The sequence below is a fragment of the Coregonus clupeaformis genome, chromosome 19 (assembly GCF_020615455.1).
Source record: "Coregonus clupeaformis isolate EN_2021a chromosome 19, ASM2061545v1, whole genome shotgun sequence".
In the NCBI taxonomy this organism is placed as follows: Eukaryota; Metazoa; Chordata; class Actinopteri; order Salmoniformes; family Salmonidae; genus Coregonus; species Coregonus clupeaformis.
The window spans coordinates 5,613,360-5,685,448 of record NC_059210.1 but is presented as its reverse complement, the minus strand read 5'-3'; the positions used below and the strand labels follow the sequence as shown (position 1 = coordinate 5,685,448).

General features: G+C 44.1%; 1 protein-coding gene across 1 annotated transcript; it reads left to right on the top strand.

Moving 5' to 3' along the window:
* The first annotated feature begins 12,543 nt into the window (after positions 1-12,543).
* Positions 12,544-63,584, top strand: LOC121531739 (protein shisa-like-1a). The gene is made up of 5 exons (XM_041837154.2): positions 12,544-12,824; positions 41,113-41,311; positions 43,784-43,997; positions 56,074-56,381; positions 61,659-63,584. The coding sequence occupies exons 2-5, from the start codon at positions 41,245-41,247 to the stop codon at positions 61,661-61,663; spliced, it is 594 nt and encodes a 197-aa protein (XP_041693088.1). The 5' UTR covers positions 12,544-12,824; positions 41,113-41,244; the 3' UTR covers positions 61,664-63,584.
* Positions 63,585-72,089: the final 8,505 nt, after the last annotated feature.

Here is a 72,089-nt window from a genome sequence, read left to right as displayed (position 1 = left end):
CCCAGGACCGTTCCTCAGGTCCATATCCCTCCCAGTCCACGAGATATTCGATGCCCCCTCGTCTCCGTCTTGACTCCAGGATCTCGTGGACCGTATAGGTGGTGTCCTGTTCATCCTCCAAAGGTGGTGTAGTAGGTTGTTGAGCGATGGGTGGATACATCGGGCTATAATGGACAGGTTTCAACAGGGAGACGTGGAACGTAGAGTTTATCCTGTAGTGTCGAGGGAGTAACAGACAGTAGGTGACAGGGTTAATACGTCTCTGAACTTTGAAAGGACCAATGTACCTGGGTTGGAGCTTCTTGCAGCTCCGTCGGAACCGCAGGTCTCGGGTAGACAGCCACACTCGTTGCCCGGGTTGATAAGTGGGAGTAGGTCTCCGGCGTCGGTCGGCGTAGGTCTTTTGCTGTTGTGAGGCTTGACTGAGATGTTGATGGGCCGTCTCCCAAACCTGCGCACTCCGACGGAACCACTCGTCCACCGCCGGTACCATCCCTGATGCGGTATCCCACGGGAACGGGGGGGTTGATACCCTAGAACACACTGGAAGGGCGTTAAGCGTAGGGAGGTGTGAATGAGTGAGTTCTGAGCATACTCTACCCAAGGAAGGAATCGACTCCACTCTTGCGGCTGCCGCGAACATTGTTGCCGTAGATATTTCCCAATTTCCTGGTTGAGCCGTTCTGTCTGCCCATTGGCCTGGGGATGATATCCGGAGGTTAGGCTAACCGAGATGCCCAAGCGTTCGCGAGAAGGCCTTCCATACCCGGGGATACAAACTGGGGTCCCCGGTCGGAAACAATATCCTCCGGGACACCAAACTGCCGGAACACCTGGGTAAACATAGTCTCAGCCATCTGAGTGGCGTTAGGCAAACGGGTCATGGGTACTAACCGGCACATCTTGGAGAAACGATCGATGACCACGAGAATTACAGTATGGCCCTCTGATTCTGGTAGGTCGGTAACAAAGTCCATAGCAATGTGCGACCATGGTCGTTGAGGAGTTGGCAATGGCATCAGCTTACCCTCCGGTAGTGCCCGAGGTACCTTGGACTGAGCACATACTGGACTGGATAAGACATAGTCTCTGACGTCATCTGTGAGGGAATCCCACCAGTATTTTCGGCTGATGAGTCGTGTAGTTCGAGTGATTCCGGGATGACCAGATCCCAGCGACGTGTGGCACCATTCCAGCAGTTGAGGTCGAAGAGAAGCTGGCACAAACACCTTAGACCCCGGGGTTTCTGGAGGGGCTGGTTCCGCTTGTAAGCTCTCCTGAATCGTGTCATCAATAGCCCACCTCACCGGACCAGCACGGTAACTCATAGGGAGAATAGGTTCTGGCTCCACGGGTCTTTCCGTGCGCTCGAACCCGTCGGGAAAGCGCGTCCGCCTTACTATTCTTGGACCCGGGGATATAAGAGACAGTGAATCGGAAACGGTTGAAGAATAACGACCACCTTGCCTGTCGGGAGTTCAGTCGTTTGGCACTGTGAAGATACTCCAGGTTGCGGTGGTCCGTGAGCACTTGGAACGGATGCTCTGCTCCCTCCAACCAATGTCTCCACTCCTCCAGTGCTAACTTCACCGCCAGTAATTCCCGATTACCCACGTCATAGTTCTGCTCGGCAGAATTCAGTTTCCTGGAAAAGAAAGCACAGGGTCGTGATTTAGGCGGCTCACCTTGGCATTGGGATAACACGGCTCCAACTCCAACCTCCGAAGCGTCCACTTCCACGATAAACGGTAAGGTAGGGTCCGGCTGACATAGAATAGGAGCGGTGGTAAAGCGTTGTTTCAACGTCTCAAACGCACGCACTGCCCCCTCCGTCCAGTTCAGACCGCAACCCTTGTAGCTGGTCATCGCCGACAGGGGCGCTGCGGTTGTGCTGAAATTACGCACGAACCAATCTATAGTAATTGGCAAACCCTAAGAACCTCTGGAGCTCCTTCACCGTCTTGGGTTGAGGCCAGTCTTGTACCGCTTGCACCTTGGATTCATCCAGTTTAACCCCGTCGGGAGTGAGTATGGCCCCAAGGAAGGAAATCGTAGTGACATGGAATTCACTCTTTTCTGCCTTCACGAACAGAGAATGTTGTAGGAGCCGATCCAGAACCTGTCGTACATGGGACACATGTTCACTCAGAGAGTTAGAATATATTAGGATGTCATCAATGTACACTATGACAAATCGATCAATCATGTCCCTGAAAATGTCATTCATGAACGCCTGGAATACTGAGGGCGCGTTGGTAAGTCCATAGGGCATGACACAATATTCGTAGTGTCCTCGATGTGTGATGAAGGCGGTCTTCCATTCATCCCCCCTCTCTAATACGCACCAGATTGTACGCACTCCTGAGGTCCAGTTTACTGTACATGGAGGCCTGTCCCACCTGTTCAAGGGCTGCTGGAATCAAAGGAAGAGGGTAACGATTTTTGATGGTAATATCGTTCAACCCTCGATAGTCTATACAAGGACGCATGTCCGCCATCCTTTTTCTTCACAAAGAAAAACTGGATGCGGCGGGAGACGTCGATGGGCGAATGGCTCCCTTGCTGTAGCGCCTCATCAATATACTGGCTCATCGCTTCTCGTTCCGGCTGTGACAACGGGTAGATTCTTCCACGAGGAGGTGTAGCTCCGGATAGCAGATCAATCCCGCAGTCCCAGGCCCGATGAGGTGGTAACACGGTAGCCCTCTCCTTGGAGAACACCTGCGCGTAATCCTGGTATTCTGTAGGGACCACAGTAGACACCGCACCCTGCGCATCCTCCACAGTAGACATTTTGCACGGTAAATTGAGGCACTCTGCCCTACATACCTCACTCCAAGCTGTGATATCGCCAGATTTCCAGGAGATGACCGGATCATGGAGGACGAGCCAGGGGTGGCCGAGAACTAGTGGCTCCCGTGGAGCGGAGATGACGAAAAAAAAAATGTTCTCCTGGTGTATGGAGCCCACTTGTAACTTGATTACCTCTGTACGGTGCGTAATGAACCCAGTGCCCATGGGCTCACCGTCTAGCGCGTTGACTCGCAGGGGAGGTTGAATTGGGATAAATTGAACTCCCAACTCCTCAGCAAGACCCATATCCAGAAAGCTGGCCGCCACTCCAGAACCAATAAGTCCTTCCAACCTGCGCACTTTCTCTCCGACAGATAAGGTAACTGGCACATACATTTGTTTCGATGTAATGTTCAAAACTTGATTCTCACTCACCGGTTTGGCAGTTCCGAGGCGATATCCTGGTGTACGGTTAGGTCGTACCGGACATTGACGAACGAAATGACCCGACTGACCACAATACAGGCATAGTCCATCTTGCCGACGTTGTTGTCTCACCGAACCTTGTAGAGGTGACCGTCCCAGTTGCATAGGTTCCTCCTCAGATTCTCTCCTCCGCTCTGTCGATTGCATAGGACCATTGATCGAGGACTCCCGGACTGTGGATGCCTTGTGTTGCACTATAAGATTATCAATAGAGATGGCTATTTTGATAAACTCATGTAGCGCAGTGATATCTCCTCGACAAGCCAACTCAGTCTGTACGTCTTTGCGCAGCCCTCTTCGGAAAACAGTGAGCAAAGCAGTCTCGCTCCATCCGCTACCGGCTGCTATAGTACGGAACTCTAAAGCGTAGTCGGCTACTGTGCGACGGCCCTGCTGAAGTTCGCATAGTTGGTCTCCCACACTACGCCCAGATACTGGGTGGTCGAACACCTCTTGAAACAGTCTCTTGAACTGAACTTCCGCATTCAACTCGGGGACCTCAGCTGCCCAAAGCGCAGTAGCCCAATCCAGAGCTCTTCCCGTTAGCAGAGAAATCATGAAATCCACCCTGCTACGGTCATCGGAAAACATAGTACGATTATACGACATATACAGGGACGTCTGGAGTAGAAACCCCTGACATTTGCCAGGTTCCCCGTCGTACCTTGTAGGTAGAGAAATCGGAGGTGCATGACGAGGACTGACCGTGCTCGGGGTGGTGCCTTCAGCCGCACCAGCGTTGAGTAGCTGTAGGAGTTCATCCATCCGTTTCTCCTGTATCTCCCATCGCCTCTGTAATTCCGCTGGATCCATGGTATGGGCGAGGTATTCTGTAATGAATACTCGGACAGAGTGGTAAGATCCAATCGCAGAATAGCGATGCTTTATTAGAGTACAGACAAGGGAATAGCTTAATCGTGGTCGGGCGGGCTGGGGTCAAAACCGGGCCAGGCATAGACAGGCAGAGGTACCAATGGAGCGGGCTTAGTCGTAGTCGGGGGCACAGGCACAGGATCAGAGAACGGTAATCACTGGGGTAGATAAGCAGAGGATTAAGCAATTTGGGGAGTCAAACAACAAGGCACAGGTCGGATACACGGGTAATCAAAAACAACAAACTCTCTCTCTCTCTCTCGGAACAAAACGCTTAGCAAGTCACAAAGGAACAATACCTCGCGCCGACTGAGCTTCTGAGCACACCTTAAATCCTACACTAATTACTGCCAGGTTTGCTCAGAACTCAGGTGAACCAGATCGAGTCTGATGACTCCCCCTCTCTGTAGATCGGGGAAGTGTCAGACTCTGTCTAGACCCTGCCAACCCCCGATCCCTTACAGAATATAAACTAAACGTATTTGCCGATGATCTCCTGATATACTTGACCAAAATAGAAAACTTGATGCCCGTGGAGAAAACTGCAATAAAATAAAAATATTAACTGATGATCTACAGCAATCCTTTAAGTGGACCACAAAAAAATATAAAATACTTAGGATGCTTAATGAGTGACAAAAACCAACAACTATACTGTATAAAGATAACTTTATTCCATTACTTAACAATATGAAAGCAGATCTATTTAAATTGAATAATCTTCCCATAAATCTTACAGGTAGAATAAACCTCTTCAGAATGGCATGGCTCCTAAAGTTTTTATATTTATTCTCAGTAATACCAATTACCCCACCGAAGACATTATTTAAAAAGTATACTCAGCCATAACAGACTTTATACTGTTTGGGCAAATAAAACTCATAGAATAAAAATGAATATTTTACACCTCCCTAAGTCTGAGGGTGGTTTTAACTTCCCAGACTTGGAATTGTGTCAACTCGCCACCCAAGGCTTTTACTTGAGACATATTGGTAGATGCACTAAATAGGAACAATGGGTAATTATTAAAGATGCACATGCTCACCCCCAGTTTCTATTTTCAAAGGATAAAGCTAAGAACATGAACAACTTAATAGTTAAGAACATTATAACAATATCAAATAAAATTAAACGGTTTCTACAAGAACCAATATCACAACACTATGGAATAATCCTTGGATAGCTTTTCAGAAAGCACCGATAAACTGGTCCACATGGAAAACTAAAGGCATAGAAACCGTAAATGACTTGGTAATGGGAAATACATGATAGAATTAAAAAGCAATTTTGGACTGACCAATGTAGATATTTTCATATACATGCAACATGCACATTTCATATCACGAAATGTAGAGTTTAAGTCTTTTGGACATCAGAGTAATCTTGAGGGAATCCTATTTGATTCAGAAAAGGATATTCATATGATAGGTAAGATATACAAAACCTTGCAGAGAGACTGTCCAACTGACAATCTCTTCGAAAAAAATTTAAACTATTGGAAGAAATACTTAAAAATAACTGATATTGGCACAAGATAAAGGGAATGTTGGAGCATAACTAACACAATTGCAGTTAGTGAAAATGTACATTTAATCCAGTATAAACTAATGTATAGAATGTATTATACAAGAGCACAACGACAGAGTCATGTCTTAAGTTTAAAATAACAATGACTCAATAATCCATGCCTTCTGGGAATGCTATAAAGTCCAAAAGTTATGGGCGGAGTTGGAAAGTTGGCTGTCAGAAGTATTACAATGTACATTTATTTTTAATCCATCTGTCTGCATGTTTCAAGACATGTCATATGAGGGTGCAGTGAGATACCTGATGGGTTGGACGATACTCTTCTCGTCAATTATCTTGAAAAAATATATACTTAAAAACTGTAAATCAACCAATCCTCCATTGTTAAGACAATGGAAATATCATATGCTTCGTTATCTAAATATTGAAACAGCATTGACGACGGAGAGGAACAAAATGGCGCAATTTGAGGACATGTGGCAGAGAGTAGTGCAGGTACTGGAGATAAGGGTGAGAACAAGTGGGTCTGGGCAGGTGTGATGTCGATGAGGTTTGTGTGCGTCTGTATGTTGTATTTTGTATGTGCATGTTTTGTATTGTTTAAAAATAAATAAAAATAAAACTTGCAAGAAAAGGAAAGCATGATCTGTCTGGAGCCTTTTTCTTCCTCACAAATATCTTAATTTATTTGCCAGAATATGTTACATTTTCATCCCATAACTATTGAAGGTAGTGTGATGTTACAGCTATCTTTAGACATATATCGAATACCCACCACTGAGGTATATAATTATAACCCACCCAAACTAGGCCTATCTGAAATATGAGAATGATAAATGAAATCACCAGGTAGCCTAATAGTATTGTTCTGGCAAAGATGTGTCTGTAGTAGATTGCTAAACTTTATATGGATAATATGTTTTTGCTAGCCAAAACCTGAGAAAATTAAACAAGTGCTTTCAGGTCACTAATCTGGATATGTGCACCTGGCTGACTGGTCATTGGTCAACAGTCAAGACGTGCAACTTTTTGGTTCTGAAGCATAGATTAGGCATAAATGTTTTTAAAATAAGAATTTGGTGCAATGCCGTATGCCTTTGTTAGTTATCAGATCGAATAAGCAAAGGTTTAAATAAGAAATCCAAATGGTACATTATATGTAGCCTATTAGAATATCTACCCGCGACGCCCCCAAAACCTTCTCACTGGCTAGCTCATCCGACCTGTGTTGATAGACACTTTGCTGGTCCAATCAGAGGGCCAAGTGTGTGTTTCACTTGCTAGTCTGTTGCACTTTTTTTTTCAAGAGTGATGCTGGCATGCTGTCTCTGGCTGCTTGGAGATCTGTACCACTTTTGTGCATTGCCTTTGTTATGCTAACTAGGCCTGCTTTATGGCTATACTTGCTACTTTTGTTAGCTTTATATTGTTATTTGCTTGCCATGCTATGTAACCATTGATAAAGTAGCCTCCTAAACAGTAGCTTTGGCCTACCATGCCACATGCTATTGCATCCCCTTTCTGCTGCTATATTTATGCATAGCTTTACCCATTTATATGCTTTTTACGTTTGCATTTTGTCACTGATTATTGCCATTAACAGCCGATTAATTATGTATGTTCATTGCTGTTATTGTCCGTTATTATTTCTACCTTTCTGTCTCCTTTTAGATTAACTATAGTCCACACAAAGCCAACAAAGTCTCAATTCAAGACAAAAGTCATATCAACAACTGTCACTCATTCCCTGCCATGTATCATCTCCATTTCCTGAATCTATAAAGACTCTTAAACTGAACTGCATCTCTGCCTCCACCTGCTATTTAACTGGAGTCCCACAGTAGTTGGGCATCACCATAACCCTCACCTAAACCTCAATCCGTTACAATCTTGTGACTGAATAATATTGTGTGACAGGCTAGGAACCAAGCCTGGAAGGTCTGGAAGGTCTTTTGGTTGTGATTGTGTGTATAGGCTGTACAGGCTGTACGGCATCGTTTCTGTTGGTTTATTTCTGTGAGCAACCATTTTGTGACCATGCTGTCTATGAAAAAAACAAATGTATGCACTCACTAACTGTAAGTCGCTCTGGATAAGAGCGTCTGCTAAATGACTAAAATGTCAAATGTCAAATGTAAAGAAATGTTTGGGGTGTGGTCGATTGTTCTCAATGGTATGTGTTGAGTTTGACCAACATTGAGTTTATTTATGTGTGACAATATTCAAGATGTTCATTATGTAATGTATTATGCACTGCATAAATGTGCTTTTGTTTTCAGTTCGTTAGTTTGCTTTGTTTGGAGAGCCTTTGCTGGTTTGAGGTCCAGGCAGTTTATTGGCAGCGCCCTCCAATAAGGTGACTGTCTTTAAGTCTTTTAAATAAATTAATTTGTATTTCTAAAATCTTGTTTATGTAAATGCAGTGGTTAACCATTTATTTTCTACCATCAGAACAACAGTATTGTTTGTCACTGTTTTGGTCATCTTGTGAACTTGGTCAGCTGAATCTGTGAAAGCATTGTTGTATTTCAGAAAGCTATCTAGTGCAAGTAAGAAGTAATTTTGGTGTACTCTTGTTAATGTGTGTTATTTAGCTGTCAAACAAGCAAACCTAATCCTCTAAGCTTTAATAAACGTAGCTTGTTCTTTATATCTGCCTCTGTACTGTTTCCCTTTAATGGGCCTAGAACCTGTCTAATGTTCAGAATATGCAGTGTTTGGTTTTCGCCAGACATAATGGGACCCATCTCATCCAAAAAGTTGACTCAAGTTTGCCAAAAAGCACCTGGAAGCACCTGGATGATCATCAAGACTCTTGGAATAATGTTCTATGGACAGATGAGTCAAGTATAACTTTTTGGACGACATGGGACCCACTGCATTCCACAGTAAGAATCTTATAACAACGGTCAAGCATGATGGTGGTAGTGTGATGGTTTGGGGATGCTTTGCTGCCTCAGGACCTGGAAGACTTGCCTTAATAGAAGGAACCATGAATTCTGCCTGTATCAGAGAATTCTACAGGAGAATGTCATGCCATCCATCTGTGAGCTGAAGCTGGAGTGCAGCTTGGTCATGCACCAAGACGATCCAAAACACACAATCAAGTCTACATGAAAATGTCTAGAAAGCAACAAATCTGAAGTTTTGGAATGGCCTAGTCAAAGTCCAGACCTAATCTCAATTGAGATGTTGTGGCAGGACTTGAAATGAGCAGTTCATGCTTGAAAACCCACAAATGTCACTGAGTTAAAGCAGTTCTGCATGGAAGAGTGGGCCAAAATTCCTCCACAGCGACGTGAGAGACTGATCAACAACTACAGGAAGCATTTGGTTGGAGTTATTGCATCTAAAGGTGGCACAACCAGTTATTGAGTGTAAGGGGGCAATTACTTTTTCACACAGGGGCAGTGGGTGTTGCACAACTTTATTTATGAAATAAATTAAATAAGTATGTCATTGTTGTGTTATTTGTTCACTCAGGTTCTCTTTATCTAATATTAGGTTTTGATTGAAGATAGGGCTGTGGTGGTCATGACATTTTGTCAGTCGGTGATTGTCAAGCAAATAACTGCCGGTCTCACGGTAATTGACCGTTAATTAACATAAACACATTTAGCATCTTCTGGCTTCCACACTGAAGCAGACTTTTAGAACATCTACATTTAAAAAAGTCAAATAAATCCATGTAATATAGCCTACACCATCACAATAAATCCATTATTTATTTTAGACAGGTCTAAATAAACATGATATGAAGAAAATGTAGTCTATTTAAGAAGCACAGAATAGCATACTCTGAGCTGTCCTTATGTTAGGCCCTGATCTGGCTATGCCATATGGCTGTGGGCTACACTAGTTCATTTAGCAGACAAGATTTGCTTAGAATTCCATGGCATTATTTTATATTATCCCTTCTCCCAGCTGCATGCCGAAGCACCTCTCAATCACATGGATCTCAGTCACGTGATCGGGTCTTTCTCACAGGCTACAAGTGAAGACCGACACATCTGGGACGCAACTGCACATTTCCTTCCGAGGCGCATCTTGAAGATATTGGAAGAACTGTCCACATTTACTTTTCGTCCACCAACAAGATGAGTAGGCCTTACGAACAGCAAAAGCACTACATCTACTATCCCCCATAGTACAAAAGTTGACCTATTCTATTCTGTGCGAGAAACAATATTCCAAACATAGTCTGGGACAGTTGTGGAATGCGATAGATCCCAAATTAATACAACCACTAGCATCAAGAAAACTGTTTTAAGCAATGAGCCTAACGCAACAGATGAGAACGTTTAGCTTAAAATGTTCAGAAAGTATTAGGCTATTTCTTCACATTATAAGCGCAGCAATGCACACATGGCAGTAAGCTATAAGCGCGTATGTTCCATTAGCAGGAAAACACCATTCTCAAAAGTGACCACAAATGCGATTATGCATGTAATGCTTTTATTATAAAGGTGCATTTTTATGGTGGAAATGATCTTCCCCAAACTTCAAACTGCATGCCAGTTTGGCTCTACACCCGTTGTAAAGCGAATTAATGTGCTTAATTTTAAGAAGTTATTTGACCACTTTAGTTGGGATACAAACCTTATCAAAACATATAGGCCTATGGGCTAGGCTACATGATGTGTGCGATTATGATTTGAAAAAGTCACACAAAAAAAGCATGTCTGTTTGCCTTAAGCTGGGCATCATTCACAAGTGATAATATGTAATTCACAAGTGATAGGCTAATAGTCACACATCACACTATTCTTGATTTAATCTTGTCTTTACATATACTAAATAATATTTATATAATAATACAAACAGGGGCAGCGAAAAAATAAAATACATGTCATCTATGCACTTAAATAGCGAATGGAGGACGCTTTTCCGTGGTTCATTTTCATGCCAGCCAGGTAGGCTATACTCCTGTTTTAAAGAGAAGCAATGTTCTTAATATTAGGAAAGTTGAGAAATAAATATAGTAGGCCTAGCCTATAGAAAGCTGATGGGATCCTCCACTTTTTAATAGAAGCCATCACTCTGTTTTTTCACGCAATCGCATTGCCTATAGAAATGTTGCACAACATCAACACATGGGCTCTCATGAAGTGTTTGATTAGATTTTCGATTACATTTGCATTGATGTCAAAGTGATTAGAGGGACAACAGAGTGCGGAGTACCAGGCAGTTAGCAAGTTTGGTAGGCTACTAATGACCATCATCAGCATCAGAGCTTGGAGAAGACTAATTACCGTGACTAAACGGTCACGTGGAATTTGACTGCCATCATGACTCGTGACCGCCTGTGTGGCAGTAATACGGTCACCATAACAGCCCTAGTTGAAGATCTGATAACATTCAGTATTAAAAATATGCAAAAGTAGAGAAAATTAGAAAGGGGGCAAATACTTTTTCACAGCACTGTATCACGTAGCACGACTGTTTCTGCACTCTTTTTTTGGCTTAATGTTGCAGGGTTCAGACAGTGTAGTTGTGCTCACTCTTAGGTGGCACAAATACTTCTCAGCAATGAAAATTGCCACTCTACAAAGGACAAGCACTGGAACAATAAGGGTGAAAAGACCGGTCATGACCGATGAGAAATACTTTATTGCTCATGGCTGAGTAACAATACACCCCTCCAGTATTTCCTGTTGGCTGGACAGCATACCGTACAGTACAGTAGCCTCCATTCCTCGAGTCAGCCAAAGGGTCTGGTCTTTCCTCTCGCCTCTCGCCTCTCTCTGACTGATACTTATTACATTTTTTGTAACCCTCTGATGCACATTTTCAAGTCTACTGGAGCATCAACAGCAACCAAGACAGGACAATACCCATGATCCTCGCTGGCTCCATGGGAGCGTTTCATCTATCTCTCAGCGTGCCGGTGCCGGTGCCACCCACACGCCAAACCGTTATGCACACATCAAGACGACAGCAACGCCATATGTTCCCATCTTTTCCTTTTTCCATTTGAAAAGGTCCCCTTTCACTTCATCTTCAGGTGCTGTGTGTGTGGCATAGGGGGAATTATGACACTTTATCAACGGACTGTATATTTACAAGCATGCCTGTTGGGTGCCATCTAAAGCACCTTCCACTGATATGATTGGCAGGGGTATTTCTGTGCATTCTGTAACATGGTGCTGAGCTTTACATTAGTAACTCTCCTGGGGAGAGATTCACTTAGCGCCCCTGTTACTGTTAAAGGGCACACGCGTCACATCATAAATCAGAGACCTGTAGGAGAAATGACAGAGTGCTATTTACATTTACAAGAGATGTTAAAGAGGAAGAGATGTTAAAGAGGAAGATATGTTAAAGAGGAAGATATGTTAAAGAGGAAGAGATGTTAAAGAGGAAGATATGTTAAAGAGGAAGAGATGTTAAAGAGGAAGATATGTTAAAGAGGAAGAGATGTTGAAGGGGAAGAGATGTTAAAGAGGAAGATGTTAAAGAGGAAGATATGTTAAAGAGAAAGAGATGTTAAAGGGGACGAGATGTTAAAGAGGAAGATATGTTAAAGAGGAAGATATGTTAAAGGGGAAGAGATGTTAAAGAGGAAGAGATGTTAAAGAGGAAGAGATGTTAAAGAGGAAGAGAAGGAGAAGGTCATATTCACACAAGGGGATCTTCAGTTACTGACCAGAAGTCTTTCCCCCGGAGAGCAGAGAATCCCTTGTTAGTGTAACAGCAGCTGATCCTGTGGCTTCTTCTTCAGACAACATCTGAGGAATGCACACATAGCACACACACTGAAACACACAGAAACACACACACAAACACTAGGAAACACACACACACTAGTGCATACTCTAGTGCGTGCACGCTAGCTACCCTCCTCTCTCTCTCACTCTTCACTCACTTCAATTCTCTGGCTCTCTCCTTCTCTCTCTCACTCACAATCTCGCTGAGCCCTAACCGTTTGGATACAGTGCAGAGGACTTGGGGAGAGTGCTCTTTTCTTCTTCTGCGTTTCCTTCCCTCCTCTCTCCCTCATGAGCTGTTGATTTAGATCAATTCATTGGGATGAGGATGTGTTTGTGTTAAGCTGCAACTAAGAAAGACTGAACAAGGAGCAACAGGGGAGTAATTGACTGAACGGAAAAACGGGAGAGACCCCCTCCTTTACAGGCTTAACAAAGGTAAGTAGAGAACGCTGGTCTTAATCACTAGGAGTTCCCTCTTTCTTTCTCTCTTGTTGCTCTGTATGGACTTGTTTTTGTGGACCTTAACAAGGCATTTCAACGTTTGTATTTAAGTCCTTACATTGTCCTTTTCATAGACCTTCAGGAGGACACAGACAGAGGTGTAACTTGTATGGTTTTGTGTGATACAGTAGATTACAGGGATGAAGCCAACCAATACAATGGTTTCATATCATTGAGGAATGCCTGCCTCTTTTGTTGGGAGGAATGAAGTTTCACTCTGGGTTGGGTACACGGTGTGCTCTCTGTTTCTCTCTCATTCTCTGATATCCAGGTGGAGTGTTTTCTCTACCATTGTAGCAGAGTAAGCTCAGTGTGAGAGAGGCGAGGGCGGCTAGCTAGCTCTGTGTCTCTCAGCTCTCCCTTTAAATGTGAGGCAATTAAGGCGGATTGGCAGTGGCTGTTGGTGGGTAACTTGGAAACAGGCGCGTGGGGGTGCTTGGAGGCACATGAGAGGATTTAGAGAGGAGAGGGAGAATCCATTTGTACATCACATAAAGCCGTCTTCTCACTGACTAATGATTAGAATTCACACTCTTGTGTGTGGCGAAATGACTTAAAAAGCTTATGGGCTTCCGTTGCCAGTTTTTGTTGGAGTTATTAAACGTGGCCAGAGGCATCTTGTGCGGGTCTGCGTGTGTATGTGTGTGTGCTGGTGTCTGCGTATGTCGGTGACACAGTGTCCCTTTGGAGTGTTTTAAGGTAATGAGTCCATTAGGGCTAATGCACATCAACACACAGTGCTGAGCCTTCACTTCGAATGACCGCAAAGTAGGAAATTATTCAGGCAGGTCACTGAGAGCATGTAGCATATTCTCTCTCATAGCAATGCATTTGAGGAATGAATTTCAGCGTGCTTACAGAGTGGCTTTACACTGCAGCTTGCCTGTGGGTCCTTCTCTGAGAAAACTGTTCTCTGACATAGGGAAAGTGATTGTCACGCCCTGGCTCTGGGGACTCTTAAATGTTGAGCCAGGGTGTGGACGTGTTATGTTTAGTTGTCTATGGGTGTTCTAGTTCACATATTTCTATGTTGGCCAGGGTGGTTCCCAATCAGAGGCAGCTGTTGCTTGGTGTCTCTGATTGGGAACCATACTTAGGCAGCCTGTTGGCACTTTTGTTTTGTGGGATCTTGTTCTGTATAGGTTTGTGTTGGTGAACCTTTAGACTTCACGTATCGTTTTGTTGTTTTGTTATTGTGTAAAGTACTCATTAAAAGATGTACGCCTATCACGCTGCGCCTTGGTCCGGTTCCTATAACGATCGTGACAGAAGATCCCACCAGAATAGGACCAAGCAGCGTGTGCAGGAGCAAACGCCGGGTATGGAACAGGAGGTTACTCTGGTAGATGTCCTCCTCGGTTGGGGGAGAATCACAGAGGAGGAGGCCGTCCGCTACCGGAGGGCGATGAGGGAGGATGCCCAGGCAGGAGAGGAGAAGCGGCGCCAACCGGGTCGTCGTCGGACAGGCGAGAGGCAACCCCAATAATTTTTTTTGGGGGGGGCACACGGCATGGACGACGGGGATGCTGGAGGCAGCTACAGGACGTATCGGCGGATTAGGAGAGGAGGCCACCAGGTTTGGGGGGCTGGAAGGGAGGTTGGCGGAGCCTAGAGGTAGAACAGAGCCAACTCCCCGTACTCAGGCTAGGCAGCGTGAGACTGGGCAGGTTCCGAGTTATGCGGAGCTGCGTACTGTGCCGCGAGTGGTCCGGCACAGTCCTGTACGTCCTGTGCTAGCACCACGCACGTGTCGTGCTAAGGTGGGCATGCAGCCAGGATGGAGTGTGCCGGCTCAACGCTCGTGGCCTCCAGTACCCCTCCTCGGTCCCGGATATCCTGCGCCAGTGCCACGTGATGTAGTGCCAGTACGAGTGCACAGCCCTGTACGTCCTGTGCTGATGCCTCACACAGAGTGTGTAGAAATAGGCATTCAGCCAGGACGGGTTGTGTCAGCTCTTCGCTCCAGACCTCCAGTCCGTCTCCACAGCCCGGTCCGGCCCGTTCCTGCTCCCCGCTCCAGACCTCCAGTCCGTCTCCACAGCCCGGTCCGGCCCGTTCCTGCTCCCCGCACCAAGCCAGTGGTGCGCGTCGTCAGCCCGGTCCGGCCCGTTCCTGCTCCCTGCACCAAGCCAGTGGTGCGCGTCGTCAGCCCCGTCCGGCCTGTTCCTGCTCCCCGCACCAAGCCAGTGGTGCGCGTCGTCAGCCCGGTCCGGCCCGTTCCTGCACCCCGCACCAAGCCAGTGGTGCGCGTCGTCAGCCCGGTCCGGCCCGTTCCTGCACCCCGCACCAAGCCAGTGGTGCGCGTCGCCAGCCCGGTCCGGCCTGTTCCTGCTCCCCGCACCAAGCCAGTGGTGCGCTTCGTCAGCCCGGTCCGGCGTGTTCCTACTCCCCGCACCAAGCCAGTGGTGCGCGTCGTCAGCCCGGTCCGGCCCGTTCCTGCTCCCCGCACCAAGCCAGTGGTGCGCGTCGTCAGCCCCGTCCGGCCTGTTCCTGCTCCCCGCACCAAGCCAGTGGTGCGCGTCGTCAGCCCGGTCCGGCCCGTTCCTGCACCCCGCACCAAGCCAGTGGTGCGTGCCGCCAGCCCGGTCCGGCCTGTTCCTGCTCCCCGCACCAAGCCAGTGGTGCGCGTCGCCAGCCCGGTCCGGCCTGTTCCTGCTCCCCGCACCAAGCCAGTGGTGCGCGTCGCCAGCCCGGTCCGGCCTGTTCCTGCTTCCCGCACCAAGCCAGTGGTGCGCTTCGTCAGCCCGGTCCGGCGTGTTCCTACTCCCCACACCAAGCCAGTGGTGCGCGTCGTCAGCCCGGTCCGGCCCGTTCCTGCTCCCCGCACCAAGCCAGTGGTGCGCGTCGCCAGCCCGGTCCGGCCTGTTCCTGCTCCCCGCACCAAGACAGTGGTGCGCTTCGTCAGCCCGGTCCGGCCTGTTCCTGCTCCCCGCACCAAGCCAGTGGTGCGCGTCATCAGCCCGGTCCGGCCCGTTCCTGCTCCCCGCACCAAGCCAGTGGTGCGCGTCGTCAGCCCGGTCCGGCCCGTTCCTGCTCCCTGCACCAAGCCAGTGGTGCGCGTCGTCAGCCCCTTCCGGCCTGTTCCTGCTCCCCGCACCAAGCCAGTGGTGCGCGTCGTCAGCCCGGTCCGGTCCATTCCTGCTCCCTGCACCAAGCCAGTGGTGCGCGTCGTCAGCCCGGTCCGGCCTGTTCCTGCTCCCCGCACCAAGCCAGTGGTGCGCGTCGTCAGCCCGGTCCGGCCTGTTCCTGCTCCCCGCACCAAGCCAGTGGTGCGCGTCGTCAGCCTGGTCCGGCCCGTTCCTGCTCCCCGCACTAAGCCTGTGGTGCGCGTCGCCAGCCCGGTCCGGCCTGTTCCTGCTCCCCGCACCAAGCCAGTGGTGCGCGTCGTCAGTCCGGCACAGCCCGTGCCTGTTCCACACCGGAGCCTGAGCAATCCGATCCACCGGTGTCCAGTCCAGCTCCGGCCAGCGGGGCCAGACCAGACCAGGGGCGCTACGGGGGGGGTAGCGAGAGAGTGGTGGTCACGCCCGGAGCCGGATCCGCCTCCGAGGCGGAATGCCCACCCGGCCCCTCCCCTGTTGTGTTTGGTTGGCGCGGTCGCAGTCCGCGCCTTTGGGGGGGGGGGGTACTGTCACGCCCTGGCTCTGGGGACTCTTAAATGTTGAGCCAGGGTGTGGACTTGTTATGTTTAGTTGTCTATGGGTGTTCTAGTTCACGTATTTCTATGTTGGCCAGGGTGGTTCCCAATCAGAGGCAGCTGTTGCTTGTTGTCTTTGATTGGGAACCATACTTAGGCAGCCTGTTGGCACTTTTGTTTTGTGGGATCTTGTTCTGTATAGGTTTGTGTTGGTGAACCTTTAGACTTCACGTATCGTTTTGTTATTGTGTAAAGTACTCATTAAAAGATATACGCCTATCACGCTGCGCCTTGGTCCGGTTCCTATAACGATCGTGACAGTGATTAAATTAACAGGTCTGTGTTATTATGAATTTACTCATTTTGTTTAAACAAGAGACATGATTTACAGGATCACACACCCTCAGTTGGAACACGGGACAGTATTTCTTAGGGTAAACACATGGGTGGAGGTGCAACAGCACAGTCATTCTAGACTCCTAGCGTGCATAGTTTCTGCTCTCTTAATGTCAGCACACCTTTCCCACCATGTGTACGTACATACATACAGTACACGTTTTTGACCGCTAATGGCAGTCATCTCCATGTGATTAAACCAATTCTGACCATTAGCCATTATCTCCACAACTAGAGTACTGTATGTCACATTGTCACTCTGTCAGGCACACACTGTTATACACCTCTGTTAGCCTCATTGAAGGTACAAAACTGGCATTGTTCAACCTAAACATGTGATGACAATAAAATAGGACAGATGAACAGGAATAACATTTACTCTAAAAAATATATATATCTTAAAGCCACGCCCCTACTAAGCCACACATCCACTCCAGGTTTCCTCCAGGAACCTGTTCCTACGTTAACCATTAAAGGTTCCTCCAAGAACCCCTCAAATAACCGAAGGTGCAAATATGAACCATTCACAAGGAATGGTTCCTTGAGGTACTCCAGGGGTTCCTTGAGGATCTCCATGGTTCCTCGAGTCACCACTAATTCTAAGAGTGCACAATGGCTTTAAAGGGTTTGTACTTGCAGATGTCTTTTTCCAAACTCATTGAACTCATCATGGTTCGTAATATACTGAATATTCATCAGCCTTATCTAGTTATCAAGTTATCTATTTCTGCATTGAGTTCATATGGAGTTCCCCAACTGGGCTGAGTCTCTCTCTCTCTCACTCTGACTGACAGAGGCAGATAGGCAGGCAGCCTCAGTCTCATACAGTCAGCAGCCGGTTGGTTCCTTGATAAGACTCTCGCTTTGCTTTTGATGCTCCCCGTTATCCAATTCCACTCAACAGATTAATATTTCTAGCAGGAGCCTAACAGGAGTTCATGTAGAATATACTCTCATCTCATCTGATCCACTCATCAGCTGTATTGTATGTATCTGCTGTGACTGTGGCCCCAGAGGGCCCCATATTCAAAAGCTGTAATCATTAGATGCCACAGGCACTAAGCCAGCTGTCTACCCTGTTACACTGTCAAGTGTAATATCTGATACTAGGACTACATGAAGCTATATATCCCCTGTTTACTGCTGTGCACTACCGTGTCTGCTCAATGGATAAAACAAAGCACATTGGAAGCTGTTCTCTGTTGTTGTTTACTCCTAATAAAACAACACTTCATTCATTATGCCGAATTGTCAATAGTGTTGTTTTGTTTGTACTCACCCTTTACTACAATGTCATTCCATCAGTATTCACATGAACATTAGTAGTGGGTGGTGTTTCTTGGGATAAGTCTTATTCAACCAACATAAGGGCATTCTCTCTCTAGTGTTGTGTATCTAAACCTTGCTGAAATGAAAAGCAGGAATAATAAAATAAAGAACATGATATTGAAATTCATAGACATTTTCACCCACTGGCTGTTTTGAATACTAATGTGCTGTGCGCTTCTGTGCTGTCGCTCTGTGTATAAAAGTGCATCTTTGGGTCAGCATAAATGTGGTGAAGCATCACATCGATTTGAAATGCTATACTACCTGGCTATGGAAGTATTGACCTATTGATAAACAAGATTTCCATTACAATAATGGCTGTACTTTGCTAGATGGCACATTTAAACTCTGCTAATATTAGTACTATTGAAGCCTCTGCACTATAACACAATCAGACCGAGAGAGCAATTAGTCTGTGATTGCCAATGAATCAGCATGCCACTGATCATGCTCCTACCATTGGCAAAATGTCTTGATCCATACTACACATAGTTATATGGATCCACAGGAGCAGGAGAACAGGAGTGCCTTGCAAAAGTATTCATCCCTCTTGGAATTTTTCCTATTTTGTTGCATTACAACCTGTCATTTAAATTGATTTTTATTTGGATTTAATGTAATGGACATACACAAAATAGTCCAAATTGGTGAAGTGAAATTAAAAAAATAACTTGTTTCAAAAAATTCTAAAAAATAAATAACGGAAAAGTGGTGCGTGCATATGTATTCACCCCCTTTGCTATGAAGCCCCTAAATAAGATCTGGTGCAACCAATTACCTTCAGATGTCACATAATTAGTTAAATAAAGTGTCAAATGATCTGTCACATGAGCTCAGTATATATACACACCTGTTCTGAAAGGCCCCAGAGTCTGCAACACCACTAAGCAAGGGGCACCACCAAGCAAGCGGCACCATGAAGACCAAGGAGCTCTCCAAACAGGTCAGGGACAAAGTTGTGGAGAAGTACAGATCAGGGTTGGGTTATAAAAAAATATCAGAAACTTTGAACATACCACGGAGCACCATTAAATCCATTATTAAAAAATGGAAAGAATATGGCACCACAACAAACCTGCCAAGAGAGGGCCGCCCACCAAAACTCATGGACCAGGCAAGGAGGGCATTAATCAGAGAGGCAACAAAGAGACCAAAGATAACCCTGAAGGAGCTGCAAAGCTCCACAGCGGAGATTGGAGTATCTGTCCATAGGACCACTTTAAGCCGTATACTCCACAGAGCTGGGCTTTACAGAAGAGTGGCCAGAAAAAAAGCCATTGCTTGAAGAAAAAAATAAGCAAACACGTTTGGTGGGAGACTCCTCAAACATATGGAAGAAGGTACTCTGGTCAGATGAGACTAAAACTGAGCTTTTTGGCCATCAAGGAAAACGCTATGTCTGGCGCAAACCCAACACCTCTCATCACCCCGAGAACACCATCCCCACAGTGAAGAATGGTGGTGGCAGCATCATGCTGTGGGGATGTTTTTCATTGGCAGGGACCGGGAAACTGGTCAGAATTGAAGGAATGATGGATGGCGCTAAATACAGGGAAATTCTTTCTGTCTTCCAGAGATTTGAGACTGGGACGTAGGTTCACCTTCCAGCAGGACAATGATCCTACGCATACTGCTAAAGCAACACTTGAGTGGTTTAAGGGGAAACATTTAAATGTCTTGGAATGGCCTAGTCAAAGCCCAGACCTCAATCCAATTGAGAATCTGTGGTATGACTTAAAGATTGTTGTACACCAGCGGAGCGGAACCCATCCAACTTGAAGGAGCTAGAGCAGTGGGGGGAATAGTTATGCACGCTCAAGATTTTTTTGTCTTATTTCTTGTTTGTTTCACCCAAAAATTATTTTGCATTTTCAAAGTGGTAGGCATATTGTGTAAATCAAATGATACAACCCCCCCCCAAAATCCATTTTAATTCCATGTTGTAAGGCAGCAAAATAGGAAAAATGACAAGGGGGGTGAATACTTTCACAAGCCACTGTACATTTTCAACAACCTTTTTTTCCTGATGAAAACTAATGATGATAATGAGAAGAGATGCCATGAAAAAAACAATAACTGTAACAAAAATGAGTTTTCATTTTAGTTGACTAAAACGTGACGAGAATTCAACGTGAGCCTAAAGGACATTCAATTTGACTATTCATCTGTTTTGTCCAATCATAAGCATGAATGCCTTTGCAGAATATGTAATCCAATCCTCTCATTGGCAGAATTAATGTATTTCAGTTGCGTGGTCTGATTGAGCTGATCTGCCCAGCTGATAATAACAAAAATATATTTTAAGACTAAAACTAAGACTAAAACTAAATGTAGGGTGTCTGTCCTATGACATATGCTCAGACAGCAGGTGTATATAGAGGGAATGACACCAGATCAAAAGGAAAGACAATGAGGATGGAATGTCAACGTCTGACACTTGCTGCTGGTTTTTACTGGTGGATATGGTAACATTACGGTATGAACCAAACAACTGTCTGTTCAAACAGCTAACCCACAGATCAGACACCGATACATATTCCACAAGACATGCCACCAGGGGTCTTTTCACAGTACCCAAGTCCAGAACAGACTCTGGGAAATGCACAGTACTACATCGAGCCAAGACTAAATTAAACTCTCTTCCACATCAAGTAACTCAAGCGAGCAGTAAAATCTAATAAAAAAAAAAAAACAGATCACTACAGATCTACAGATCACTACAGATCCGGGTTCGATCCCGGGCTGTGTCGCAGCCGGCCGCGACCGGGAGACCCATGAGGCGATGCACAATTGGCCCAGTGTTGTCCGGGTTAGGGGAGGGTTTGGCAGGACGGGATGTCCTTGTCCCATTCGAACTCTAGCGACTCCTGTGGCGGGCTGGGCGCATGCACGCTGACACGGTCGCCAGTGCCGAGAAGGCAAAGTGTTCCCATTTTGAACCATTTCATGTGTCTGAAGGTTGAACTCCGCCTACCCGGCAGGCCCAGAGAGCAAATCAAGTGCACCTATAGGCCTTCCGCTGGCAAATCAGATAGCTCAGATCACTGTGTCTGCACAGTTTCCTCGCGCCATAGACTGTAAAAAGAAACCTCGAACGCACAACAAAGTTGATAATGTGAGATTTCAAAACTTTTAAAATCATGACTAGAGAGAGACTCAACGAATACAGCAAAGACCTGCTGTTTTTATGAGTAAGTTCATGTTTAGGTTGTTATTTAGCATAGTTTTATAAGCCATAAAATGCACATTTCGATAAGGGAAGATCGCGGCTGGTCCAACTCAAGGTGTCATTAAAAAAATGTACAAATATTTTCACATGACCCTCCTCTTGTACTGTAAAATAAATTGACCCTCACCCTCATAAAATTAACTCAAAATAATGTTTACGGCTACAAATAACAATAAGAACTGTAGCGACCCTCGGTTTATAAACGTGGATATCGACTTTGCCACTTCAGCATGCTTTTGTGGCACAGTTGATGCCACGCAGGGCTATGGGCCAGAAGGTTGAGGGTTCACCAACCACCACAGACGAGCTCACTCACTGCCTGTTTATTTACACTACGATCAGAGCCAGCTGCAGACAATGATCAGCTAGGGGGAAATCAGATTTTCAACATTTTGATGCCATATTTATAATTATATAACCACCAACAGGTTTCTGTGCCTATGCACCACACAACCAATAAACAAAGCATACTGACTTCGGGCACTTCAATATCATGGTTTGGGTTTTCAACACTACAATAAATAGTCTATGTCAATCTCAACAAACAGAAAATACATCACTCCCTACCTTGTAGGCTTACCCAGTATCGAAGGCTTTGCTTGACAATCTCAGAATGTCATTAAACATTTTGGTGTTTTGTAACAGATGTTTCTTTCCAGTCATCAATTGGCCGCTGCACAGTTTGGATTGATGATTGATTTGATTTGTCAGTAAAAAAAATACATACAATATATACACAAAGTTTTTTTAAGTGACAATAAACTTATTTGCTTTGTGGTCTCTATTTATTTCCTAAAACAATAATTTTCCACCTCATGGTTCAGCTGTCAGAGATTTGAACACTCAATGTATCAGGGAATTACATGCAAAGAACTATAGGCTTATGTGTCCACTGTATGATATTCATATTTCTACAGTTTTATATATACACTGCTCAAAAAAATAAAGGGAACACTAAAATAACACATCCTAGATCTGAATGAATGAAATAATCTTATTAAATACTTTTTTCTTTACATAGTTGAATGTGCTGACAACAAAATCACACAAAAATGATGAATGGAAATCAAATTGATCAACCCATGGAGGTCTGGATTTGGAGTCACACTCAAAATTAAATCACGGCGCTTGTAACGCCAAGGTAGTGGGTTCGATCCCCGGGACCACCCATACACAAAAATGTATGCACGCATGACTGTAAGTCGCTTTGGATAAAAGCGTCTGCTAAATGGCATATTATTATTAAAGTGGAAAACCACACTACAGGCTGATCCAACTTTGATGTAATGTCCTTAAAACAAGTCAAAATGAGGCTCAGTAGTGTGTGTGGCCTCCACGTGCCTGTATGACCTCCCTACAACGCCTGGGCATGCTCCTGATGAGGTGGCGGATGGTCTCCTGAGGGATCTCCTCCCAGACCTGGACTAAAGCATCCGCCAACTCCTGGACAGTCTGTGGTGCAACGTGACGTTGGTGGATGGAGCGAGACATGATGTCCCAGATGTGCTCAATTGGATTCAGGTCTGGGGAACGGGCGGGCCAGTCCATAGCATCAATGCCTTCCTCTTGCAGGAACTGCTGACACACTCCAGCCACATGAGGTCTAGCATTGTCTTGCATTAGGAGGAACCCAGGGCCAACCGCACCAGCATATGGTCTCACAAGGGGTCTGAGGATCTCATCTCGGTACCTAATGGCAGTCAGGCTACCTCTGGCGAGCACATGGAGGGCTGTGCGGCCCCCCAAAGAAATGCCACCCCACACCATGACTGACCCACCGCCAAACCGGTCATGCTGGAGGATGTTGCAGGCAGCAGAACGTTCTCCCTACGGCGTCTCCAGACTCTGTCACGTCTGTCACATGTGCTCAGTGTGAACCTGCTTTCATCTGTGAAGAGCACAGGGCGCCAGTGGCGAATTTGCCAATCTTGGTGTTCTCTGGCAAATGCCAAACGTCCTGCATGGTGTTGGGCTGTAAGCACAACCCCCACCTGTGGACGTCGGGCCCTCATACCACCCTCATGGAGTCTGTTTCTGACATTTTGAGCAGACACATGCACATTTGTGGCCGGCTGGAGGTCATTTTGCAGTCTCTGGCAGTGCTCCTCCTGCTCCTCCTTGCACAAAGGCGGAGGTAGCGGTCCTGCTGCTGGGTTGTTGCCCTCCTACGGCCTCCTCCACGTCTCCTGATGTACTGGCCTGTCTCCTGGTAGCGCCTCCATGCTCTGGACACTACGCTGACAGACATAGCAAACCTTCTTGCCACAGCTCGCATTGATGTGCCATCCGGGAAGAGCTGCACTACCTGAGCCACTTGTGTGGGTTGTAGACTCCGTCTCATGCTACCACTAGAGTGAAAGCACCGCCTGCATTCAAAAGTGACCAAAACATCAGCCAGGAAGCATAGGAACTGAGAAGTGGTCTGTGGTCACCACCTGCAGAACCACTCCTTTATTGGGGGTGTCTTGCTAATTGCCTATAATTTCCACCTGTTGTCTATTCCATTTGCACAACAGCATGTTAAATTTATTGTCAATCAGTGTTGCTTCTTAAGTGGACAGTTTGATTTCACAGAAGTGTGATTGACTTGGAGTTACATTGTGTTGTTTAAGTGTTCCCTTAATTTTTTTGAGCAGTGTATATATATACACAAAAGTATGTGGACACCCCTTCAAATTAGTGGATTCAGCTATTTCAGCCACACCCGTTGCTGACTGGTGTATATAATCGAGCACACAGCCATGTAATCTCCATAGATAAACATTGGCAGTAGAATGGCCTTACTGAAGAGCTCAGTGACTTTCAACGTGGCACCGTCGTAGGATGCCACCTTTCCAACAAGTAAGTTCGTCAAATTTCTGCCCTGCTACAGCTGCCCCGGTCAACTGTAAGTGCTGTTATTGTGGAGTGGAAACGTCTAGGAGTAACAACGGCTCAACACGCTCACAGAACGGGACCGCCGAGTGCTGAAGCGTGCAGCGCGTGAAAATCGTCTTTCCTCGGTTGCAACACTTACTACCGAGTTCCAAACTGCCTCTGAAAGCAACATCAGCACATGTACTGAAACCACTCCTCAGTAAAAGGCACATGACAGCCCGCTTGGAGTTTACCAAAAGGCAGCTTAAGGACTCTCAGACCATGAGAAACAAGATTCTCTGGTCTGATGAAACCAAGATTGAACTCTTTGACCTGAATGCCAAGCGTTACGTCTGGAGGAAACCTGACACCATCCCTCCGGTGAAGCATGGTGGTGGCAGCATTATGCTGTGGGGATGTTTTTCAGCGGCAGGGAATGGGAGACTAGTCAGGATCAAGGGAAAGATGAACGGAGCAAAGTACAGAGAGATCCTTGATGAAAACCTGCTCCAGAGCACTCAGGACCTCAGACTGAGGCGAAGGTTCACCTTCCAGCAGGAAAACGACCCTAAGCACACAGCCCAGACAATGCAGGAGTGGCTTCGCGACAAGTCTCTGAATGTCCTTGAGTGGCCCAGCCAGAGCCCGGACTTGAACCCGATTGAACATCTCTGGAGAGACCTGAAAATAGCTGTGCAGCACTGCTCCCCATCCAACCTGACAGAGCTCGAGAGGGTCTGCAGAGAAGATTGGGAGAAACTCCCCAAATACAGGTGTGCCAAGCTTGTAGCGTCATACCCAAGAAGACTCGAGGTTGTAATCGCTGCCAAAGGTGCTTCAACAAAGTACTGAGTAAAAGGTCTGAATACTTATGTAAATGTGATATTTAAGTTTTTTATTTAAAGGGTCTGAATACTTTCCGAATGGACTGTATATAAAGGAAGAGAAGCTTAGGCCTAAACCCAGAGAGATAGAGATATACAGGTGGCATTCTTTGACACTGACATGCATTTCTTTATGTCAGATGGCTACTGCATCTGCTATGCAGATATAGACGTACAGAAGGAGGGTAATTTGTTAATTTTCTATCCAAATATTTTGTATGAAGATAAGCATTATTTTGTTAGGTTATAGGAGTAACTCTGGTAGGCCTTAAACAGTCTTCTTCACCTCAAGTTCAACTGTCGGAGTCAGTTGGTGCGCCGGGGCGCACTGCCTTATTTGCGGCTTGTGTCTTTTTTAATATCAATAAATATTTCATTTTCATTGGTCATAGGAGTAACAATATGAATTGTTGCTTGAGGCAGAAGTAATGCGGTGTGACTTACGTTTTGCCATCAGCTGGAAGACTGTGTCCCCTTTTCTCAGCAGAGGGAGAGAGGAGGGACGGTGAATCAGGTGAGAGGCAGCCTCACCGCTGCTCCCTCCCTCCCCTCAGACTGACCATCAGATTCAGGCCATCAGTCCAGTAAAACATTTTACAAATGATTATGCTCACTCAGCTGTGCGGCACAAGTAATACAACAAATTATCTATTACCAGTGTGATCATGTACCTAAAATGTTGAAATATAATTTCTAAATGGTCTGAGAAGAACAACACTGGCAGGGCAAATCAAGCGTAGCCAATATGCACTGATAATGTATTTGGTCTATAGCCTACTGCACAAACCTCATTGCTACAGAACAGTTTTAATTTGTTAATGTTGAATAGGCTTTTTTTTTAACTCATGTTTAAAATAAAATCTGAGAGGTAGATCTCGGCTTGCATTTTGACTCAGAAAGTGATCGACTTGAAAAGGTTGGTGACCCTGATGTAGGCTGTTGTTGGGTTTTGTTGTGATGCAATTGTTTTAATCCTGTTTGAACACCAGGAAGAGTGGCTGCTACCTTGGCAGCAGCTAATGGATATCCTAATAAATACAAAAAACTACTAAATACTGGTGTCTGTGCACATGAAGTGGAACAGCCAGGTGACCGAAGGGAAGATGTGACTTCACCTCCACCCTCACCCTCAAAGGTGCCAGCTCTCTCCCAAGAATGTCCTTATCTATTGGAGAAAAGGGACTGACCTGTAAGTCAAGATCACGCAGAACACTAGTAGTAATATCCACAGTGATTAGGTTTAAACAAAAGGCTGAAAAAGCATGAACGAGTGGATAAAATGATCATCCATAATTTTGTAATCCATGCTCAGAGGGACATTATTTTCTCATTATTCCCCTCAGGAGACTGAAAAGATTTAGCATGGGTCCTCAGATCCTCCAAAGCTTCTACAGCTGCACCATCGGGAGTATCCTGACTGGTTGCATCACCGCCTGGTATGGCAACTGCTCGGCCTCCAACCGCAAGGCACTACAGAGGGTATTGCGTACGGCCCGGTACATCACTGGGGCCAAGCTTCCTGCCATCCAGGACCTCTATACCGGTGTCAGAGGAAGGCCTCAAAATTGTCAAAGACTCCAGCCACCCTAGTCATAGACTGTTCTCTCTGCTACCGCACGGCAAGCGGTACCGGAGTGCCAAGTCTAGGTCCAAAAGGCTTCTCAACAGCTTTTACCCCCAAGCCATAAGACTCCTGAACAGCTAATCATGGCTACCTGGACTACTTGCACTGACCCCCCACCCCCACCCCATCTTTTTACGCTGCTGCTACTCTTTTAATTATTTACGCATAGTCACTTTAACTCTACCCACATGTACATATTACCTCAACTACCTCAACTAGCCGCACCCCGCACATTGACTCTGCACCGGTACCCCCCTGTATATAGCCTCCCTACTGTTATTTAATTTTTTATTTTTTCTCAACACTTTTTTGTTATTGTTGTTTTATTTTACTTTTTTATTAAAAAATAAATGCATTTTTGGTTAAGGGCTGTAAGTAAGCATTTCACGGCAATGTCTACACCTGTTGTATTCGGCGCATGTGGCAAATAAAAATTGATTTGATTTGATTTGAAAATAATATTTTTACCAACGTTGTTTATATTCTCCAGATTAGATTCCAATGCATGAGGCATATTCAGGACTTCCCCCTATTGTGTTCTTTAGTTCTTTGACAATGTTCTCCTCTCTCTCCCTTTACACCAGACCATGTGGTTTAAAAGAGAACACTCACTGACAGTCAGGACGGTACAGGGACAGCAGAAACCACAGATAAAATAGGGTTGTCTGTGAGAGAGTAGGTTTCTGTCTCTTTGTGATCCAGATCCATTGATGTGCATGGCAGCAGCTTTTGATAATCAAATGATATTCATGGGAAAACTGCACAAAATTAGACTGAGACAACTAGTGTGCATCAAACAGAACGTGATATTTCTGCTGTAGTAATGAATTTAGTTGTGTGTATTGACCTTCTTGTCTGGGACAATGATCAAGAGAATGTGATTCATTATAAGATATGTTATTTATGACTCATTATGATATCTTGAACAGATATTGTTTTATAATGAGCCATCTTCCCCACTGTTATTTACATTTACATTTACATCATTTAGCAGACGCTCTTATCCAGAGCGACTTACAAATTGGTGCATTCAACTTATGATAGCCAGTGGGACAACCATGGGGGGTGGGGGAAGAAGGATTACTTTATACTATTCTAGGTATTCCTTAAAGAGGTAGGGTTTCAAGTGTCTCCGGAAGGTGGTCAGTGACTCCGCTGTCCTGGCGTCGTGGGGGAGCTTGTTCCACCATTGGGGTGCCAGAGCAGCGAATAGCTTTGACTGGGCTGAGCGGGAACTGTGCTTCCGTAGAGGTAGGGGAGCTAGCAGGCCAGAGGTGGATGAACGTAGTGCCCTCGTTTGGGTGTAGGGTCTGATCAGAGCCTGAAGGTAAGGAGGTGCCGTTCCCCTCACAGCTCCGTAGGCAAGCACCATGGTCTTGTAGTAGATGCAAGCCTCAACTGGAAGCCAGTGGAGTGTGCGGAGGAGCGGGGTGACATGAGAGACCTTGGGAAGGTTGAACACCAGACGGGCTGCAGTGTTCTGGATGAGTTGTAGGGGTTTAATGGCACAGGCAGGGATCCCAGCCAACAGCGAGTTGCAGTAATCCAGACGGGAGATGACAAGTGCCTGGATTAGGACCTGTGCCACTTTCTGTGTAAGGTAGGGTCGTACTCTGCAAATGTTGTAGAGCATGAACCTGCAGGATCGGGTCACCGCTTTGATGTTAGCGGAGAACGACAGGGTGTTGTCCAGGGTCACGCCAAGGTTCTTTGCATTCTGGGAGGAGGTCACAATGGAGTTGTCAACCGTGATGGCGAGATCATGGAGCGGGCAGTCCTTCCCCGGGAGGAAGAGCAGCTCCGTCTTGCCGAGGTTCAGCTTGAGGTGGTGATCTAACATCCACACTGATATGTCTGTCAGACATGCAGAGATGCGATTTGCCACCTGGTTATCAGAAGGGGGAAAGGAGAAAATTAATTGTGTGTCATCTGCGTAGCAATGATAGGAGAGACCCTGTGAGGATATGACAGAGCCAAGTGACTTGGTGTATAGAGAGAATAGGAGAGGGACTAGAACTGAGCCCTGGGGGACACCAGTGGTGAGAGCACGTGGTGCGGAGACAGATTCTCGCCACGCCACCTGGTAGGAGCGACCTGTCAGGTAGGACGCAATCCAAGAGTGAGCAGTGCCGGAGATGCCCAACTCGGAGAGGGTGGAGAGGAGGATCTGATGGTTCACAGTATCAAAGGCAGCGGATAGGTCTAGAAGGATAAGAGCAGAGGAGAGAGAGTTAGCTTTAGCAGTGCAGAGAGCCTCCGTGACACAGAGAAGAGCAGTCTCAGTTGAATGACCAGTCTTGAAACCTGACTGGTTTGGATCAAGAAGGTCATTCTGAGAGAGATAGCAGGAGAGTTGGCTAGAGACGGCACGCTCAAGAGTTTTGGAGAGAAAAGAAAGAAGGGATACTGGTCTGTAGTTGTTGACATCGGAGGGATCGAGTGTAGGTCTTTTGAGGAGGGGTGCAACTCTCGCTCACTTGGTGGTAAAGCACGGCGCTTGTAACGCTAAGGTAGTGGGTTCGATCCCCGGGACCACCCATACACAAAAAAATAAAATAATGTATGCACGCATGACTGTAAGTCGCTTTGGATAAAAGCGTCTGCTAAATGGCATATTATTTATTTATTATTATAAGATGGAAGGGACATGGCCAGCGGTCAAGGATGAGTTGATGAGCGAGGTGAGGTAAGGGAGAAGGTCTCCGGAAATGGTCTGGAGAAGAGAGGAGGGGATAGGGTCAAGCGGGCAGGTTGTTGGGCGGCCGGCCGTCACAAGACGCAAGATTTCATCTGGAGAGAGAGGGGAGAAAGAAGTCAAAGCATAAGGTAGGGCAGTGTGAGCAGGACCAGCGGTGTCATTTGACTTAATAAATGAGGATTGGATGTCGTCAACCTTCTTTTCAAAATGGTTGACGAAGTCATCCACAGAGAGGGAGGAGGGAGGGGGAGGAGGAGGAGGATTCAGCAGGGAGGAGAAGGTGGCAAAGAGCTTCCTAGGGTTAGAGGCAGAGGCTTGAAATTTAGAGTGGTAGAAAGTGGCTTTAGCAGCGGAAACCCAGGAATAGAATGTAGAGAGTAGGGAGTGAAAAGATGACAGGTCCGCAGGGAGTCTAGTTTTCCTCCATTTCCGCTCGGCTGCCCGGAGCCCTCTTCTGTGAGCTCGCAATGAGTCGTCAAGCCACGGAGCAGGAGGGGAGGACCGAGCCGGCCGGGAGGATAGGGGACATAGAGAGTCAAAAGATGCAGAAAGGGAGGAGAGGAGGGTTGAGGAGGCAGAATCAGGAGATCGGAGGGAGAAGGATTTAGCAGAGGGAAGAGATGATAGGATGGAAGAGGAGAGTATCATCCATACTTCTTGGAAAATCATTGTGTGAAATCCTGCAAAAAGTAATCACAAAGGAAATCAGCCAATATGTAAGTGCCTGTATATGTAAACAATTTTTTAGAAGGGACATCTTTTTTTGCGTTTTTTTGAGAGCATGCCAGAATGGTGTGCTTCATCACAGTACATTACTTTCATAGTTTGTGTAAAGTTCCATCACCTCACCATGACTGAGAAGGTCAGCTAGCTGTGTTTCAGGTCATTAAGAGGACAGACAGACAAGCTCAGTAACGAGGTGTGATTCCTCAGTGAAGGCCCAGTCACCCAACACTTCACATAACAATCTCTCTGGAAAACGGCCTTTGGCTGGAAGAGCTCTCCTTTCCGCTTTGGTTTTCTAACAGTCCATATAAATATCCTGCCAAAATGCCATTAGTGTTTGGAACCCAGAGTAAAGTGATAGAAAGTATATATTACCTTCTTTCAGAGTAAGAGTGAGTCCCAGAAGCAGTGTTTGTGTGTGAGAAATGTTTGTGATTATTTGCCCTCCCAGTGACCTCTGTGACCTGGTGGTGTCTGAGATGTTTTTTTTTTTTTTTTTTGGTCATTTAGCAGACGCTCTTATCCAGAGCGACTTACAGGAGCAATTAGGGTTAAGTGCCTTGCTCAAGGGCACATCGACAGATTTTTCACCTAGTCAGCTCGGGGATTAGAACCAGCGACCTTTCGGTTACTGGCACAACGCTCTTAACCACTAAGCTACCTGCCGCCCCGCGGGACTATCTATTGTGATGGCTCTGTGTCTGGGTTATCTGCTGTGCCAAAAACCAACATTCCTATACATAGACCTCTGATAACAGGGTGTAGTACCCTTTTTAGGCTTGTTAGGGACTTGAAACCAAGAGGAATTTGAAGTAGGAATATCTTGTTCGAATTATGTCTCATTAAAATGAAAGTTTTCACTGAGCATCAAAAGGTGTTGTAGACTAGCTGTACCCACACTAAGCCATTCTCATAACAGCATGTTGGTCTATGTGACTCGAGAATGTTGATGCAATAAACCATTGGGGAATAACTAAGATTATCTAGACGTTATGGGACGATTTTTATTAATGTTGCATTCATTTCTGTCTCTATGACGTTGGATTCCATATTTGAAATTCCTATCAGGCTATTTGTCCATGGGTCAGGAGTATATTTAGAGGCTAGGGTCAGAGGATGATGTGGTGGAGGCAGGCCAAGAGAAATGAGTTCAGCCCAAAGCTCGGTGTCAGAGAGAATCCAAACAAACACAGCCTGGTTGTGTCTGGGAGATACTGTACTTCCCCGTCTGTGCCTATCAAAGACCACATACAGGGATAGGACATCTCTCTGGAGGACATTTTTCTGGTTACCCATAGCCTACGTAAGTCCTGCTTTTGCAGTTGAGTCCGACTACTTGCCCAAGCTACAAATAGTGTTACTGAATTTAATAAACATACTGACTGAGATTAATTAGTTGACATCAAATTTCTTCCTAGAATAGCATTTTCAGAAGAGAGCAATTGTCAAAAATGGAAACTCATGCAAATCATAAATTGCACTCAAAGGGATTCCTAGAACTTGCTAGAAGTGTAGATTCATGGCCTTCGATGTGACTCACAACAACAATACAATGCTGCCACTCACCAGTCAGCTAGTCAACACTCTTATCTGGCTGCCTCACGGTCACATGATCAAAGCACAAAATATGAAAACCAGTTAAATCTATCCATGCTTTTCAGTGAAGTCAAGAGGCAGCACTGAAAGAGAATTTCAGTCAGATGACAATAAAGGCAGCTGCTTCCTTTGTGTTTATCATACTCCACTTCCCTTGTGCTTCATTCACTTTGCCTGCCTTTTGACAGGGATCTTCTAATAATAGCCCCAAGAATTCCTCTCTCTTTCCCAGGTACTGTACGTAGCTACACAGAGTATAAAGAAGTGAACCATAGTATTTTATATCCTGTGGGAAGCATAGGCCTTAGTAGATAGTAGGGAGTAAAGGAGTAAAGCTTGCATTATGATAGGGACTCTAATAAATTCCAATCCCCAACCTACTTTGAGGCCTTGATTATATAATGAATTAAAGTTGTTAGACTCCAGTAGCTAGCTCATTACAAAATCTCTCGGCTGCTTGCATATTGTTATCACTGAGTGAGAATGCACCAAAAGGAAATCATATGCAGTTGAATTCTCAGTTGGCCCATAAAGAATTAAGATCAGCTCAGCTCGAATCCTCTGGGTGGCTTTTACACGTTACTATTATATCATTTTTAATGGTTCACGAGTGTGGATCCGTCAATTAAGTTGTGTCTGTATCATAGTTCCGTCATTTTAAACTTACCAATATCAAAAACATATTCACGTCAAGTCAAGCTTCTTATTGTTACTGGTGCAGGGATCTGCCAATGAGATATTGAGATATTCCAAGACATAGAAAATATTCATTAGCGATGTGACAATATTATTTTGTCCCATATGTATTTAAGCTCGAAATAGTTGTTTTGCCATGATTCCCAACTTCCAGCCTTTCCAAACAAACATAGACCCACTTTTCATATCTACCCTTGAGGACTCTGATAGATGACAAGAGAATAATGAACAGTGTGTGGGATGGGGGAGGGACAGCATATTCTCTCCACAGACACATCTCAGCAGGTAGGAAAACAACAGGCTTCCAGCTGAATTGATTTAGATTACAGTGCTGCTTCTTCTGATTGTGTCAACTTTATAAAGTGTTACATGCCCAAAACAAGCCTCCCATGCAGGCAGGCACACAATTCAGCAGCCCATAAAAGTAAGATGGGCCACACACACCTCGAAAACAACATACTCCCTGCCATAGCAACCCAGTCGTGTTGTTCCATTGTGCCTGTTCTTTTTTTAGACAAGTCTTTTTTTCATTTCCTGTTCACTACCACAGATAATTACTCACTAGACAGAGCAATAACCACTCTTCCCCCCCGTCTCTTTTGTGAGAGGTTACCCAGGCAACCTTAAGCTGCTAGTCCACTTGAATTTGCACCCTACTGTCTTTTATGTTTTATTTTGAGGTTTTGAATCTTTTGGAAAAAAAAGAGATCTACGTCAGAGCTGTCACTACGGCAACAGCAGGCATGGTGTAGACAAGCCACTCAGAGAATTTTGTGATTTCGAAATTTCAAACAAACAACCCAATACACTTTAACCAAAGGAAGGACATCCTTCATTCAAACAATGCTTAGTAAACAACAGGTGTAGACTAACAGTGAAATGCTTACTTCCCAACAATGCAGAGAGAAAAATAAAAAAAATATGTAATAATAATAATATGCCATTTAGCAGACGCTTTTATCCAAAGCGACTTACAGTCATGTGTGCATACATGTTTGTGTAGTCCCGGGGATCGAACCCACTACCTTGGCGTTACAAGCGCCGTGCTCTACCAGCTGAGCTACAGAGGACCACATTTAAAAGATAATAACGCAAGGAATAAATATATGATTAACGATAACTTGGCTATACACATAGTACCAGTACCAAGTCGTTGTGTAGGGAGGGATACGAGGTAATTGAGGTAGATATGTCCATATAGGTAGGGATAAAGTGACTAGGCAACAGGATATGTGATGAGTCAAAAAGAGTTTGTGCAAAGGGGGGTCAATGCACATAGTACAGGTAGCTATTCGGTTAACTATTTAGCAGTCTTATGGCTTGGGGGTAGAAGCTGTTCAGGGTCCTGTTGGTTCCAGACTTGGTGCATCGGTATCGCTTGCCATGCAGTAGCAAGGAGAACAGTTTATGACTTGGGTGGCTGGAGTCTTTGACCATTTTTATGGCCTTCCTCTGACACCGCCTGGTATAGAGGTCCTGGATGGCAGGGAGCTCGGCCCCAGTGATGTACTGGGCCGTAAGCACTACCCTCTGTAGCGCCTAGTGGTCAGATGCCAAGCAGTTGCCATACCAAGCGGTGATGCAGACAGTCAAGATGCTCTCAATGGTGCAGATGTATGTATGTATGTATTGATGTGAACGATGACCAGCCTTTCAATGTGTTTCAAGGCTACAGATGTGAGTGCTACAGGGCGGTAGTCATTTAGACAGGTTACCTTGGCGTTCTTGGGCACAGGGATTATGGTGGTCTGCTTGAAACATGTAGGTATTACAGACAGGGTCAGGAAGAGGCTGAAAATGTCAGTGAAGACACTTGCCAGCTGATCAGCGCATGCTCTGAGTACTCGTCCTGGTAATCCATCTGGCCCCGCGGCCTTGTGAATGTTAACCTGTTTAAAGGTCTTGCTCACATTGGCTACGGAGAGTGAGATCACACAGTCGTCCGGAACAGCTGGTGCTCTCATACATGGTTCAGTGTTGCTTGCCTCGAAGCAAAAATACCCCCTCTGAGAAGGATAGAGTCCTATTTCTGTACACACACACACACACACACACACACACTCAGGGCTTGTGTGTCAATGACAGTCATTAGATCTCAGTTTTACTACATCTATCAAATGTGGGCTCATACCCTAATGGACCACTGCACAGCCTCTAACTAAAGCTCTAAAGTCATAAAACTGGAATCAATTCCAATTATTTTAGATATGATTCATAAAGAGCATAGATCAGACCAGAGGCAGGATCGTTGCCTTTGAATATTGACTGGTGTGTGAGCCGCTGGCCTGTCAGTGAGGCCAGGAATGAGACCTGATGCCTGAGTGAATGCTCAGTCTCCTGGGTACAAGCAGCTAACCTTATTTCCCCAGAAACTCACTCCTCTTGTGTCTCGGGGGACAGATTAGCCTAGTAATATTGTACATTCGGATGGATGGACAGAGGGTTAGCAATGGAGAGGATATTTGTATGACTGTAAAGACAGAGCAGGTATGAATGTTAGTGCTGAGTTTAAGGAATGCAGATAGACACAGACTCAGAAAGGTCAGTAGGGATGCCAGCATGCTATATTTCATTGTATGACACCATACGTAGGACAAATAATGGATTAAAGTTATTGCCTAGGATGTAGCCTAACAATTGAACCGCTAATCAACAACAAATCAAATAGAAGTCTCTATGCAGAAGGCAATATTCTTTCTAGCCCCCAAAAATATTTTCACTTATGAGATTAACAATACTCAAGAGCAAACAAAAAATACATTTTTATCAAAAACAAGACGATGTAAAAAAAAAAAAACACTAAAGAGTGTCTCTTTCTCTCTCACTATCTCTTCGTAATCTGCTAACAGCTCAAGAATGTAGTTGTTTTTTCTTATCAGCCAGCTGACAGATCTGGGTCTCCTGCCTGGTAGTAATCTAGACTTCATAGTTGCTGCTTCTGTTTGATTATCTGGCCAGCTCAGAACAAATAGCAATTGCATAATACTGTAATAGGTTTATAGATTGATCATGGTGTGCTGGTCCTTAATTTGTGCTGCTCCTCAGCAAATGATGCTAACATTTAAATCATATGTATTCAGTTGTTGTTTAGACAGAATAGCTAGAATATTGTGTTAGTTTGCGTTACATCTCAGGCCTGTGTTCAACATGATGCAAACAGCCTCCAAACTGCATCTCTATCTGTAACATGTATGTGCAGTATGTGTGTTCAGCTCCAGAGTTTTCAATCTCTATGTGTGTGTGTGTGTGTTTGTGGATGTGTGTGTGTATGTGTGTGTGTGTGTGTGTGTGTGTTTGTGTGTGTGTGTGTGTGTGTATTTATTAGGATCCCCAATTAGCTGCTGCCTCGGCAGCGGCTACTCTTCCTAGGGTCCAAATAGGAAACAACACAACAAATAAAATACATAATATACATAAATATACATAGCACTACATTTACATTACAATTTAGCCATTCAGCCGAAGCTCCCATCCAGAGCGACCCACAGCTAGTGCATTCATCATAAGATAGTCAGGCGAGACAACCACATATCACAGTCATATCCCAACCACATATCACATACATAACAGAATACAAAATGCCTTAAATGTCTGTGTTCTCTTCACAGTCCCCGTCGTGCCTTAAGGTGTTCTTTTATCTGTTTTTTAAATCTGGTTTTATTGCTAGCTTGAGTTACCTGGGTGGCAGAGAGTTCCATTTAGTCATGGCTCTATTTAATACTGTGTGTTTTCCAGCCTCTGTTCTGGACCTGGGGACTGTGAAGAGACCTCTGGCTGCATGTCTTGTGTGATACCGATGAGTGTCCGAACTGTGTGTCAACTGCTTGAACAGACAGTTCGATACCTTCAGGACATCAACACCTCGCACAAAGACCCATAGTGATGCAGTCAATCTCTTCTCAACTTTGTGTGTGTGTTTGTGTGTGTTTGTGTGTGTGTGTGTGTGTGTGTTTGTGTGTGTTTGTGTTTGTGTGTGTGTGTGTGTGTGTGTGTCAAGTCAAAAAAAAATTACGTCACATGCACAAGTACAGTGAATTGTGTTTCTTGCTTGTGTGTGTATGTGTGCCTTTCTTTTTCTTGCATGTGCATGTGTGTGTGGGTGCGAATGTGCGTGTGTGTGTATGCGTGTGCGTGTGCACCCGTGCGTGTGTTCGTGTGTGTATCGGGGAGAGGGGTTCTTCTTGTCACGATCGTCGGGAACAGAGGACCAATGCGCAGCGTTGAATGCAAACATATTTATTTAATCTGAAAGATAACACGAACAAAACGATAACGTGACGTCCTTAGCTCAAACACAACCTACTAGGAACCAGATCCCACAACCACTGTGGGAAAACAGCCTGTCTAAATGTGGTTCCCAATCAGAGACAACCAGCAACAGCTGACACTTGTTGCCTCTGATTGAGAACCACACTGGCCAACATAGAAATACAATACTAGAATGGAAAACAAAGAGCACAAAACATACACTCTACACACCCTGGCTCAACATAAAAGAGTCCCTAGAGCCAGGGCGTGACAGTACCCCCCCCCAAAGGCGCGGACTCCGACCGCGCCAACCAAACACCACAGGGGAGGGACCGGGTGGGCACTCCGCCTTGGCGGCGGATCCGGCTCCAGGCATGATCCCCACTCCCTCTCTAACCCCCCAAAGTACCCCTGGTCCGGTCTGGCCCTGCTAGCCGGAGCTGGACTGAACACTGGTGGAGCGGATTGCTCTAGCTCCGGCGTGGAGCAGCTGACCGGTACCGGACCAGGCACCGGTGGAACAGGCACGGGCTGTGCCGGACTGACGACGCACACCACTGGCTTGGTGTGGGGAGCAGGAACAGGCCGAGCCGGGCTGGCGACGTGCACCGTAGGCTTGGTGCGGGGAGCAGGAACGGGCCGGACCGGGCTGGCGACGCGCACCATAGGCTTGGTGCGGAGAGCAGGAACAGGCCGGGCCGGGCTGGCGACGCGCACCATAGGCTTGGTGCGGGGAGCAGGAACAGGCCAGGCCGGGCTGGCGACGCGCACCATAAGCTTGGTGCGGGGAGCAGGAACGGGCCGGACCGGGCTGGCGACGCGCACCATAGGCTTGGTGCGGGGTGCAGGAACAGGCCGGGCCGGGCTGGCGACGCGCACCATAGGCTCGGTGCGGGGAGCAGGAACAGGCCGGGCCGGGCTGACGACACGCACCACAGGCTTGATGCGAGGAACAGGAACAGGCCGGACCGTACTGGGGACACACACCACTGGCCCTACGCAGGGATCAGGAACGGGCCGGACCGGACTGGTAACACACCCCAGTACCTCTCGCCGTGCCTCTACACTCTCCCTCTCCTCTGTGACCAGTGGCCCCCTTAACCTGGCGGCCTCCTCTACAAACCCGCTGGACCGCTCCATCGCGGCCTCCTGCTGCCCCGTCGTCAACGGCGTGAGCCCCACCCTAAAAAAATTCTGGGTGTCTCTCCTCCCCGTGGACCAAGCCTCCCTATCTCTCGCCAGACTCTTCCTCCACTGCTCCAAAGTCCAACCACTCTGCTCTTCATTTGGCTTGACCCAGTCGAGACTCTTCCTCCACTGTTCCCAAGTCCACCCTCTCTGCTCTTCACTAGGCTTGACCCAGTCGAAGTTGCCACGGAGATCCGCTAGCGATTCCCCTGGTGATGGCTCCTGGACACTCTGCTTGGTCCAGTTTTGGTGGGATCTTCTGTCACGATCGTCGGGAACAGAGGACCAATGCGCAGCGTTGAATGCAAACATATTTATTTAATCTGAAAGATAACACGAACAAAACGATAACGTGACGTCCTTAGCTCAAACACAACCTACTAGGAACCAGATCCCACAACCACTGTGGGAAAACAGCCTGTCTAAATGTGGTTCCCAATCAGAGACAACCAGCAACAGCTGACACTCGTTGCCTCTGATTGAGAACCACACTGGCCAACATAGAAATACAATACTAGAATGGAAAACAAAGAGCACAAAACATACACTCTACACACCCTGGCTCAACATAAAAGAGTCCCTAGAGCCAGGGCGTGACACTTCTTCACTTACATTAAGCTCTTTATGTAAACCTCCTTTATCCACATGTGATTCTTTGTTGATAAGAAATACAACACTGGGGGATAAAAATACCATATCTGTTTGCACCATGTAGTCAAATAGGACAGTAGAAGAGACAAAGGGGGGGATTCCACATGACAATATGAAAAAATGCAGAATCCATGTAAAACCAAAACGAAAGACACCAAAGTGAAAGACACCCTGAGGAGGAGGAAGGGGGATCTTTCAGAGGATGGGAATCCCTGGTCATGAGGTACATGTTGTCGTCTGACAGAACATGATAATTTCATCTCTCTCTCTCTCTCTCTCTCTCTCTCTCTCTCTCTCTCTCTCTCTCTCTCTCTCTCTCTCTCTCTCTCTCTCTCTCTCTCTCTCTCTCTCTCTCTCTCTCTCTCTCTAGAAGGCAAAGGAAAGGAAAGGCTGCTCTAACAAGCTAGAGAGTCTCTCTGAATGGCCCTCTGAGGAGGAGGAACAGCCTGATGTAAAAAAAAAAAAACATGTAAAGACCAAAACAGAAACAGCCTGTTACAGTGCATTCGAAAAGTATTCAGACCCCTTGACTTGTTCCACATCTTGTTACAGTTATTTATTTTTAATAAATTAGCAAAAATGATGAAAACCAGTTTTTGCTTTGTCATTATGGGGTATTGTGTGTAGTATGATGAGGGGGAAAAACAATTAAATCAATTTTAGAATGAGGCTGTAACGTAACAAAATCTGAAAAATATAAAGGGGTCCGAATACCTTCTGAATGCACTGTATAGGGCACATACAGTATTTTCTCTGTATTGCACTGTGATGGCCATCTGGGTTTTGTTTTGTTCCAGCAACACCCATTTCACCTTTCTTGTCAGGGACATACAGGGCTATATATACTGCACCAAACAGGACGAGGTATGAGTAGAGTAACAGAAATCAGAGTGGCAGAGACCAACAATCTCAGCAGACCAACCTGGACTCAGGGGTAGATGTAACATAGTAAAGCAAATCCAGGACTCTGAAATTAGTATGATATGTTACATTTGGTATGGAATGTATTAATTTGTGGATGTCCATCATCCATTTTGTATGATACGAATTACAATTAGTATGATATGCTACTAATTGCAATTCTTACAATATGTTACGAATGTGCAATATGTATATGTTACGTATTCCAATTAGTTGTTGCTAACGTTAGCTAAGTGGCTAGGTGGCTAGCTAGGCTAGGGGTTAAGGTTAGGGTTAGGACTTAGGTTAATGGGTTAAGGTTACGGTTAGGGGAAGTTTTAGCTAACATGCTAAATAGTTGCAAAGTAGGTAAAAAGTAAGAAGTAGTTGCAAAGTTGCTAATTAGCTAAAATTCTAAAGTTGTCCGTGATGAGATTTGAACACGCAACCATTGGATTGCTAGACGTCCGCGATATACACCTACCCATCCACCCCGATCAACCACCCTCCTTTCGTTTTATCCTTAAGTAACCTTCTGTCTTATGTAACCATACCAAACGTAACATACCATACTAATTTGAGAGTCGGATTTCGTTTACTATGTTACGCCTAGTCTGTGAGACCAGGCTGAGCAGACAGACATCCAGATATTCTGTCTCTTGAACCCAAGTCAATATTATAAAGCAGGAAGCAGCCTCACTAGGCTTTCTCCTCTTCCCCCTGGGAGATGTAGGATCCTCCTAGCATTAACACAGATGTACACTGCTAGATAAGTGTTTCCTAGCTCAGGTGAGCAGGAGGATATTGTCACACTAACTTTGCACAATCTAAAACTCTTCATGCTTATTCAGAGTGTTTGATGACAAAGTAATCTACAATTAACTCAAATTAGCATACATTTTACATTTGGCAATCTCAGATTAACATAAAATCAACAGGAACACAGTGATCAATTGCACTTCATCCTTCATTTAAGCATGAACAAGAGGCAAAAACTTGTCCAAGAGCAGAAAGTAACAGTCTTCAATCCTCACTAAGGTAAAACAGTTTCTCCTAAGCCATTTATCTAATTTAGCCACAGTGTATGGATGTCGGACGGGTATGATAGAGTGGTGCGATGCTAATGGCAGCCTCCACAGGCCTCGCGGGGACACTCAGAATTGAAAATCTCTCTTCTTCAATTCTGAGTGTCCCAGCGAGGCCTGTGGAGGCTGCCATTAGCATCGCACCACTCTATCATACCTGTGAACTGGTGCAATACATGAACTGGTGCGATGCATCATCACCAACAGGCTTATCTCGAACAGCTCTGTAGCCTAACAGGGTCCTCTTCTAACAGAGAGAGCACTTTCTGTGAACTATTAGAGGAGTAGAAAAAAGAGCAAATAACCTTTCGCTAGATTTATGTTATTTGATCAAAAGCTTCTATCCTCTCCTTAGTTACTGTAGCCCTTTTTTGACAGCTGTTGATGTACTTTTTCCACAATAGGCTTTTATATATAATAATCATAATAATTTAATTTAATCTAATTAATTGATTGATTGGTTTTCTTTCTCTATCCAGGTGGCCAGTTGGACAACAGCAACCATGTGATTGGTGGTGGCAGAGAGCAAAGAATGTCCAGGAGGTTCAGCTAAAGTAGCCCTGCAGCGAGAATCAACCCCTCTGGCGCCTGTTCTTTATGAGGACCCGAAGATGACTGTCACCAGCCGGCAGTCCTTGAATGTCCTGACAGTCATCTTCCTCCTGCTGTCCACTGCAGGTCAGTGCGGTTTTAAACACCTTTTTGCTATGGTGTGTGTGTGTGTGTGTGTGTGTTAAAGTATATAGTCTCTTCCCACAGTCGCCTGTGAGTCTGGCAAGCGAAACTGGTGTCTAACTGTCTCAGGAACAGTATTCTGCATGGTACAACATCAATGTTGATTACTGTAACTAATCTGCATTTGTGAAACGGTATTTCGGTAACTGTAATGCACATTATAAACAACCTGGGCTTTAATAGTATGCAGAGAACTTTATCTAGGTTTTTAGTCTTTCAGCTCACAGGTTGAGGTTGTAAACAGAACATAAGAGCCATACTGTTTACTGTAGTATCCTAAAATGTGAAAGGTGTTAATGTAATTAACAACATGGCAACGTTTACGACAGAGCCCTGACCAGATCCAGCTGTTTTCCCTCTAAGAAGGCTCAGACTGCCTTCCCCCTGGCCTGCTTCTCCTCTTCCTAACCCTTTAAGTCTTGCATCATTAGAGGACTTTATGGTCCACTTCCAATGCTGAGGTGCTCTGCTTCCTTATTGCCAATTCACCCTCTTTATAACCGCTGACCCCTCCTTTATATCCCGTGGTTTATGAGATCAGCTATAGGATCAGAATACCTTAAATTGATTTTGATGCCAGGATTTTGGCATAAATTAAGCTGTCTTTTAAATGTCCATTTGGGATTTATATGTGACTTTTATGAAAGTTTATGATTGATATGTCACCTTTATGAGTGACTGATTTAATTTATATATGTCTCCCTCTGTAATCATCTTACATAACTAGGATTTTGATATAGTTTTGATTTGTTTTTAGAAAATGTACATAAACATATAGTTTTTTTGTGAATGAGAAGTGCATTTCTGATTTGAGTGCTGGCAAAAGTGATATTTCAGAAACTTGAGTGACCTACGTCTAGTTGTGAGAGATTAGTTAACAGATAAGGAAGGGTAATATAATGAGACCAATGAAAATGTACTGTTATGAATGTGTACCAGCGTGCACCTATCTGAGTGAGAGAGTCTCAGCATTCTATTAAACCTCAAGCTTCCTCACTCCTCATTCTACTTTGCTGTTCAGCATGGACGTAGAAGCCTGACAATTAGAGAGAGTCAGAGGGAAGCCAATTCAAGCTATTTAGCCAATCAGCCAGCCAGTTAGCCAATCATTCAGCCGGCCCTGTACCAAGCTCATTAGACCTGAGAGTGTTCTCCTCTTTCAAATGGCCAATATGTCCCTGCCTGGCCTACATACTTTTACCATCAATGGCAGAAATATATAACAACCCCCCCTCCCCTTCCCCCTCTAACTAAATCCCAGAGGGAACATTATTTTCCCTCTTAGCAGTACAATTGTCTTGGCTCCATCGTTGAGAGGAACAGCTCATAGTCTTAATACAAAGACATCACCTTGTTCCAGTTGTGGTCCTCTGCCATTGCTACTACAGGCAACACTCATTCCCTATTGCTAGAAGGGCATCTATCCCCAGCTATGCTATGGAGGACGTTTTTACCTCATGTTATTAACGGTAATAAAATGCGAAAGGATGCCAAATTGCCAGACCTGATTGGTTTTGATGGTGTTTGTCTAACAAGTTGTTTTGTTTTGGTCCACAGTGACATATGAGACAACTGTGATGAGCCCTGTAAATCTACACTCATTATCTCTGCTCTGTTGCTCTGACAGATAGGTAATTGGTGATCATCTACAATGAGTCCAGGCTACCAAATGATTTTTCCATGACTCCCATCAAAGAGAAAGCCCTCTCTGGTTGCCAGATTCAATATGAATGACTAAATCCTTCCACAGATATTAGTAAATGTCTGTTGATTTCTACTTGGTTTTGCATAATTTGCAACGTAATAGAAATCACAACAAGCTGAATCATCTTAGATATATATTTTATTAGTATTATTATATAATTTTCCTTGTTTCAGGTCAACATCATAAACAAATTGTAGACATGTACATATATTTGAATTCCCAAAATGAAACAAGGTAACATAAAACATAACATAACCAAAAACAAAACAAAACAAAAAGGTAGAAAACCAATAGGAATGATACATCCCCTTTCAGTTCTCTGCTCTTCATTTTCATTACTTCATTATTTCTCTCCATTAAATTCATTAACATTATTATTTTCCTTACATGTCTTTATTAATTTGACTGTCGCAAAAAGATTTATTGAGCTGTGCAAAGGTAAGTGAGGGCCTGTTCCCGACAACACCCAGTACAAATAGCTATGGGTCCATTCTTATAGGATATATGAACATGCCCTCCAGCTCCGTTCTGACATTTTCCCAGAACAGTTTCATTAATGGGCAAGTCCAAAACAGGCAAGCTGAATCACGATGGACTCAATCACTATAATCCATTTATCAGATTTGTAAAGCAATTCTAGAAAATATTGCTTGCCAAGAAGACCTACAGTACCTTCATCCTCCAACTGTTTTTCTCTCTTTTCACCACAGCTCTATCAGCTCATTTCAGAGTGTGTGAACCATACTCCGACCACAAGGGGCGCTATCACTTTGGTTTCCACTGCCCTCGCCTTTCTGACAACAAGACCTACATGTTCTGCTGTCACCACAACAACACAGCCTTCAAGTACTGCTGCAATGAGACTGAGTTCCAGACAGTCATGCAGGTCAACCTGACTACCACCACAGATGGCTTTGCACACAAGTGAGTCATATTCAGGTTTTGGCAGTGAATATATGGAGTAGTACTGTTTCTTATCTGTTAGTAAGCTAATTATTGTGGTTCTATTATACAGTTTAATGTTATTATAAAATGGTACTGACACTAACTTGAGTGAATACCTAAAAAACATGTAAAAGTTGATTTGCAAGGATTTGCAAGGAAACAACAATTTCATACTCAAGATTTGGACATTTCCAATACTTTTCTGCAGAGAAAAAAGCCCTGGCCTTTAAATATTAGTGATTGATAAGCTGTTGGCCCCCTCGACAATATCCCACTAATTGACACCATTTGCCTGGTGCTCAAAGGGCACGTTGACATTGATCTACTCCTATAGTACAGAGATAATCACAACCAAAGTAAAAGAGCTGAAGCTTTGTTACTGTGTGTGTGAGTGGGCTGCGGGGGATACCATCTCTCAGCAGAGATAAATATAGTATCTGAGTGTATTGTCTTATACTATACTATACTATACTATACTATTAAAAACAAAAAACAATGTTTTAAGTGAGAAGTAGGCATTGGTCAGACGCCAAAAATAAAATTCATATGAGCACCACAATGCGTACTTTTACCAATGTTTTCTAGCGCACAGCTTTGGCCTACTGTAGTAGTTATGTTGGTCTATTGTACTTCCAACAGTTTGTAAGCAGGTTGCTTAGGATTCAAACCTTCATACTGTTAGAGGAGGTGCTCCCACAATAATGTGATTTGTACTGCATGCAAGGTAATGTATTGCACTCTTCCTACCTCACACTAAGACATTACCCCATTCAGCTACCTTGTCAAGCTTTTTTTTATTATTAAATGAAAGCAAGCTTTGCTTTTATACTTACAACAGCATCAGGCTTGATTGAGTGAGCTGTTTTGTCTTGTAGTAATGTGGTGCCTGCTTGTATTTCCTTAAACCTTTATTTTAACAAAACATTCATTGAAAAATAAATATATTTTTTGGTCAGTAGGTACCCAATATAAAAACAGGAGGCGGTGTGTTCAACAGTCACTCATATAAATACTGTATAGAGGTCTATAGAGCCTGTCTGCATTCCTGATTTCTGTAACCGTTAGCTTACCTGTGTAATATTAACATAAGCTCAGAACCACTTGTTTTTTAAACATGGTCCTGCTTTATCAATTACTGTGCTGGACAGTTCATTACCTCTGTCAAATGACTATGTAGCTTAAATGTTTGTGTGTTTTTGTATTTATTTTAGCAATAAAAATGATGCTTCAATAATACATATTTACAATAGGCCTATATCTAAAGATACATACAGCCTAATGTATGTATAAATATACACATCATTTTAATAGCAGGACACTGTAAAGTCCATTATCCCTCTGAAGAGTATGAATTAGGCTGTTTGAGAAGGTTTGAATCAACCTGCCTACACATTGTTGGAAGTACAAAATACCAAAATAGCTACTGTAGTAGGTCAAAGCTGTGTCCTGGAAAACATTGTTAGAGTGGAGTACGCATTGTGGTGCTCATGTGAATTTCCTTTCTTTTTCTGCTTCAGACCATTTCCATGGTTTTTACACTGGATGGTGATCATACAACATTATAATACAGTAAACACAGCAATAAAAGTAAAGTAAAAGTACACAATAATGACAAATGGCGACAGGAATAATGTAGTTATTCGTTTTTATTTAATATTAAGAGCTGATTTTCCAGAGGGCAGTGAAAAACCAGAAACCCATTTACAGTGGGGAAAAAAAGTATTTAGTCAGCCACCAATTGTGCAAGTTCTCCCACTTAAAAAGATGAGAGAGGCCTGTAATTTTCATTATAGGTACACGTCAATTATGACAGACAAAATGAGAAAAAAAAATCCAGAAAATCACATTGTAGGATTTTTAATGAATTTATTTGCAAATTATGGTGGAAAATAAGTATTTGGTCAATAACAAAAGTTTCTCAATACTTTGTTATATACCCTTTGTTGGCAATGACACAGGTCAAACGTTTTCTGTAAGTCTTCACAAGGTTTTCACACACTGTTGCTGGTATTTTGGCCCATTCCTCCATGCAGATCTCCTCTAGAGCAGTGATGTTTTGGGGCTGTCGCTGGGCAACACGGACTTTCAACTCCCCTCCAAAGATTTTCTATGGGGTTGAGATCTGGAGACGGGCTAGGCCACTCCAGGACCTTGAAATGCTTCTTACGAAGCCACTCCTTCGTTGCCCGCGGTGTGTTTGGGATCATTGTCATGCTGAAAGACCCAGCCACGTTTCATCTTCAATGCCCTTGCTGATGGAAGGAGGTTTTCACTCAAAATCTCACGATACATGGCCCCATTCATTCTTTCCTTTACACGGATCAGTCGTCCTGGTCCCTTTGCAGAAAAACAGCCCCAAAGCATGATGTTTCCACCCCCCATGCTTCACAGTAGGTATGGTGTTCTTTGGATGCAACTCAGCATTCTTTGTCCTCCAAACACGACGGAGTTGAGTTTTTACCAAAAAGTTATATTTTGGTTTCATCTGACCATATGACATTCTCCCAATCCTCTTCTGGATCATCCAAATGCACTCTAGCAAACTTCAGACGGGCCTGGACATGTACTGGCTTAAGCAGGGGGGACACGTCTAGCACTGCAGAATTTGAGTCCCTGGCGGCGTAGTGTGTTACTGATGGTAGGCTTTGTTACTTTGGTCCCAGCTCTCTGCAGGTCATTCACTAGGTCCCCCCGTGTGGTTCTGGGATTTTTGCTCACCGTTCTTGTGATCATTTTGACCCCACAGGGTGAGATCTTGCGTGGAGCCCCAGATCGAGGGAGATTATCAGTGGTCTTGTATGTCTTCCATTTCCTAATAATTGCTCCCACAGTTGATTTCTTCAAACCAAGCTGCTTACCTATTGCAGATTCAGTCTTCCCAGCCTGGTGCAGGTCTACAATTTTGTTTCTGGTGTCCTTTGGAGTGTGACTGTTTGAGGTTGTGGACAGGTGTCTTTTATACTGATAACAAGTTCAAACAGGTGCCATTAATACAGATAACGAGTGGAGGACAGAGGAGCCTCTTAAAGAAGAAGTTACAGGTCTGTGAGAGCCAGAAATCTTGCTTGTTTGTAGTTGACCAAATACTTATTTTCCACCATAATTTGCAAATAAATTCATTAAAAATCCTACAATGTGATTTTCTGGAGAAAAAAATTCTCAATTTGTCTGTCATAGTTGACGTGTACCTATGATGAAAATTACAGGCCTCTCTCATCTTTTTAAGTGGGAGAACATGCACAATTGGTGGCTGACTAAATACTTTTTTCCCCCACTGTAAGCCAATATGGAGTATACTGGGAAAAAAATCCCTGATCTCTTTTAAAAGACAATAGATAAAGCTCCTGGAAAATACACAAAATAATCAACATGTACCCAATAACTATTTACATGAATATGTACTTTAAAGAATACTGAAGAAAGGCCTAGTACTACATTACCTGTAAACAATAGTGAGTTATTACAAAATATACCATTTACAATCAAACGAACATTCAGATATAGTAAACTTTGTACATACAATTTAGGGATGGCCACAATTGCTCTTGAAGATCTACAGGGTTATGCAGGCTTTCTTGTTCAAGCCCAGTTCTACTACAACTGATTCTACTATTCAAGGTCTCGATGAACAGCTGGTCTTGATGAACAGCTGAGTAATAGAATCAGGTGAGGTAGCACTGGGCTTGAACAAAACAGCCTGCATAACCCTGTGGCTCGTCAATAGCAATTTAGTTAACTTCTGATACAAAAACTGTGACAAATTAGACAAGTACAAAACACTTTCAAGAATACATATTTACAAATCTGACATTGGATAGGTGCTCTAAATCCTTTAGCTACAAATGTTCTTAGTAATGATATACACGGCTGTCCAACTCCAGTAAAAGAGCACACATTCCCAGATTTATAAATGGCAGTATAAATATGAAAACAGTTGGGAGTACTCACAGATTTGGAACAGAACATACATAAGTGCTATTGACAGTGTTTGATGTACTGTGTGCATATCAATCCGCATAAATTGTTTGTCAGCTCCACGTGGGCCAGCTTGACACATTTCTTAGCTTCTCAAATCACAGAAAGTGGCGCCTGAAAAGAAGAAACGTTACAACTTCTGCTATTTATCGCGTACATTTGTACGGTAGGGATGGCGTGCATCTGACGGATGAGGGCAACGACGTCTTCCTTGAGAGATGGTCTCTCCACTGTTCTCTCCTCCGCGTACTAGTGCACGCCACACTCCCTGTCCCTTGACACTCAACGATGCCCAACGAACCCAATGGAGAGAGACCTAATAAAGGAAAATAAGCACACACCGTGCATCCGTGTGTGCACCGGTGTGTATGTCGGGAAAGGGAGGGGGGTATCAAATTACAGATACACGAAAGAGAATGGTCAAAATATCCCCTCTGGTAGGCAAATCCAGGACCTTGAAATCCCAGGGCGGTGACGCTAAAGGTTACGCTAAAGGTTACGCTGTTATAGATACGTCAACTAGAAACTCTATCTAAATGGACAGTCTGGTGATGACAGCACCTGTTTGTTCCTAAATGTTTTTGTTCATTCACTCAGTACTGATTCAACGTTTATTTCTCTTGCTTGGTCCTTAAGAGTCTATTGACGCACTCTTGCTTCAATCTAAGTAACATAATAATAAAAAGCATCTGCCTATGTCGGCCTTCCGCATCTGCGGTGGAAGGTGACCAAGCTACAGCTGTGTTTGTCAAACAATGAGACATCCCGAAAATCAGTCTTCTCACAAAAACGTCTGTAGTGTACGAACGGTTTGGCCTACAAAATAATATGACCACTCTATGGAAAGATGAAACGTTTTGCTCTTTGACCCCCACAAGTGTCATGGGACTCATCTGAAGGTAACCCATACAAATGAATGGAAGTATGGAGGTCGTTTTGTGCCAACAAAAATAAGGGGTTAAATATGTGTAAAAAATATATATATATATATCCTGAGCTTTCTTATATCTCCTAGATATAGGACAGACCATAGCAGCGGGAAGTAGTTTGGGAGTGGGGTTGCTGCGATTTTGCAGACAAAAGAAATGCCACCGCTGAAGGTGTCCATATAGGCTAATAAAGGACTAGTAAAGGACCAGTGCACTACTTTTGTGATTTTTTTTTAAACTAAATGTATTTGAGTGTTTACCAGCCTTTGTGACTTGAGTCTGATAATTATCTGTACAAAACAGTTAATCTGATAATACTTGTGGAATATAAAAATACTTGCTTGATATATGTTTTCCAATTTCTTGAAGTACATTGCAAATGCAACTTATTTCTATTTGAAAACTGAAATGGTCTATTCATTCCTTTTCCATTTTAGTAGACACTTATCTAGAGCAACTTACACATTTACATTTTAGTCATTTAGCAGAAGCTCTTATCCAGAGCGACTTACAGTTAGTGAGTGCATACATTTTTCATACTTTTTCGTACCGGTCCCCCGTGGGAATCGAACCCACAACCCTAGCATTGCAAGTGCCATGCTCTATCAACTGAGCCAGATCATCACATCACATCATCACAAACCACTTGATATCTCAATGTACTCAATTACTGTATTGTGCATTGTTTTTCTTCATGGTGATTGTCTACAGGTACAAACCTAGATGACCAGCCTATGTACCATACAGTAATGTACATTTACATTAAGTGGTTTGTAAGGATGGTAAATTAATACTGCACAAAAAGTGTCTGTTTTCCATGTTATTTGATCAAGAAAAATATTTTATTTGATGTGGATGTTTTGTGTCTTTGACCATAACTTTGCACCATTTGATGTAAATGTTTGAGGACAGGGTTTCGTTCTTTCTGGATTTCATTAGAATGATAATCACAGAGAAGGGGACAGGGCAACAACTCTTACAATTCCAACAATTGAATCCTGCAAGATACATTTCTTAATTTTTGCAGGCGCTACAGACATATATTTCAGTCAACTAATACTAGTAAAGGACCAGTGCACTACTTTTCTGAAAAAATATGTTTTTCAATGTTTTTAATTGCTCCAGCACCCTCAGCACCCCTACTTCCCGTAGCTATGGGACAGACACTTCCAAATCTTATTCCTTATTATATTTTTTTTGCCATTTATGAATGTGTCATTCAATGTGTTTCTATAGGCTATAGTAGTAAAGGCCAAATTCAATATTTTATCAAATACTACAAAAATAATGTTGATACCTAAAGGGGTCCTAAAATTTCTAAATCAAATTCTAAATCAAATAGCTAAATGATCCATGGGATGACCATCTTAAAACAATTCCATATGTTAGCTTAGTAAAACCCCACCTCTCAACGGCTTAGACTATTAGAGGTTAAAAAAAGTCTAAAACAGTTGATGTATTGAAAACCGTTTCATTTTATCACATAGCTAACCAAATTACCAAGCATGCCATTTTCTTTTGACTGTGCACAACATTATGATGTTGTTTTACCTGGATGCTTTGTGTGCAACCCGCACCCCTGCTACTTTTTACTTGTAAATGGCGACTTCAGGTTTTCGGGAACACATTGAAAAGTAACTTGACACTGTGTTGATCAATCAGTGCAAATTTGGATTATAATGACAAGAAGAAAATTGCATTGACAGAGGAGGGAGCGTACTGAATTAATGCGTAAGGTAAGGGATAGAATTAGCACTGGATCTTCTAACTGAATGTTCTGGTGTGTGCATGTATTATAAATTAGCAGCGTGGCAGTTTTTCTAAAGTTCCCAAAGTTTGGTGTATCTAACTGGCTATAATAGAAGCCTAGGCCAGACTTGACTGCCCTTGACCAGCACAAAAACATCATGTGGCGTACCGCATTAGCATCGAACAGCCCCCGCGATATGAAACTTTTCAGGGAAGTCAGGAAGCTTTTTCAAACAGAAATGTGCATCCTGTAGCACTAACTCCAAAAAGTTTTGGGACACTGTAAAGTCCACGGAGAATAAGAGCACCTCCTCCCAGCTACCCACTGCACTGAGGCTAGGAAACACTGTCACCACCGATGAATCTACGATAATCGAGAATTTCTATAAGCATTTTGCTACGGCTGGCCATGGTTTCCACCTGGCTACGCCTACCCCGGCCACCAGCTCTGCACCCTCCACTGCAACTTGCCCATGCCCCCTCCCCCCCGCTTCTCCTTCACCGAAATTCAGATAGCTGATGTCCTGAAAGAGCTGCAAAATCTGGACCCCTACTAATCAGCTGGGACAGAAAATCTGGACCCTTTCTTTCTAAAATTAGCAGCCGGAATTGTCGCAACCCCTATTACTAGCCTGTTCAACCTCTATTTCGTATCATCTGAGATCCCCAGAGATTGGAAAGCTGCCGCGGTCATCCCCCTCTTCAAAGGGGGTGACACTCTAGATCCAAACTGTTACAGACCTATATCCATCCTGCCCTGCCCTTCGAAAGTATTTGAAAGCCAAGTTAACAAACAGATCACTGACCATTTCGAATCCCACCGTACCTTCTCCGCTATGCAATCTGGTTTCCGAGCTGGTCATGGGTGCACCTCAGCCACGCTCAAGGTCCTAAACGATATAATAACCGCGATCGATAAAAGACAGTACTGTGCAGCCGTCTTTATCGACCGGGCCAAGGCTTTTGACTGTCAATCACCGCATTCTTATTGGCAGACTAAATAGCCTTGGTTTCTCAAATGACTGCCTCGCCTGGTTCACCAACTACTTCTCAGATAGAGTTCAATTTGTCAAATCGGAGGGCCTGTTGTCTGGACCTCTGGCAGTCTCTATGGGGGTGCCACAGGGTTCAATTCTTGGGCCGACTCTATTCTCTGTGTATTTCAATGATGTCGCTCTTGCTGCTGGTGACTCTCAGATCCAGCTCTACGCAGACGACACCATTTTGTATACATCTGGCCCTTCATTGGACACTGTGTTAACAAACCTCCAAACAAGCTTCAATGCCATACAACACTCCTTCCGTGGCCTCCAACTGCTCTTAAACGCTAGTAAATCTAAATGCATGCTCTTCAATCGAACGCTGCTTGCACCCATCCGCCCGACTAGAATCACTACTCTCGGCGGGTCTGACTTAGAATATGTGGACAACTACAAATACCTAGGTGTCTGGTTAGACTGTAAACTCTCCTTCCAGACTCACATTAAGCATCTCCAATCCAAAGTTAAATCTAGAATCGGCTTCCTATTTCGCAACAAAGCCTCCTTCACTCATGCTGCTAAACATGCCCTCGTAAAACTGACTATCCTACCGATCCTTGACTTCGGCGATGTAATTTACAAAATAGCTTCCAACACTCTACTCAGCAAATTGGATGTAGTCTATCACAGTGCCATCCGTTTTGTCACCAAAGCCCCATATACTACCCACCATTGTGACCTGTACGCTCTCGTTGGCTGGCCCTCACTACATATTCGTTGCCAAACCCACTGGCCAGGTCATCTATAAATCTCTTCTAGGCAAATCCCCGCCTTATCTTAGCTCATTGGTCACCATAGCAATACCCACCCGTAGTATGCGTTCCAGCAGGTATATCTCACTGGTCATCCCCAAAGCCAACACCTCCTTTGGCCGCCATTCCTTCCAGTTCTCTGCTGCAAATGACTGGAATGAACTGCAAAAATCTCTGAAGCTGGAGACACTTATCTCCCTCACTATCTTTAAGCATCAGTTGTCAGAGCAGCTTACCGATCACTGCACCTGTACACAGCCCATCTGAAATTAGACCACCCAACTACCTCATCCCCATATTGTTATTTACATTGTTCTTTATTTTGCTCATTTGCACCCCAGTATCTCTATTTGCACATCATCTTCTGCACATCTATCACTCCAGTGTTAATACTAAATTGTAATTATTTTGCACTATGGCCTATTTATTGCCTTACCTCCATAACTTACTACATTTGCACACACTGTATATAGATTTTCTATTGTGTTATTGACTGTACGTTTTGTTGATTCCATATGTAACTCTGTTGTTTGTTGTTTTTATCGCACTGCTTTGCTTTATCTTGGCCAGGTCGCAGTTGTAAATGAGAACTTGTTCTCAACTGGCTTACCTGGTGAAATAAAGGTGAAATAAAATTAAATTAAAAATATAAATAAAAAGGACATTCGCTAGTTTATTTGTTTGTGCTCTGATTACACGCAAGTGTCCAAGTCAGCAGTTTACACGTTACTTCAGCCATATGAAAAACATTCAATAGCTAGCTACCTACCTTTTGCTTCTCATCCAACTGGTGTAAATTTGCTAACTACAGTTGCTAGCCTTCTACTAGCTAGCGGTTTCTGTTGCGTAACAACCAAGTTGCACCCGGTTTTCGAACTCTGCGATTCGGCTGAAAACATGTTAGCATTTGTAGCACATCGTTGGTTTTTATTGGCCAGAAATGTGCACGTGAGAGCAGTAAATTGTGAATTTAATAAAAAACGGATGCACCTACAAACTTATTCAGTCCAAATGGATCTAAGTCTAATGGTCACTTTATGGTTGATGTAGCCTCGTTTTAATCCGACGTCTAGAATTTGAGCGAGGTTTGGGCAAAAAATGGTCTAACGACCCTAATGCTAATGACACGGTCAAAAATCCGGTATAGTGGTTCTCGGTAACATATCATGACGAGAGGCGGGGAGGGTGTTGTGTACCTCCAATCAAGTTGATTTGACGGTAGAGATTTGGTTTACATATGATGGTAGGGCGATTTGAATTTAATATTGAGCTTCAAGCAATGCATACTATATATAATATCCTACAACACACTACACTACACTAATATAAGCAGATACACTAATATAGATAGTCCAAACACACCAAGACAGTAGTGAAGAGGGCACGACAAAGCTTATTCCCCCTCAGGAGACTGAAAAGATTTGGCATGGGTCCTCAGATCCTCAAAAAATTATACAGCTGCACCATCGAGAGCATCCTGACTGGTTGCATCACCGCCTGGTATGGCAACTGCTCGGCCTCCGACCGCAAGGCACTACAGAGGGTAGGTGGGCCAAGCTTCCTGCCATCCAGGACCTCTATACCAGGCGGTGTCAGAGGAAGGCCCTCAAAATTGTCAAAGACTCCAGCCACCCTAGTCATAGACTGATCTCTCTGCTACCGCACGGCAAGCGGTACCGGAGCGCCAAGTCTAGGTCCAAAAGGCTTCTCAACAGCTTCTACCCCCCAAGCCATAAGACTTCTGAACAGCTAATCATTGCTACCCGGACTATTTGCACTGCCCCCCACCACCCACCCCCACCCCCCTCTTTTACACTGCTGCTACTCTGTTTATTATTTATGCATAGTCACTTTAACTCTACCCACATGTACATATTACCTCAATTACCTCGATTAGCCGGTGCCCCCGCACATTGACTCTGCACCGGTACCCCCCTGTATATAGCCTCCCTACTGTTACTTTTATTTTACTGCTGCTCTTGAGTTATTTGCTTTAATTTTTTTTACTTAACACTTTTTATTTTATTTTATTCTTTAAAAAATGCATTGTTGGCTAAGGTCTTGTAAGTAAGCATTTCACTGTAATGTCTACACCTGTTGTATTCGGCGCATGTGGCAAATACATTTTGATTTGATTTGATTTGACTTGAATACAAATCTTTCTCTATAGGGGCCAACAGCTCTGTCTGCAGCAATCGAGTAGAGCTCAGGGAGAGAAGAGACATCCCAGAGTGTGAATAGGAGCTCCGTAGGAGGACACTGACAGACAGAAACACAGAACTCTCTCTTTCTCTCTTTTTCTGTCTGTCTCTCTCCTCTAATACCCTGTCAGCAGGGTGCTCTCTAAGACCGGTTACACAGGCTCTTCGGCAGGCCAGGATATTTCATCTAGTGGCTGATGGGAGGCCTGATGGGAGGCCATTTCATCCTCCTCCCCTCTGGACTGCAGACTTGAAGTGGCGATATTAACACTGGCATCAGGTTAAACTGGCCATAGCTCTGTGTCTGGGACTGAGCATCATGGCTAAAGTGTTATGGGCATGAGTGTTAATAGGCTATTCTAGTACTGTGGATTGTGATTGGACCAGTCACTGGTATTAGCAGACTATGACTTTATGTGTATCTGTTAGGAAATTCTTTGTGTCTGTGTCATGATCAGTCTCAGCTATTTATTGTCCTTTTCAATTTGGCTTGTTTAACATTGTCTAACATTTGTTGCTGACGGCTGTCCAAACAGTTAGGTTTGCTTACTCTAAGGTTAAATCAAATACACTTCTGGAAGGATGCCCTGCTGCTCTTAAATAGACAAATGTACACATCACCACAGACTACTAAACTATGCAAACAGTCAGCTATATGTCACACAGACACAGGGGAGGTGAGGAAAGGTTAACAAGGTTTTCATATGGGTTTGAGTGCAGTTGCAAAGCAAGTACAACCATATAATAATTCTAAATGGTTTTGTGAAATATCCACAACACCATCCAAGGAAATGTTTGGAAAGCCCATTATTCATTAGTCTCCTCCAAAATAAGGAAGGGTGTTCCCTCCAAATTATCAAACTCACTTGAAAGCAGTAATATAATAATCTTATCCTCTGTCTCATTATATCTCAGGGTCAGAGAGATCATTTAAAGCTGACTGATGCTGAGTTCTGAACCCAATCCCCTTCCTGGGTAGTCATTTCTCTAATGCACAGCTCTGCTCCATAAACCAGCATCTGACACATCCTCAATACATTTATTACATTTATTACACTGTTTATCGAGGTATACTGTAATTGGAAACAATTTGCACACATTTACCGTACAGGTGATTTATGGATCAGAGCGTGAATCTCAAGAAGGTGCTAATGTGGACCACATAAATCCTTATGGAGTGTGAAATACATTAATAAATGGGTTTGGGTGAAAAACTGGGACCAAAGTTTGAAGAGATTTATTAAGATGGATAGGCGATTAGAAAGCCCCCTTTACATCTCAGTAACACACTTTCTTAAACATAATATACATTTAAATATGCACTTAAAATGCAATACAAAAGGTGAATACATTTAATTATATATTATGCCATTCTCACTTTCTCTATTTCCCCTATCTCTCCTATACAGTAACTACACAGCCCTGGTAGGAGTGTGGATCTATGGCTTCTTCGTCATGGTGCTGCTAGCCCTGGACTTCCTCTACTACTCGGCCATGAACTATGAGCTGTGCAGAGTGTACCTGGAGAAGTGGGGTCTGGGTGGGCGCTGGCTGAAGAAAGCCAGGAGCCAGTGGCACCGGCCGGCCCCAGGAGAGGAGAGTGAGACCCAGGCACAGACCCAGGGTCACCCCATGGCCCTCAGTCACCAGCACCCCAGACACAGCCTCAGAGGAGAGCACCAGAGCCCCACGAGCCCTAGCACACATCCACCGTCTGGTGAGTCACTCTTGTCTCCAGCATTCAGTGGATGTCCACTCAGACTCATTGTGCATTATACTGTATGGACATAGAGCTGTCAGGGTCAGGACACTAACACATTCAAATGCTAAATGTTTCTGCATTATTTGTCTGGAAGTCATAGATGGGGCAGATTGAAAAATTGCTGATGATCTCATTCTGAACAGCAAAAGCACGAGGGAGCCTATCACGTTCTCCCTCAGGGTTCATCACCTTACGTTGTCTCATCCTCATTCTGTCTTGTAGAACTGTACTATGTTGCTAAGTGAAAGTTACCATAGCAAACCATCAGAACAACATGTCTTCATAAGGAGAGATTTGGTATCTCCAGCAGCAGTCCTTCCTCCCCCATAAGCTGCGTAGGCTGACAAGGAATCTGAACCACTGAGCCTCCTCACACACTCACGTACTCACCTGTTCTAACCTTTCCCGCAAACACACACTCATAGAGACATACGCATGCACACATGCACACACACACCTACACACACACACTCACACAGACAGACAGACACACACACACATGTGCCATCTCTTCTCACACGCACTCATATGCTCTCTCTATTTCTCCCCCCACACACATGCAATGACCTGCTCGATACCGTACACTCGCCCAACATGCCCCTTCAGTCACTCTCCCCACTCGGAGAGAGGATGAAAGTGAGAGTACCTTTGGGGGACACATCAAGCCTTGACACACATATCCTATCATCAAAGCATTCAAAGAACAGCTGGATCAAACACCGTCAGAATAACCTAAATCTTTGGCTAAAAACGTAAATTATTAAAACAGATCTCTGTCTCAGATGTTCTCTAGAGGTACAGGAGATGGCTTATACTCAGACAGCCAGACAGTCAGACAGTCAGACAGACAGACAGACAGACAGACAGACAGACAGACAGACAGACAGCCACAGGCCAGTCCTCTGGGCCAAGCCATCTCTCTGACTGTCTATGATAACTTAATGCGGGCAGAGATATGACAAATGGGTTTGTGGGCCGTGCCAGACCATGAGAGCAAGAGTTCTGAAAAAGACAGAGGAGCTCGACAGTGGAATGGGATCCCGGGGCTGTTCTAGTGGTGAATACATGGCTAACTACCACTGGGACATGTCCACAGAGACACCTGTCCATAGCTCTTGTCCTATTGATGAATATATGCCTAATTAGAACCGGACATGATAGATCGAGGAGCTCAGACAGTATCTGTCCTAGCAGTGAATATATGCTTAAAGCCCCCATGCAGCCTTTTTAATTATATTTTTTTAATAATCACTGTATGTCTAATAAATCCCTTTGTGAGTTTATTTCATGATAATAACTCCAAAATATATTTGTTATAATTTATTCCTGAGCCTCTTTTAGCCATTGAAATGCTCAGTCTGATCGAGTGGTCGTTATGAAACAAATGTGAAGATATTTACATACACAGCCCTGATTGGCTGATAAGATGGTCTAGAGCCCACCCCCATACCCAGATGAAGGGTCAAATAGCTCTTACACAAAAAGGGCATTATCATCATTTTCACAATTTCAGAGTGTTATTTCAACCTCATAGTGTGGAAATATATATTTTTTTAAATAAAACAGGAACATCACGTTTTTAACAGCATTACCCCTTTAACTACAACTTTAGACACAGCAGTCAATTCAGTCTGAGAGGCCTTATCAACCTCAGCCAGGGCTACAGGCAACAGGCCAGCTTCACACAAAACATGGGGTCTTTGAAAGTGGATCAAAATTGGGGCAGCAATCATGAGGCTCATTCTGAATGAATGACAAAGTAGGCCTATAGAAGGGTAAAAAGTAGAGCATCCCTAGGCTACCTGACGGTAATACATGCTGTTGTAATGGATGGTTGATAGTCGGTGCTTTGCATTGTGACTCCATAAGGTTGGTATAGATGGAGTTGAGTTCGTTAACTTCACGATGATCTTGTTCTGAAAATAGAGATGTATTTCTATTTGATTTTGTTGTTTAGACTTACTCTGGCTTAGTCAGTTCATAACATGTCTGCTTTCTGTAAGCATTCATTAGTATGATATTTTCATAATATGTACGAAGTTATGAATAAAAAATGATGTTCTCTTCCAAATGACAAAAACATTGAGATGACAGAGAACAAAGGCTCTGTTCAATCACAAGCTGTTTTTCTGGGATGAGATGAAAATAACATTGTCATTGTCTTACACTAAAAACTCTATAACCAGTTGTGACTGAATAGGTGCCAGAATTTGTTGCTCACATAAATACACAAACAATGGCCTTGAGTTTAGTTGCGAGGGACAGAGCTGTATCCCCAGGGTCAGGGAGGATGATGGGTAATGGCTGAGAATTAGACGTGTACTTTCTGTTTGTTGGTTGGAGTCTCAGAACTGGGGCATCATCTCCAATACAATTAGTATCAGATAATTTTTCTGCATCTACTTCCTCTTGTGGAGGAATTGCAGCCTGGCAAGTGAATGTGTGGGAACACTGTTTACCATAATGCTATTTGAGAAGGCTGGTATGTGTGCACAGCCTTAGATCTTTTATGGGCTCAGTGTAGGCGGCCTGGGAATCTGATATTACTTTCTCTCTGTGGATAGATAGATAGATAGATGCCCTTTATTTAAAAAAAATCTGCTTAAACAAATACGGACCGCTTAACCAGGTACTGTATGTTCTGGCTAAACAGAAGAGACAACATGCATGGATTAGTGTAAGGAAAATCAGTTATTCTGCCACAGCCATGTATTTACAGTAACTCCATGGGTCCAATATAGATAACAGAAAATAAATCCCCTTTGTTTAAGTATAACAAAGAATATGAACAGTGGGATCATGGCAGTATCAAGTATGCTATGATTGATAAGAAGCTGTGGCCTATAATGGCTCATAACAGGAAAAAGATCCAAGGCTTTAGTACACTTTCTTTGACAATTTGTCAAAGAAGAGCACATGAGGACATGGCCACATAAGTGATATATTTCTGACATTGTGGTCCACTGGGGACTCAGTAGCAAGCTTTTACACAGCAGTAAACACAGCTGTTCCTGGAAGCTCCAAGCACTGCACTTTAAAAACAGTCATCGCACAATAATGAAACGGGATGTCCTACTGACGGTTACAAAGTCTCCGATCGGGTTAGAACGTCTGATTATTAAGGCCAGCTCTCTGCCCAAGGCTGGGGTGATACCTCCTAACTCTCTTGATACCCTCTTTACCCCATGGCATCAGATCGCACATGTCTGATGGACACCGGACCAGAGAGAGGTCCTGGATTCAGTTTTGGGATGTAGGCAGCCTTCTCTTCTCTATTATTAGTGGTGCTCTTCGCATTCCTCATCTGCCCATGCTAATACTAACTTAGTATGATGCTTCAGAGCATCATAAATTAGAGCTGAAATGCAATATCATTTTGGTCAGGTTTTACAACACGGTAAGAGAAGATATGACTGCTAAGGGGTTGGTGTGTAATGTGCCATACAAAATACAAAAATCCATTCCCTCTCTACAGTTTGTTGATGGAATTAACAATACATGAGTGTATGCTGATTTGATGAGTGAGGATCTGCCAGCTACAGTAGCATTGGCAGTGTGAAAACAGAGTAGGCAGCCAACAGCATTCCATATCATGTTAATACTGCATGATGTTAACCATTGCAAGATGAAGAACTATCTCTATGGTGATCAACACCAGAACAACTTGGCATCAGATCAGAGCAACCAGGCCCAGTGCTGTAAACTGTACCACCCACCTCCTGGGTGATGCCTGCGGAGGTCAGCCAACCAGAGTGGTCCAAACAAGGTGGCATCTGTCATCACATTTACAGGCCCTAACTCAGAGCTGAGCCATCTGCTTGGTCGTCACCTAACAACCATTTCCAGTCAGGCCTCTGTTTACTAAGATATCATATTGGCAAGTCTATCGCCTGGAAAATGGAGTCTGGTTTCTGATTCATCAGATGGTCAATGTCTGGTACTTTGCTTTGATTGTACTTGACCATATGGCACAATACACACTTACACCCACCTCACCATCTGCTTGCCAGTCTGCCAGAGCAGTGAGTGACACAATAATCTCACACAGATACCACTCACTCATGCCAGATTCTTCCAGAAATATGCTTGAGAGCTTCAAACAGCTTTCATGTCATTTTTTTGTCCACAAGTGACGTGATCAATGCTTGTGTCTATTTCCTGCGTATTCACACAGTATCTTTGTACACAACTGTAGCTGTTTTGTGTGGTAACAATTGAGCAGTAAATCATTCAATCATGTGAAGGCTGTCCTGTGTTTGCAGGGTTGGGGAGTAACTGATTAAATGTAATTAGTTACACGTAATCTGATTATTCAAAAACTAACTTTAATCAGTTACGTTACCAGCAAAAATATTGTAATCGGGTTAAAGATACTTTTGAGAACTAGATTACTTCTTGGATTACTTTTAAATTCAGAAAGGATGTTTGCATGGAAAAAATGCATAATGACACCTTTCTGTTTTCCCAGTGACATTCAATTCAGCATTGAAAAAAGGCGTACATTTAATAGTTTGTTCCACCTAAGTGAGTCTGACCACGTCAGAGACCACTATGATGACACACCAAATGCATTTGATGGACCTTTTCTGTCTTCTTCTCCTAATGCCTCTTAAGGGTAAAGTAATCCAAAAGCAACTGAAAGTATTCAGATTACGTTACTGAGTTTGGTTAATCCAAAAGTAATGTTACTGATGACAATTTTGGACTGGTAACTAGTGACTGTACCGGATTACATTTAGAAGGTAACCTACCCTTCTGTGTGTGTGTGTGTGTGTGTGTGTGTGTGTGTGTGTGTGTGTGTGTGTGTGTGTGTGTGTGTGTGTGTGTGTGTGTGTGTGTGTGTGTGTGTGTGTGTGTGTGTGTGTGTGTGTGTGTGTGTGTGTGTGTGTGTGTGGGGAGCAGCATGTCCAGGCCCTGTCCAATTAGAGAGTATCACTCTCCATATGGTGACTTCATTTAAAAAAATTTAAATGCACAACACAACATAGCCTGGTAGAGAGGAATCATCAGGGAGGGGAATGGTTGTTGATTTTTCTTCCTTTCTTCACTTCATTGCAATTAAAAATAGATAATAACGATGTCGTGCCTTTTCCCCCACTGGCCTTGTAAAATACAAACAAGGAGAATGCTGAGACTACAGTATATGTGGCTGATTCATTTAGCTGGGGATGGGGGTTCTATACTCCTGTTATAAGGGTTTAATACTCAATATTTTTCATTTTTTCCATTCAGAGTGAAGCTGCGAGAGGATGAATGAATAGAAGGGTAGAGAGCAGCGATGCTGAGCAGAGTACGCCACAGAAGATAGCACGGCTCAGACACCTGTCTCTGTCTGTCTAGATTATTGACACAGTAACGTACCACAGGGTGGCTGGCCCTGCCGGAGCTAGCAGTTAGCTAGCAGAACCTGCTCACCTCCATTCCTCTGAACACCTCCACCACTGGACCAACAGAACCAGGCCAAAGGTCAACACTAGACTACTATAGAAGGCCCTGGTGAATGGAGCTGCTGCTACCCAAACACTGTTAAGGAACAGGTCACTGGCACTGAAACTGATCATGAAGACCCCCTGCATGGGCTGGGGCTGTTCTAAGAAGAAGCCAATGGAAACTTCAACTGAAATTGATCAACTGTGGTTAAGAACAAGAGGACTTTGTTTAATGTGTGTGTTTGAGTGTTGATTGTACTTTGTTGCTGTGTGGGGTTAAATTCATTAGTAGTTAGAAGAAGTCGTAGGAGTACTGTATCTTTTGGTGATTTATTTAATGTAAACTAGTCAGGGACTTTTTATGAGTGGTAAACATTCTAGACGATTCACGATGGAGGTTTATGCTTAGCATCTCCTTGTAGCCAAAATTAGCACAGAGACTGGCTCACACACAGCAATCACTGAGGATAGATTTAATGGCAAAGTGATGTCTATGGAACGGACATATTTTAGCATAATGAACCCTTATTGAATACGGTGGCCCTCCCCTTCAAGTCACCCTGTCAGCTTAGCAATCAGGGAGAGTGGAGTGCTGACAACATAATCACTTCAGTGGAAAAAAAAGGTGTTACTATGCAAAACGTGAAATCCAAGCCTAAATATCTTATATTGAAATATCTTTCTTGTTTTTTCTTACCAAGCTAAATGATCTAACGTCAGTGGCAGATGATTTTGCTTATTTTAACCAGCAAAATACTTAATACAAGTAATTTATCTTATTTCAAGATATTTGACCTTAATCTTCTTATTAAGGTAAAATATATTGAAAAATATATTGAAATAAGATACATTATATCTTGAAATAAGATAAATTATTCGTATTAAGCCTTTTTTAGGTTAAAATAAGATAAGTTATCTGCCAATGACGTTAGATAATTTAGCTTGGTAAAAAAAAACACAAGAAAACACATATTTTAAGTGAATTATCACTCAATATAAGATATTTAGGTTTACTTAGATTTCAGTTTTTGCAGTGTAGTGCCCGCACAGGGAGGGAATGAAGCCGTGCTCAACACTTAACACATTTCTGAACTTTCTTATTAATCCATAAATTGCAGTCTTTGTTGTGTTGGGAGGGGAGACAGAATAAAGCATCTGTTCATGTCAGCAGGCTGGGAGGGGGATGGAGTGTGATGGGGAAGACCAGGCGGTATAGTACAGTACAGGGGTATGTCTCTCCTCACTCTACTCACTCTACCCCAATTCTGCAGCTGTAACCTGCGAACTGGCAGCAACATAGCCAGTACATTATGTGCAGAGAATTCCTGGACTGTATGCACCGTGCAGCAGGCAATACACTACAGTGTCCTTGAGAGGGGCCAGCCAAGAGGGCAGACCCATAAATGGTTCTGTCTGGGGAGTTAATGGAATTACCACCAATACTCCTGAACAGCCACTAGGCAGGAGGAGCAGTACAACTATCCCCAATATACTAAAACAGCAAACTGAACCAGACAATTTATTACAATTATTTTAAATAAATAGTTTTGTCATCATCTGGCTTCATAAATTCACTGAAGTGTGCAGGCCCCCAAAAATACAATTAAAAAATGTTCTGTTACAACAATGACCATGGCTGGCAATATACACTGAGCATACAAAACATTAAGAACTACTTCCATGACATAGACTGACCAGGTGAATCCAGGTGAAAGCTACGATCCCTTATTGAGTGACAGAGAGAGTGAGAGAGAGGGAGGGAGGGAGGGGAGGAAACAGTTTAAAGAAGGATTTTTAAGCCTCTCTCTCTCTCTCTCTCTCTCTCTCTCTCTCTCTCTCTCTCTCTCTCTCTCTCTCTCTCTCTCTCTCTCTCTCTCTCTCTCTCTCTCTCTCTCTCTCTCTCTCTCTCTCTCTCTCTCTCCCCCCTACCTCTTCCCCCCATTTCCCTCTCTTCCACTCTCTCCTTCCCTCCCCCCTCTCTCTCTCTCCCTCCCCAGAAAGTGAGGCAGCAAGGAAGCCCGGAGGAGCAGGAATTTTAAACAGCTTCTGCAGTACAAAGGGGATTTAATTGGGCCTCAAAGCTGGGGAAATGGCAGAGATCAGATATGCTAGGGAACACACGTCTCCTCCGGATCCTCAGTGCTGTGCTGCTTTAGCAAGGCAAAGCTGCGAGCAGGGAATTCCCTTCCAATCGAAAATATGTAGTGGTGATAACTAGGGAAATGCCCCTGCCCTAGCAGGCAGTGTCAACAGACATGTCATGTAGGTTACAACCCAACAGTTCCCCCTCTTATCATAGCAATGATAACGGGGAGCATAACTGCAGCCCTCCCCAAACTGGAAGCCCAAACAAGGTCTGTGGTGTTGTTGTTTTACAAGGCAAATCTGACTTTCTGTTTTGTTTTCTTAACATGGACTTGACGTGACGTAGTCAATATTGTAATCTTTGCTGTAAGGATGGCAGCGCACTTATGTTTTAGTCTTGAGGTTGCCGTAGTAACAGTTGCCTTACAGTGAATCTCCACTTGTACACAGAAGCTTTGTAGTGATTGGTCGGTACCTCACTGTGGGTGTGGTAATGATGATGACCTGCACCACATTCTGTCTATGTATTACCCACTAGAATGTACAGTTAGAAGCTGAATTGTTTCTGCACTTGTTAACTTTGTATTGTTACACCAGGGAGAAATAAAGATGTATCTTTTCCAGTGTGTTTAAACATTCCTGAGTGTGTTCTGCTCTTTATCAAATGCAGAATCCCAGCCCAACTTGGGAGCCAAAAACATAAAAGTTTAATCAAGTTTCAGAGGTTGTGTTTGGCCAGAACATCCTGTCTGAGTCAAAGCAGTGGCCTGTAGCTGACACTCCCAGCCTGGTGAATCACACAACCCAGCATAGACATCATTAAGGCTGGGAGATGACAGGGACAGACACAGACAGAGACACCTTGTTCTAAATTAGAAACCTGTCTGCCACAGCTGGAGGAGCGTGTCAGAGGCCAGAGCATCGAAGGAGTTGTCAAGGTTTGTTAGCAGGAAGTCCTTTGAACTTTTTCATTAATCAGCTTTCTCTCTCTCTCTCTCTCTCTCTCTCTCTCTCTCTCTCTCTCTCTCTCTCTCTCTCTCTCCAAACTTCTCACCTCTGTACCTCTGCCTCTGTTCAATATGCCTTTTCTGTTCTCTCCTCCTCCCACCAGTCTGTCCCTCACTCTTCCTTTCTTCCTTTTCTTCCCCTAAACACATCCATCTCTTTGCTCCCCTTCACCTCCACATTCTCCCAGACCTCTCCCTCCTCCCTCTCTGTTTCATTGCTGTGATGGCATTATTATGAAAAAGACCACAGAGACATGGAACTAATTATGTGTGAACTAATTAATCCCATTAATCACTATGAAAAACGAAACATTGCTTGGATCTCCATCTCCCACTGTTCCAGAGAAGCGGGGCAACGCATTGGCTGCCGGCATTCATCTATTAAAACCACATTAGACCGTCTCATCACTCCCATCTACCCCACTGCCCACTCAGCCTTCTCAGAGGCAGGGCAGAGAGCCCTTCTGTGGCGTTGAGCCCACGTTAAGTGGATCTTAATGTTGCCATTTCGTGCCATTTGTCTCAATGCAATGTGATAAAGACCATTTGGATGCCCCTATCAGATTATCATTACAGTGCCATTTGTGATCAGATGTCAGTCAAAGACAGAGACACGTGTAGATGTACATCTGCACAAGAGCACCAAACATAAGCAATACCAATATTGCATCTATCTTTGCACTTCCGCCACAGTCAGCCCTATTTTCCCCTCAACTGAACCCAGTCTTCAACAAGACTGACAGCCCTTATTCAGTCTATTTATTGTAATTGCAGACCTTTTTATCCGACACTAAGTGTCCAGAAAAAAAATCTGGGATATGCCTGTCTTAAACGTCTTAAATGTCCACAATTTTCATCTGACAAATCTAACTGGCAATCCCCTGAAACCGGGGAGTTCAAGGGCAGTAAATTGGAAGGCTGGCCCCAAAACAATGAGTGAAGAGAAGCCGTTCAGATGACCTGACAGCAAATTTAAACTGTCTACTGAAATGGGCTATTTACATGATGAAGAGGAGGAACACAACCCTGGCCAAGTCTACTATCTCTCTCTCTGTCTGCCCTGTGAGTACTGTGACATTGAGCTGTAGTGAAAGTGTGCCTGAGCAGCCCATTATCAGCCTCCTGTGACATTTTTGCAAAAAGAGAAGCATCACAACATATGATGCTTACGTCAATACATTGCAGTCAATGGGAAGATATGGTGATAAAGCTGCAAAGGGTAAATTGGTGAAAGACTTAGACAGACAGACAGGCAGACAGACAGACAGGCAGACAGACATCTCTCTCTCTCTGTCTCTCTATCTCTGTTCTTTAATCCCCCCCTCTCTCTCTTCTCTCTCTCCCTCCCTCCTTCTCTCTTCCTCTCTTTGCCTCCCTCTGTCTCTGTCTCTCTACCTTCTCTTTATACCAGTGGAGGCTGCTGAGGGGAGGACGGCTCATAATAATGGATGGAATGGAGCAAATGGAATGGCATCAAACACATGGAAACCATGTTGTATTTGATATCATTCCACTAATTCCGCTCCAGCCATTACCACAAGCCCGTTCTCCCCAATTAAGGTGCCACCAACCTCCTGTGCTTTATACCCCCTCCTTTTCTCTCTCCCTCCCCCTTCTTTCACCACCTCTCTCTCTCTCTCTCTCTCTCTCTCTCTCTCTCTCTCTCTCTCTCTCTCTCTCTCTCTCTCTCTCTCTCTCTCTCTCGCTCTCTCTCTCTATCTCTCTCTCTGTCTTTCTTTCTCTATCTACGTCCCTCCTCTCCCTCCCCCTTCTTTCACCACCTCTCGCTCTCTCTCTCTCTCTCGCTCTCTCTCTCGCTCTCTCTCTCGCTCTCTCTCTCTATCTCTCTCTCTCTCTCTCTCTCTCTCTCGCTCTCTCTCTCGCTCTCTCTCTATCTCTCTCTCTGTCTTTCTTTCTCTATCTACGTCCCTCCTCTCTCTCCCCCTTCTCTCTCTATCTCCTCCCCCTCCATTCTCTCTTGTTCCTTCTTCCCTCCCTCCCCCTCTTCTCATCGCTCTCTCTCTCCCTCTCCCTCCTTCCTCTCTCTCCTCTCTCCCACCTCCACAGACAGGGCATTGACGCATAAGTCAATACATTGCTTTCAAGGCAAAAAGGTTGGTGATACAGCTGCAATGGGTAAATTGGTGAAAGACTCAGACAGTCAGACACTCACAGAAAGACATACCGAGAGACAGACAGATACAGTGCTTTCGGAAAGTATTCAGACCCCTTCCCTTTTTCAACATTTTGTTACATTACAGCCTTATTCTAAAATGGATTAAATAATAAATGTTCCTCATCAATCTACACACAATATCCCCAAATGACAAAGCGAAACTGGTTTTGATCAATTTTTGCAAATGTATTACAAATAAAATACAGAAATACCTTATTTACATAAATATTCAGACCCTTTGCTATGAGACTCGAAATTGAGCTCATGTGCATCCTGTTTCCAATGATCATCCTTGAGATGTTTCAACAGCTTGATTAGAGTCCACCTGTGGTAAATTCAATTGATTGGACATGATTTGGAAAGGCACACACCTGTCTATACAAGATCCCACAGTTGACAGTGCATGTCAGTGCAAAAACCAAGCCATGATGTCGAGGCACAGATGTGGGAAAAGGTACCAAACAAATTCTGCAGCATTGAGGCTACCCAAGAACACAGTGGCCTCCATCATTCTTAAATGGGAGAAGTTTGGAACCACCAAGACTCTTTCTAGAGCTGGCCGCCTGGCCAAACTGATAAATTGGGGGAGAAGGGCCTTGGTCAGGGAGGTGAGCAAGAACCCGATGGTCACTCTGACAGCGCTCCAGAGTTCCTCTGTGGAGATCGGCGGGTCTGACCTAGAGTATGTGGACAACTACAAATACCTAGATGTCTGGTTAGACTGTAAACTCTCCTTCCAGACTCACATTAAGCATCTCCAATCAAAAGTTAGATCTAGAATCGGCTTCCTATTTTGCAACAATGCCTCCTTCACTCATGCTGCCAAACATGCCCTCGTAAAACTGACTATCCTACCGATCCTTGACTTCGGCGATGTCATTTACAAAATAGCCTCCAACACTCTACTCAGCAAATTGGATGTAGTCTATCACAGTGCCATCCGTTTTGTCACCAAAGCCCCATATACTACCCACCATTGTGACTTGTCCGCTCTTGTTGGCTGGCCCTCACTACATATTCATCGCCAAACCCACTGGCTCCAGGTCATCTATAAATCACTGCTAGGCAAATCCCCGTCTTATCTTAGCTCACTGGTCACCATAGCAACACCCACCCGTAGTCTGCACTCAAGCAGGTATATCTCACTGGTCATCCCCAAAGCCAACACCTCCTTTGGCTGCCATTCCTTCCAGTTCTCTGCTGCCAATGACTGTAACGAACTGCAAAAATCTCTGAAGCTGGAGACTCTTATCTCCCTCACTAACTTTAGGCGTCAGTTGTCAGAGCAGCTTACCGATCACTGCACCTGTACACAGCCCATCTGTAATTAGCCCATCCAACTACCTCATCCCCATATTGTTATTTATTTTGCTAATTTGCACCCCAGTATCTCTATTTGCACATCATCTTTTGCACATCTATCATTCCAGTGTTAATACGAAATTGTAACTATTTTGCACTATGGCCAATTTATTGCCTTACCTCCATAATTTACTACATTCGCACACACTGTATATATATTTTCTGTTGTATTTTTGACTTTATGTTTTGTTTACCCCATATCTAACTCTGTGTTGTTGTTTTTATCGCACTGCTTTGCTTTATCTTGGCCAGGTCGCAGTTGTAAATGAAAACTTGTTCTCAACTGGCTTACCTGGTTAAATAAAGGTGAAATAAATAAAATGAAATAAAAGATGGGAAAACCTTCCAGAAGGACAACCATCTCTGCAGCACTCCACCAATCCAGCCTTTATGGTAGAGTAGCCAGACGGAATCCATTCCTCAGTAAAAGGCACATGACAGCCAGCTTGGAGTTTGCCAAAAGGCACCTAAAGGAGTCTGAGACCATGAGAAACAAGATTCTCTGGTCTGATGAAACCAAGATTGAACTCTTTGGCCTGAATGCCAAGCGTTACGTCTGGAGGAAACCTGGCACCATCCCTACGATGAAGCATGGGGGTGGCAGCATCATGCTGTGGGGATGTTTTTCAGCGGCAGGGACTGGGAGACTAGTCAGGATCGAGGGAAAGATGAACGGAGCAAAGTACAGAGAGATCCTTGATGAAACCTGCTCCAGAGCACTCAGGACCTCAGACTGTTACAGACAGACAGGAAGACAGGAAGACAGGCACAGGCAGACAGACAGACAGACAGACAGACAGACAGACAGACAGACAGACAGACAGACAGTTTCAAGTCAATCAAGTTTTTAGCCTGACGACTCACACTAAATTATTCTGCTTCTCTGTCGTTCACTACATACGTTAGTCTGAGACTGCCGTCATTGAAGTCGTTTGTGGTGACGAGTTACGTTGTATAAAACAAAGTCATCAGCGATTGGACTGTCTCTAACCAATCAGAGTATCAAAGCCAATGACGAATTTTCAAACCGGCACCTAACCCACATGTGTTCTGGCTCTGGCCCAACCCATCTGTTTCTGGACCAATCAGACGGCCCCGAATGTGTTCGCATTAGGTAAAAGGTCGGGGATGTACTCAGATCCAGACTCATTGTGGACAACAAACTAACATCCGTGGGCGTGGCCTAATGTTTGGCCGGAGTGAGGAGTCTGGGTAGCCAGGCAATTTTATTTTCTAGAACTGCAAGACCATTGTGTCCAATGGAGGTAAAAAATGCTTTTAGTCCAATTTACTTCAAATGTCACATGCCGGGTCATGACAGTCCTTCGGTCATAAATATGTAATGTTAGAGAAGACTCAACTTTTTATAACCCTTCGAAACCACCGCTATGACACCGTTCCATCTCATATTGCTCAAATGAACAGCAAACCTGGTTTAAAAAACAGATAAATCAACACCTCACGGCACAATGCCTCTCCCCTATTTGACCTAGAAAGTTTGTATGTATTGATATGTAGGCTACGTGTGCCTTTTTAAAATTTATTTTTTATTGATGTAGTTCTGTCCTTGAGCTGTTCTTGTCTATTAATGTTCTGTATTATGTCATGTTTCATGTTTTGTGTGGACCCCAGGAAGAGTAGCTGCTGCTTTTGCAACAGCTAATGGGGATCCTAATAAAATACCAAATACGACACTTCCTGTAATTGCAGGAAGCTGAAATTCAATGTATGGTCTCCTGGGGACACTCTTTAACAATTCAGAGGATGGAACACAGTGTTTTTTTTGTAACTGCAGGGATAGAATGAAGCACCATGTTGAGGATGAATTAAGTCATTCCTGTTGCCAAATTAAGCTGAGCCTCAACACAGGGCATCCATATAAGGTCACCAGTGAGTGTGTGTCCCGAGTGGCGCAGTGGTCTAAGGCACTGCATTGCAGTGCTAGCTGTGCCACTAGTTCGAATCCAGGCTCTGTCGTAGCCGGCCGCGACCGGGAGACCCATGGGGCGGCGCACAAGTCGTCCAGGGTAGGGGAGGGATTGGCCGGCAGGGATGTAGCTCAGTTGGTAGAGCATGGCCAGGGTTGTGGGTTCGATTCCCACGGGGGGCCAGTATGAAAAATAAAAAAATAATGTATGCACTCACAAACTGTAAGTCGCTCTGGATAAGAGTGTCTACTAAATGACTAAAATGTAGGTAGTGGTAAAAAAAAAAGTGGGTAAACTATAAACTCTAGTGGGCGATCGAGATAAGACGAACAACCACCAATATAAACCAAAACATATGACATTTTTAAAACTGTATTGTTTGATTGCATTTTCATGCAAGTATATATGGAAGGCCAAATGTCATTTTCTGCCTTTAAAAATGACACAAAATGTATTGAAATGTGTTATCTTTTTAATCACGTTCATGTTCTTAGCATCTCATGTGAGCTGCACTGCAATTCAGTTTTCTGTATTGTAAACTGCTAAAGTGCACCCTTAGTTGACTCTAGAATGTTGCATTTTATACCCATTTGAAGAGAAACAAGTTATTAATCTGTTTGATTAGATTACAGATTCTCTCAGGGGACACCACTTATATTTCAGGGGACCCCACATGGGTCCCCGGCCCCAAGTTTGGGAACAGCTGTACTACTAACCTCTCTCTCTGCTTGCTTCCTCTCTCTGTGTCTCCTCCACCTCCTCCTGAATTGTAGCCTGCCTCAGCCTCACCACTGTCTGCCTCATCGCTGTCTGCCTCATCACTGTCTGCCTCAGCACTGTCTGCCTCACCACTGTCTGTCTCATCACTGTCTGTCTCACTACTCTCTGTAAAGCAGTTTTAAAAATAGATTTTGATATACATGAGAATAATATTCAATTGTCTTTATATTTAAATTGTCTTTATAATTTACTACATTTTAGGTTACACAGGCTGTCTCAACACATAATGACAAGAAAGTGCATTCTAGCATTGTAAAAGTCTGTTAGTTGACTCAAAAATGTTGTATTCTAAACCCATTTGAAGATAAACAAGTTGTTAATGTGTTTGATCAAATTAAAGATTCTCTCAGTGGACCCTATTTAATTTTCAGGGGACCCCAATCTCTCTGTTAGCTATCTCTGTCTGTGTGTCTCCTTTGCCTCCTGCTTTGCAGCCTGCCTCACCACTGTCTGCGTCACTGCTCTCTGTAAAGCAAAGTTATTTTGTTAAGATAACTTATATTAGCATATCTTTAGTTAAGATTATAGCTAGTTTAATTTCAGTCGACTGCTCCTGCTGAGGCTCTGTTTGAAGTTAGCTTCTAACGTCATTCTTCTAGCCAGCTAGTTATAGCTAGCTATCTGGCTAACAGTAGCCAGAGCCCTTGAGCTAGAGGTCTGCACAGGACTGATTTCTTCATCCTGCTCCCGCCCAACCGCACAAGCAGCTTTTCATACCGTACCAACCACCCCCACTGGCTTTTTGTCTGACTCCCACCCGATCCTGCAAGAACTGGTCCCGAACCCAACCACAGTCCCGCAATGTTATTTTAAGCATAAGTGAGAGTGAGGTAAGTTGAGCAAATTTTTTACATTCAGCATTTCTCCGTCAAGGGAAATATAGTAATCTTTCTAAC

What these genes read in the sequence shown, in the direction of transcription:
- LOC121531739 (XM_041837154.2), top strand. Translation starts at nt 41,245, where the DNA reads ATGACTGTCACCAGCCGGCAGTCCTTGAATGTCCTGACAGTCATCTTC. An exon ending in CCTCCTGCTGTCCACTGCAG is followed by an intron (nt 41,312 to 43,783) that starts GTCAGTGCGGTT and finishes TTTTCACCACAG; the next exon opens with CTCTATCAGCTCATTTCAGA. An exon ending in ACAGATGGCTTTGCACACAA is followed by an intron (nt 43,998 to 56,073) that starts GTGAGTCATATT and finishes TCTCCTATACAG; the next exon opens with TAACTACACAGCCCTGGTAG.